The 72,089-nt window shown below is 34.8% G+C and overlaps 1 protein-coding gene across 2 annotated transcripts; it reads left to right on the top strand.

Moving 5' to 3' along the window:
• Positions 1 to 20,103: 20,103 nt before the first annotated feature.
• On the top strand, positions 20,104 to 36,938 carry ptbp2b (polypyrimidine tract binding protein 2b). Of its 2 annotated transcripts, XM_056474123.1 has the most exons (15): positions 20,104 to 20,207; positions 20,874 to 20,904; positions 21,105 to 21,165; positions 26,294 to 26,466; positions 26,627 to 26,770; positions 26,878 to 27,039; positions 27,161 to 27,271; positions 27,604 to 27,802; positions 28,474 to 28,533; positions 29,194 to 29,309; positions 32,271 to 32,304; positions 32,852 to 32,944; positions 34,970 to 35,186; positions 35,533 to 35,610; positions 35,689 to 36,938. In XM_056474123.1, the coding sequence occupies exons 1-15, from the start codon at positions 20,200 to 20,202 to the stop codon at positions 35,816 to 35,818; spliced, it is 1,617 nt and encodes a 538-aa protein (XP_056330098.1). In that variant the 5' UTR covers positions 20,104 to 20,199; the 3' UTR covers positions 35,819 to 36,938. The 2 variants fall into 2 exon arrangements, with proteins under 2 accessions (XP_056330098.1, XP_056330106.1); XM_056474131.1 differs by lacking the exon at positions 28,474 to 28,533.
• The last annotated feature ends 35,151 nt before the right edge of the window (positions 36,939 to 72,089 follow it).

The raw sequence follows: 72,089 nt of genomic DNA, 5'->3' as shown, positions 1-72,089 counted from the left end.
GTGAGACAAACGGGTTAGCCCAGTTTTTGTATAAATATATTTTTATTTATATCAGTTTTTTTTATATATATGTTGTGTTGGTAATGTTCTTATTTTACATTTTGAAAGCATTATGACATTATCAGTAGTTTATAAAATAAAATACAAATTAACATTTTATACAAATGACAAATCTATAGAACAGATGATAGCTCAAAAGTGGTCTCTCTTATTTCTAGACCTGAATTGATTCAGTATTGGCTACTTTGTATTCAAGGGATCGTTCACCCAAAACCCTGAATGAATTTACTCACCCTTTAGTTGTTTTAAACCTTTATGAGTTTCATCCTTTTGTTAAACACAAAGTAAGATATTCTGAAAAATGTTGGTAATCTGTAATCATTGACTTCCATAATATTTGTTTTTCCTAATCAATGGTTACATTAAGCTTCAAAGACTTCTTTTGTGTTCAACAGTGTGTAAATACAAAGTAGAATAACATTTTTGACTGAACTATCCCTTTAATATTATCTTGATGTTTTTTATGCCTTTATGAATATAAATACATTGTTATTAAATAGGAAAAACGAACATGACAAATTAGAGTAGGCTACTTTTAAATGTTGCATTTGAAAGCAACTCCCTAACTTCGTTCTGCTTCTCTCCGACGCATCTTTCCTCGGTAGGTGTTTTGACTCTGAACATCACCCCTGAAACATCAGATCCACATCGCCGGTGCTCTTGGAAAAGGGAATTGAGTTCAGCGCTTTGCCTTCTCGAGTGGAAGATGGAACGTCATATGCCATCAATGGACGAATTATGACAAAAGAGCCTCTGGTCGCATTTGAGATGGCAGAGCTTCCCATCAGTCGGGTCTCAGTGGTATTTGCTCTATACGTGTCGGCGAGGTCACAGATGTGGCGCGGGTAGGATGCTTCTGAGAGCTTCAAGCAAACACAATTTAGCATGGTGTCGGGGGCAGTGGCACAAAGCTGGCTGGATTAAGGGTCTGTCACACTCCGTCTCCCACAACAGGATAACAAGGAGTGCTCAAGCAGCTTTCCCTCGGGGGGAAACAGTGACCTGGCGTTTGGTGTGGGGGCTACAGATGTACCCTGTGTGCAAACGATGCAAATACACATCAACTTTTTAGATTACAGCCTGCCATGTAAAAAGCTGAATGTACAGCATACATCTCTGTGATAACAGTGTGATACTTTTCTCATCTGAAAAACAAACAAATTACGACCTCTGTTTTAAAGGCTGCGTCTAAAAAATGTTTCCTTGGGCAGCAATCCGAATTGTGCTTCTCTTCCCTTTTCTGGAGATACATTTTTCAGATTGGATTTTGAAGTCAGCATATTAGACTTTGCAGCAATTTTATAGTTATTAACTGCAAAAACGACCACAAATACCACATACATTCTTTACGGTTTACTAGTTTAATATGCGCTCCATTGTGGGTAATTCTAAAAAATATACAGTAACACTCTCAGGTACAACATCTGTCCCTGGGGTGGTACCTTTTCAAAAGGTACACTTTTGTACCGTACAGGTGGATATTAGTACCTTTAGGTTACACATTTGTACCGTTAAGCTTCATTTTTGTACCTTTAAGGTACTGTGAGGTTCACATTTGTACATTTTAGGTATTAATATAAACCTCTAATGACCTGTTGGGAACAAAAATGCACCTTTTGAAAAGGTACTGTCCCAGTGACAGATTTTGTACCTTTATTTCTGTAATTGCATTTTAAATCTGTTTTTTCACCTTTTTTTTTCTTCTGGCAGCTGGGGTGCCGAAAACAAAAGTAAAAGCATTGCTGTTAAACTACAGAAATTTACTGTAAAATAAAAAACGTTAAATTATAGAAATGTACCGTAATTTAATTCAGCAGAAAATTTCTGGAATTAAATGTCCCTTATTTTACAGTGAATTCTGAGTTTAAAATCCCCTATTTTACAGCAAATTTCCATTATTTAACCAGAGATGTTTAAAGTACCAGAGACACAGACTTAAGTAAAAATACAAGTGCTCTATCAAAAAGTGACTTGAGTAGAAGTTGAAGTGCTCTTTAAGCACCATACTTAAGTGGAAGTACTAAAGTATTCAACATTTTTTGTACTTAAGTATTGCAAGTAGATTATTTCAATTTACTACTTAAGTACTGAAGTACAAGTATTGTGTAATGTAGTTATTAAGAAAGCAGTCAAAAGACATATTGTTTTGTTTATTTTTGGGGGCACGTGATTAAGCAGAATGAAAAGAAACATGGCTTACGATACTGTTTTGAACATGCATTTGAACCATAGATCTGACAGATTATAACAGCTTTAACACACACCTTTCAAAGTTGTGTGTCCAAAACACTCCGTAATCCACTCAAAACGCTATTGAAACCCATATTTCGGATTGCACATTACTAGTTGTAAACGCTGTAAATGGAAGTTCTAAACATTCTACCGGAAGATGCTGGTCGCTATGGCGCCTTCCATATAGCAGCCAAGAAAAAGGTCTATAATTGTATTGAGTAGGAGTGTGAATCTACACTGATCTCACTGTTTGGTTCGGTTACGATTATCATGCCATCGATTCAGTTTAATTCGATATCTAAGCATTGACGATGCTTTCCATACATAATTCGATTTTTTCTTCACAACACAATCATTTTTTTTATTCAAATCTATAAATATATTTATGTTTATAAATTATTTGTAATACAATTTTGTTCTTTAATACAGCAGTAATATAACCCTTAATTTGACCTGCTCAAAGAAAACACTGTTTTTGAATGTTTCAAACAAAACTCTAGTACATGCACAGAAGACAGCATGAGCACTTATAGCAAATAAAATAATGTAAATATTATCCCACTTGCTTTTTGAGCGCTGACAGGCGAGGTTTTACACCCCTATGACTGGTCATTGTCTTCACCTTCTCAACAGAAAGGGCTGCGATCGGCTTTAGAAATTAAATCACTGTTCACCGATGGCGGGAAGAACAGCCACGGTTACAGTCTGAAAACTTGCACCTCAGACACGCTCATGTCTGGATCCACAAGTATCGCATTAACAGCCAAGAGGAGAGGAAAAGTTACCTCACAAACGCCAGCGGGTCAAACGTCCAAACTGAGAGAGAGAAAGGGGTAAAGATGGAGTTTTACAGCATTTCTCCATAGTAGTGAAATAGCGGCTCGTGTGCTGTGCTGCCTTCATTATAGTAAGAGCGTTATTTACTCGCCCTTGCCTCCTTCGCCATATTCTACTGCGAAATCACCCGTAGGAGATAAATGACGTCAGTACGTAATAACCGGTTATGATCTATTACTGAACCGATATCAATAATTTTGACACCCCTAGTAACGAGTAACGATGCACCCCAGCTGCCGAAAAAAAAGTAATATAACCAATTTTTTTGTGTGAATTTGCGGTTTTTGACTGTATTCAAAGTAATCAAGTACTGCTATGTAAAATGTGTTTAATATAGATTGATGAAAACCATTTTAAATGGATTTAATGACAATGAATAATTATAATAATACTGTTGTACACGATCTCATCACTTGCTTAAAATTTAGTACATTCAATATTTAATTATAAAAAATAAAGGCTTTGTACTGCTTGTGTAAAACGTAAATGACAGTAAAAATACCAAATGGTCGTACTGTAAAATGTGCTAAAGAGCATTTTAGCCTAAAAAGAAGTTGGGGTAAGGCTATTTTTCTGCAAAATGAAATTGCTGTAGGGCCCTGCTACTGCAAAGCACATTTATAAATTACTGTAACTTGCTGGCAACAGTGCTCCAAGTCATCTCAAAACTACAGGTCTAACAGTATAGATGTATCATTCACTGCCTTTGATATCCCACAATCCTGTGTGTTCCTATGAGTTGAGCTAACTCAATAGGAACTCAAACGTCTCGATTCAATGCTTGAGTGTTATTTCATGCGTAAATTTATGTTTTTGATGATCTTTTCCATTTTTGATGACATAACGAGAAGTTAGTATTGTAGTAAGCAAATATTTCTTTGTACGTTTGTGTATGTTTAGACCAATGTTGACACTTCTACTGAGATGTTTTATTCTAAGTTATTTTACCGAGCAAATATTCCCTTTTTGTTATCACCAAAGCTCTCTCTATCTTGTTGTGCATAAGTTAATATGTTCTTTCAGACATCTGTCTAAAATCAGTTTTATGAGCTGCCTTTTACAGTAGCACTACCTTCAGAGTCATTGGGCAGCTAGGCAAGAAGTCATCTGCTTAAGCTTTTGGCCACAGCCCTTCTTATGTTTTTTATATAATTCTATATGGCGTTATATATGACAGGTGCAAATATCAAAATGTAGGATTGTTGAAATGCAGTGTGTAGATTTTTATGGTCTCTTAACCATTACTTTTTTATTTCTGATTTGCAGATATTTACATTGATGCACTGGAACATGATTTACAGTCTGTATGTTTGGTATTCTACTACAACACATAGTGTTTGTCTTTTATGCCAAAAATCATTAGGAAATTAAGGAAAGATCATGTTCCATGAAGCTATTTTTGTAAATTTCCTAGACAGTAAATTTATCCAAACTTTTTTGGTCAGTTCATTGGTTGCACTTCATTTCGACAGCTTTAGAGGTTATTTCCTCAGTATTCAGATTGTTTTAAACTCTCAGATTACAGATTTTCAATAGTGGTATCTCTATGCCATCCTAAGAAACCATATACATCAATGGAAAATGTATGTATTCAGTTTTCAGGTGATGCAAAAATGTAAATAAATAAATAAAAAATAATCATTGTCACTGGTTTTGTGGTCTAGGGTTACAATTGTTTCCTTATGTAGCTTATACACTGTATATGTACACTAGTATTTAAAAACAAAAATAAAATCTACACAATAAATTCTGTTTACTTACTACAGTTTGTGGGCTGTAATCATAAAAATGTTTCTAACACTTTTTTACTCATTATGCATGAACTCCCAGGGAGCATAACACACATCTTTATTTCTGCTCGATTCTCTGGTGTTGAAATCATTATGTTGTGAACAGAGTTGCAATTGCTCTCTTGTGGTTCTAATGAGTATTTAACACCAGTGGAGTTTGCTTGACCTAACAATGAGACCATATGCCTGACATGCAATTATGCATCCTATAGGCGACAGAAGCGCTTGTCGCATCGTGGCAATTATAAAGAGGAAGAAATACACAGATGACAGTAGAAATAAATGCAGCAAATAGTAAATCAGTTGTGTAATTTATTCATGCTGCGGTGCATTGCTGGAAACATATTTATGACTGCGGTATGCAGACATCATCGTGCTGTTATTATTCATGTGAAAAAATATCTCAGGTTTGGCATGATTATGAAGAAACTTACTTTATGGCTGGAGATTTAAAGGGATAGTTCACCTCCAAAAACACACACGCACACACACTTGTGCATATGTATATTGTTTTGCAATCATACAGGTTGATAAAGTTAAAATTAAACTAAAAACTAAAACAGAGAAGTGAGTGCATGGTAACAGATTATTTTGTTAACTGCTTAAATATGTAAAGCACTCCTATTGGAAAAAGTTCTTGTCTTATTATGAAAATATGTAAATAAAGGCACAGTATTGTTTAACCTGTCTTCAAAGATCTGCATGAATAAGGTTGTAGTTATTTATTACTTATTGCATAGTTATATTTAATTGTTTAATTAATATGCATTTTATATTATATTATATTATATTATATTATATTATATTATATTATATTATATTATATTATATTATATTATATTATATTAAAAAATAGCATTGTACAGTGCCAATTATTTTGTGATTTTACAGAAGCAGCACAATTTTCATATTCATTTCACCTCAAACACACAAGCCCTGTTACAAAAGAACAATGGAGTTTTATGCTCTAAGAAAACTACAAACATTTCCCCCTGCAATAATTCAAAGTCTTGAAATAACCTTCTTCATTAGATGCCAACAAGTTTGGTACAAACGCATCTTTTTTTAAACAAGGACAGATGGGGAGTCATTAATGTGAGCCCACGTCCATTAGGCATCATATGCCGCTGTGCACAGTTCACGTGTGTGTGGTGAAACCGTCTGCCCCTCCACACTTGCCCTCTCTGACACCTTGTCAGGTTACAATGCGCTTAAAATGAATTTGTGGGGCAGAATGAAGAAACCAGGCTCCTGTTTGTGAAGAACTATCCTCCAGAGATGTAGGCAGAGGTGAAGAGGTTAATGAGATTTATTTGTACAACAGTTTTTTTTAGCCGAATCTCTCCATGGAAACTGCTTCGGTGTCACGCACCCATGGAGATAAAGACGTGTTTACATGTTGTAAATTATGAGACAAGACACACCTCACCTAACTTTAAAAAATGTGCAGAAAAGTGTTTGTGGAACACATTATTAAATTCATCATTTTGTCATTTGTGCAGAGGCTTCACAGACACATAGATCTAACACAATCTGGACTATCTATACCATATATATATATTATAAAAAAACAAGCTGCCGGGATTTAAAGTGTGTTTTTAATAGACATCAGTCATGAAAATGGTTGTGTGTCGTAATTTGACAGTGTGTGGGTCTTCATGGATAAATGGTTCTCATATTTTCATATTTTTGAGAATAAAAGAGATCCATCCACATACTTTTTTGTCTCAAACCTTGTGTGAGCTTGAAGGAGTTTTATTTATAAACATTTTGTAAATTATTGTTTGGCAGCGCTGTGGCTCAGTGGTTAGGACTGTCACCTTACAGCAAGAATGACGCTGGTTCGAGTCCTGGCTGAATCAGTTGGCATTTCTGTGTGAAATTTGCATGTTCTGCCCGTGTTGGCATGGTTTCCTCTGGGTGCTCCGGTTTCCCCCACAGTCCAAAGACTTGTGCTGTAGGTGAAATGGATGACTTAAATTGGCCATAGTGTATGAGTGTGTGCAAATGCAAGAGTGTACAGAATGAGTTTCCCAGTGCTGGGTTGCAGCTGGGCATCTTCTGCATAAAACATATGCCGGAATAGTTGGTGGTTCATTCCACTTTGGCGACCCCTGATAAATAAAGGGGTCAAAGGAAAATGAATAAATGACAAATTATTGTTTGGTTATGTTTAAACATCTAAAAATACACTTGCTTCGAATGTTATCACTCGTTTGAATGGGTGAAAGATATGATAGATATGGGCCAGTAGGGACCTTCTGCGCCTACTGGTAGGCTCAGAAGGCTGTTATCATCCATCCACATGGTTAATCAGATATACTAATAGAAAAGACTCTAGAGCCAGATCTGTTTTTACATTACTGTGGTTGGGGTAGGGGTAGTCGTTAATAAAATTCAATTAAAGGGAAATTAAATAAATAATATAAATAATTCTTATTAACTTCTGGCTGTAGCCGTATGTGATCTGTAGCTGAGTAATTATAACAGCCTTCTGAGCCTACCAGTAGGTGTAGAAGGCCCTTATTGTCCTATATCTATCATTTGATAACCACTGATAATACCCATATTTTGATTCTGATAATGCAACATTTGAATCAGTTATACATATACATTCGAATAAGTGTCATAACAATTAAAGTGTTATATTTATAGAGGACACCCATTAAAATGATTTAAATATAAAACAATTTAGCACAATCAATTACTGTTTTTAATAAGTACAGTTGTGAGTTAGTGCTTAGATAATTGTTTCATTTTAACATTTAATTCAATTCAATTCACCTTTATTTGTATAGCGCTTATACAATGTAGATTGTGTCAAAGCAGCTTAACATAAAAGGTCATAGTAAATAGGAACAGTGTAGTTCAGTTTGTAGTGTTTAAGTTCAGTTCAGTTTAGCTCAGTTCAGTGTGGTTTAATAATCACTACTGAGAGTCCAAACACTGAAGAGCAAATCCAACGATGCGCAGCTTTATAGATCCCGAACCATGCAAGCTAGTGGCGACAGCGGAGAGGGAAAAAAAACTTCACTAATTGTCGAAAGTGAAGAAAAAAAAACTTGAGAGAAACCAGGCTCAGTTGGGCATGATCATTTTAATTTCTCCGCTGGCCAAACGTCTTGTGCAGAGCTGCAGTCTCAGCGGCGGAGGCTGGAAGCTGGCCTCAGCGAAGACTCGTCTGTCTCTGGAGAGTCACAGGAATAAGTCTCATGTTCTCCACTCCTCCATGACCACCAAAGTAGCTGCTCAGGATACGGCCTGGTCCAGGATATGGAAACCTTGGGATCATCTCGTCGTTGGTCTTGGATCGAATCAGTGACTCTGCATAGTCTGAGGGCCTCGGGAAGAGTATCCCCAGGTGGAAATGGAGAATAAAGAGAATAATTAGCGTAGCTGCTGTTCACAGTGTATACAAACAAGATGCAGAACCTGTGTGGAAGCCCGCTAAGTGCTGCACTGAGTGTATGCTTTACTGAAACAGATAGGTCTTTAGTCTAGTTTTGAATTGGGAGAGTGTGTCTGAGCCTCGGACGTTATCAGGAAGGCTATTCCAGAGTTTAGGAGCTATAAATGAGAAGGCTCAACCTCCTTTACTCGACTTTGCTATTCTAGGTACTACCAGAAGCCCTAAGTTTTGAATATATCTGTTGTGCTGAATTATGATAAACATTATTTCATGCATTATTTCATGCATATTTTGATTATTTTTTACAAAGTGTGTTTCAAAACATTAAAGAAGATTTTTGCAAAGATGTTTGCATTCAATATGCTTTAAATTCTTTTTTTTTCTCAAAAAGTGGACCTTTTTGCACTTATTTGCCTCATTTTCTATTTAATTATGAGATTTAAACACTGCATTTTAGTGGCATTTTAAACACTATTTTAGCTGGATTAGCTTGTAGCTTATCCAAAATTCATGGATAACAACAATAGCCAAAATAGTACATAACAGTTTATAATTTACATTAAGGATATGTGTAAGATATCAGAGTGGTTTAAGTTGTGGATGTATATTTTGTTCTGGGGATAGTTTACCAAAACTTATGGAGTTGATTAAAACAGAAATTAAAAATTGAAATTGTGGTTTGACATAAACAAATTGTTGTTAAATATAAGTAAAACAAAGGTTATGTTATTTGTGAAATTAAAAAGGAGCATTAATATAGATTTAAAAATTGATAATGAAGTTATAGAAAGAGTATATGCAATTAGGTTTCTTGGTGTTGTATTGGACCATAAATTTAGTTGGAAACCGCAAATAAATAATGTGATGTCAAAATTAGCAAAAACTGCAGCAATAGTGTATAAAGCAAGATTTATCCTGGACAATAAATCAAAGTATTTATTATATAACGCACTTATGTTGCTATATATAAGTTATTGTGTTGACATTTGGGGAAATAACATAAATTAAAAAAGTAATTAGACTGATAGAAAATGTGAGGTATTTGGAGCATACAAATCCTTTATTTTTTAAATTGAAGATACTTAAGTTCAATGATTTGTTTAAATTTAAAACAGCACAATTTATGTGCAAAGCTAGGAATACGATACTTACGAAAGAAAGACAAGGGGGATATAACCTGAGGTTGAAAACAAGTACAACTATAAAATTTGTGTGCCCTTATGTTGTTTAAAATTATGAAACAGTCTGAAACAGATTCGCAAACATTGTCAGGATATTAATCAATTTAAAAAGTTGTATAAAAATATATTATAAAAGGAATATAATGATGAATAGAGGTGATTAAAAAAATGAGAAAGGTATGAAATTTCAATTAATGGCCGTTTGCAATACTGTGTATTTTTTGGGTTTATCTTATAAAATGTAAATGTACAAATGGAATCAAACATATAATATGTCAAAGATGCCAAAAGGATAAAATATTTCTTATGTAAAAAGAAGAGATAAGTAAAGAAGAAATAAGTTTAAGTAATAGATAAATGATGGGTGTGGTAATGGGGTGGGAAAATAATTTTTTGTTAAAGAATTTTGATGCATAATATTTCTGTTCGAAACAAATAAATCAAATCAAATTCCTTTTAATATGGTCCGCTTTTGGTGCTGCACACCATTTTATTGGTCATTTTAATAGACTAAGAATAAGGTCCAAGATTTAGAATAAAAGTTACTTGTAAAATGTTTTCTCAATTTAAAAACATTAGCGAAAGATGAATTCTCTTACATCAGATTATCAAATTAAAGTATTTGTTAGCAATAGCCAAAACTGATTTGCTAAAATCACACTGAAGCGACAGCCAACAGAGGATTCCACTTGATCTTAAAGCCTTTTATGGGTTGTTTTCAATATGGGTTATTTTCATGATGGCATAGCAGTCAAAATAGGACAAATGAGCTTATGTATGGGAAAAATTCCCATGGCACTTCACGTAAAGAGTAGGGGTGAAACCACGGTGTCCTGGCCAAATTCCCTCTATCGGCCCTTACTCATCGTGGCCTCCCGATTATCCCCATCCTCTGAATTGGCTCTGACACTGTTTCTCCACTCCACCTATAGCCGGTGTGTGGTGAGCGCATTGGCGCTGTTGTCCTGTGGCTGCCTTCGCATCATCATGGATTCTGCACACTGGTGGTGGTGTGGAGAGACCCCCCCCTCATGATTGTAAAGCACTTTGGGTGTATGGCCATACACAATAAATGTGCTTTATAAATACATTACATTGCATTAAACATTACCTCCCCCCTTCGCTCTGGCTACAGGCCTGGACATTGATATTAACTATTTACTTTAACTTTTAATTGAGTCTTTGTTCAATAGCTTGAAAAGTATAAATTTCCTTAAAAAATTCCAATTCCTTAAAAAAAAACTCTCATAATGATGTTTGACCTACAGTTTTTAGACAAAACTACCCTGCTGAACTTCTCATCCCCCGAACATTCAATTGATTTCTGGAAACGCATTAGAATATAGCAATTACAGCTCGCAAATCACTTCCATTAGTAACATCACCCTCCTCCCAGCGAACCATATACACACAGCGTCCTTTCTCTTCGCTTGTCTGCTGATAATCTCAATCTCAATTACCCCGAGGTATTTTTCTTGTACCTGGAGAAAAAGATCTGCTGTCTTGTACTGTATGTTAAAGCTCATCCATCAAGCAGGGTCAGGAGAGAGTGAACTCAGCCCATTATAGCGGAGCAGTGGATGGCAGGCCAGCGGACCAGATCTCAACACTACTGTCCTGTCTGCAAGATGAGCTGGTGGCCTGCTGAAGGAAGCAGGGCGGAAATGTGAAGTGCCCTGACATTTCCACAGACACGTCTGAAATCACAAGCCGTCACTCCCAAAGGCCACTCGGCTCAACAAGACTGTGAGTGTAATATCTGTGTATTCACCTGGTAATGGCACTTCTTTTTTTTTATACGTCAAAGGATGTTTTCTTCTGGGTCCAAACAGTTAGACAGATGCCATAAGCAAACAACAAACAGGAAGCATGCTGAAAATCCTGATTGAAATCAATGTAATTGGCGTAATATTTACAAAGTTATTAAAATAAATCATTCATTCATTCATTATTCATTCATTTTCTTTTAATCCGGGGTCGCCAAAGCGGAATGAACCACCAACTTATCCTGCACGTTTTTACACAGCGGATGCCCTTTCAACTGCAACCCATCACTGGGAAACATCCATACACCCTCATTCACACACATACACTACGGACAATTTAGCTTACTCAATTCACCTATACCACATGTCTTTGGACTTGTGGAGGAAACCGGAGCACCCGGAGGAAACCCACGCAAACACGGGGAGAACATGCAAACTCCACACAAAAACGCCAACTGACCCAGCCGAGGCTCGAACCACTCACCCACTTGCAGCCTGAGCAGATCACTCTGCGTACTGACGGCAAATGATTTAGCAACAGGAGTGTGAGGTATTTCCATTGTACAGTCCGAGACCTTCTTGGTTCGAGGCGAATGTGCTACCCACTGCACCACCACGTCGCCTATTAAAATAATTAATAATGTAAATAAATGAAAATACTTTTCCACTGATAAAGAGATTACTTTTAAATACCTAAAATATACTTTCATCTGCATGTTTCTGGTTCCAAACACTATATCAAACACCACAACAATTTGTACAACAGATTATAAAAAACACTAACAGATGAAGAAAAAAAAAATCTTCAGTTTGACAACACATGCAAATACAGAAATGATCTACAATTAAAAAATAGTACAGATCATAAAAACCGTTGACTTTAAGCAGGAGCAGTGTTGCCAACTTTTCAGACCACCTTAGTGAAATATTTTCAAAAAAGCGACTAGCGACAAATCTAGCGATTTTTTTTTTTTTTGTTACTGGAGATTTTTTTAGACTCTCATGTTTCCCTGCTGTACCGTCCCTACTCTTCTCATCGAGCTGCGGGTGATGCTGTCGGCTGCTCCCCTGCCTCAGAGCACTGACAGGCAGCCCAGTCGTCATACAGCAGTCTCATCCACCTGCAGCCTGAGCAGATCACTCTGTGTACTGACGGCAAATGATTTAGCACCGGGAGTGTGAGGTATTTCCATTGTACAGTCCAAGTGATCTGCTTCTCTTTTATTTTAACAATTTATTTTGACTGTTTATTCTTTTCTTGTTCACAATCACAGATATTTTAGTGACAGTTTCGGAACTTGTCTGAGTTTATTACATCTGAGAGATTACTGCAAATTCACTACACATCTATATTGATTCAAACAGCAATAAATTCAGTTAATGCTTGCATACATAAAGCGTAGTTCAAATAAAAACTACCCCTTTATTAACCATAGGCTGTTAAACAAACTGAAATGGTAGGATGTGATGACGTCAGTAATATGCAAATTGACGTATGATATAATCTAGTGACATTTAGCGACTTTTTGACCAGAGCTTAGCACCTTTTCATTGAAAATAGTTGGAAACATTGAAAAGGAGGCAGTCGGTTTTGTTATTTTGGTCTCCTGACAAATTTCCATTGGGTTCAGCAATATTTGCTGTTTGTTTCTGTATTTGCATGTGTTGTGAGAATATGTGAGTGTGTGTGTTGTCAAACTGATGAAGATATTTTCTCAAATTGTTAGTATTTTTCAATTTGCATGTGTTTTTTCAACCCAGGCTTTTTTTTCAACGTACTGCTATATACATATCTGAAGTTCACCAAATATGTCCCAGGAGCTACGTTTTTTTTTTTTTTTTGCAGTTTTTGTTATCGTGAATCTACCAGAGGCCGCTGTGTACGTTTTTTGAGATCTCAAATTTCTCGCAAGTGCAATTTGTGCCTGTTGTTCTCACGTAAATCCACCAGAGGCCATTGTTGACTGACTAAACAACTGACTGAATGACTGACTGACTGACTGACTGACCGATCGACTGACCCACCCTCCTCCTTTCCTAAACCTAAATCCAGAAAAAGAAAAGCCGTCACCACGTTTTTAGTCTACTTATAATCTATTGAGAATTAGTTGGCATGTAGATGCAATATAACTTAAATTCAATAAAATGCGTTAAAGGGACCATCTAAATAAAGTGGTACCGAGGTTTTTATTCATCTTAATCCAAAGGCATACAGTACACACTAATCAAATAAGGCATATATAATGTTTCTATTTAGTACAACACACCTTAATCACACTATTTCCATTGCAAAGGTATTTTTTTTGCTATATTTTTGAAAGAATATACACAAGCGGCAGTGGTCAGCATTTTGACTGCAAACAAAATAGTAAGAATTTGTATAAGTTGTCTTCTGATTGCACATACAGCATTACACATAGGCTAATCAACTTGAAGCATTCCTAAAAAAATTCAAATTAAACACCCATAACGAAATGAATGGATAACAAAGTCAAACTGTATGTTGATACATTAAATTCTGGAGGGAATTCTGGAAGTTATTATATGCGTCATAAACAATATATGTAATGTAAATATATCCATGTAAATGTACCTAGTAATTCATCTTTTTTTTTCTTTTTTTTTTTTTGAAATTATTATAATATTGTTGTCTGGGATGCAGCAAGTCCGGAGACTGTAGTAAACACCACTTTTGTGTGCCAAAAACTGACTTTGTTCATCAATGTTTTCCATGTCAGAGTAGGATATGCATTTACTAGCTATTTGATGCTTGCGTGTTGTGCTGCTGACTTTAATGACAGAAGTTGTACTGTCCATAGTAAACATGCACTGATCCAATACAGTAGGCAAACAGAATCATATTTGCAGTTTTTTGGCCATACAAAAGTGATCTTGGAGCTTTGTGTGATTACAGCTGAACCACTAAAGTCACAGAATGTTTTGACAATGTTTTTGGCTCCGAAGTTTGAACATCTTGGGCATGTTACTGTCTATGGAAGATGAGAGAGCTCTCAGATTTCCTTCAAAATATTTTAATTTGTGTTTCAAATTAAAACAAAGGTCTAAGGGAATTGGAACAACAATTGAATTGAATCAAATTGAATTGAACTGAATTGAACATGAGGGTTAGTAATTGAGAGGCTATTGAGAGATTTCCTATTTCAAATTGGGAACTGTTGAGCATAAAAGCTTGAACCTTAAAACAGTATTTCATACATTTCAACTTAACAAGGAGATCAGAGACTGTCCATGTCAGAGGAAGTTGACCATAGACATCTGTGTGTTTTTGTCTTTCAGAATCAGCATGGTGCTGGAAAGAGAACTCTGTTGTTGGGGTATTTTCTTGGGGGTCAAAGAACAATAAAGCAGCATAATGCTACAACAGGCCCAAAGATGACAAAGAGTGAGAGAACAAAGACACTGGAGCATCTAATTGGAATAAAGAATTGATTAATTTACCCAGCGTTGAGAGGATCTATTCAATACAGGCCGCAGAAGAATGACGGCACAGGATCTAACTTAATCTTAAAAGGGAACTATTAAGCCTTTATTGAGCATTCTAATGAGATCTTTAATTAACATCTATAAGTAATTTCCAGAGTTGGTATAATTTGATTCACAAGTAAAAAGTAATCACAAATTGCTTAGTCTGGAACAAAGTGCTTGTCAAGTTTACGAATGGTTAAGCATGTTAAAAGTTAACTAAAAGCTTTTTTAAAATTGATAACTATATATATATATATATATATATATATATATATATATATATATATATTTAATTGAAATTAAGTTATTTAAATATTAGAAGAAAATGTGAATGTGCTGTAAAAAAACTATAATGTTTTCTTGGCAGTTTACTGAAATAATTCAAATTGGAAATAAATATCTGTAAATGATGTCAAGTAAAGTCATCTTTATTTCTATAGTGCTTTTTACATTGTAGATTTTGTCAAAGCAGCTTAAGACAGATAAGAGAGAATACGGGAATAAAAACCATAACCATATTTCAGATTGTAGAACATTCCAGCATTTCAGCCAGGCAGGAGAGTTGTGGTATAATGCTGGTATATTCATTCATTCATTGTCTTTTTCGGCTTAGTCCCTTTATTAATCTGGGTCGCCACAGCGGAATGAACCACCAACTTATCCAGCATATGTCTTGCGCAGTGGATGCCCTTCCAGCTGCAAACTATCACTGGGAAACATCCATACACACTCATACACTATGGACAATTTAGCTTACCCAATTCACCTATAGCACATGTCTTTGGACTTGTGGGGGAAACCGGAGCACCCGGAGGAACCCCACGCCAACACAGGGAGAACATGCAAGGTCCACACAGAAACGCCAACTGACCCAGCTGAGGCTCGAACATTGCTGTGAGGCAAAAGTGCTAACCACTGGGCCACCGCAGAATGCTGGTATAGCTCTAAGTAAATTAACTGATTCAGTTCAATTTAGTGCAAATGTCACTGTTGAAGGACAATCCACTGAAGGGCAGCTCTACCAGTCTCAACCAAGCAAACCAGAGGCAACAGTGTCAAGAAAACAATAGATGGAAATGGAAAACAAACTTTGGGAGAAATCAGGCTCAACTGAGGCAACTCATCTAGCCAAATGTAAAGGGCAGAGCTGCAGTCTATAGGGGACAGAAACGTACATTTTCACTTACTATATAAAAAATGTGACAGGGCCTGACTTAAGCTTGTCGTCCTCAAAATAATCATACAAAAACAAGCATGAAATCATACAAATCAACGATAGAACAAATCCTTGATCACTGTCAGCTTCTTCTCCATCAAATGATGTCACTTTCGAGTGATAGCCTTAAATGTGTATTGCAAGCATTTTATGTTAAATTTAATGCAAATGTGACAGGACTAACAGAAAAACAGGAAAAATTGTACATTTATTTGTATTGTATACTTGTAGTACTTATTTGTAGAATTTATTTATAATTTAATATTTTTAATCAATTGATGTGAATGATAACAACTTAAACTTGCTATTTCTGAAGTATTTTTCTAAACAGTTTTTAGCATAACAAAACTATTAAAGCTGTAGGTTCAACTGGGCTGACGACAAGGACAATGACAGGGTTTGTACATTTGTAAAGTGTTTTTAATAAAGAAAAATAAATCTGAGAACCATATGAATGACATATTCCTTTACAGAACAACTCACCCGTCAGTCCATTTTTGGAATGAAGTATTTCTTATTTACTGTATTTATGTTATAATTTAGGAACAGAAAATGTACATTTCTGGTCCTATATAATTTCTTACTGACCACTTTCTTATGGTACAAAATGAACTGTGCCTTTCATAGAAAAATCTCATGCTGTAAAGAATACCTCTGTGGCATTGGCTGCTATGGGCTTAAAAGGAGAGAAACTTAGTGTGACCCCCAACTTCCCCTGAAGTTAACCCTGTTGAGAAACTTTTGAGTATGCTCAAGTAATAGGTCTAGGAGGTTGGGAGACTATAGCATCAAAACAGCAGCTCTGGGAGGCTATTCTGACAATCTGCAGAGAAAGTCAAGCAGAAACCTAAAACCTAAAACTCACAAGTTCAATGAATGCAATAATTGTGAAGGTGATGTTAAAGAAGAGGTCCAATGTTAACGTGTATAATTTGTCCTGTTAGCATGCTTTTGATCAAAAGGGCATTATTTACAACCTGTATAATGTTCAAACTTTGTTGAGCTTAATAATTTGGAACAATGCATTTTGATTTCTTTTAAATAAAAACTGTTATCACAATGGGAGGTTTGTTCAATAAATGGTTAATGACGGTTGAAAAGTATAATGACTGTCATTTACATCAACTAATTGGTCAATTTAGAGAAATATATCATTTGCATAATACTTTGTAACAGTGCATATGTATATACGCCCTCAGTTCAATTAGTAATTGGTTCTGCGTTGTCTCTTGAGTTTGGGGCAGTTATGTTTTTTGTGTGTTTGGATTCCTTGTTTTGTTTGCTCAGTAAACCACATTGCACTCCTCTTCTTGTCTGACCAACTGTAACAGTATTTCCTCCCTTACAGGCTTATTTTATTCCTGTCAACAATTAAATACTGCACTAAACTAACTAAGATTTTTGCCTTATTGAACTTCAGTGTTTTTGTGTGTTCTTTTTGCCTTATTACACATATAAAGTACACATTAATGACCAAATTTCATTTATTCAATTATTTGTTTTATAAAAAGTCAGAATGCTTTCATAAAAGCTGATGCATAAATAACAAGACTCTTATTGACCAAATGAAATCGAAAGCACTGAAAGCATGGGTGAATGGAGAAAGCGGGGAAATAATAAAAGTTACATTATAGAAGGAAGCTGGATTCAAGGTCACAGTCACGGATATTAACTATTAATTGAGGGTAAAAAGCATTCTCTATTAATATGAAATGAATATTGACAAAAGGGACTGAAACACAAACGACTCTGTTGCTGTTTATGGTTTTGTTTGTGTCGTTATTACCTTTCCCAGTCCTCGGGGTCCATACAGGCCTTCTGAGAATGTTGTAAAAGGCTTTAATCAACAGAGGCAAACAGATTGTAGTGATTACGGCGGGGTCAACAAGTTCACAGTATTGAACAGATCACCTGAGTTCAAGCTAAATGAGATGCACAGCACCATTTGAATAATTAAGGAAATGCCATATCAGGTAACCATAGAGGATCGAGCCCTGCAGCACACCTTACGGTAACCACAGAGTCATGTAAATTCACACTGTGACCTCTTAACAATAGCATTAGCTCTGCCGAGTTTCTGCAAGGTTCACAGAAATTGTGGACACCCACTAGGATTGGCAGTTTTCCACAGACGGCCGAACTGGAGGAGGAGGGTTAGGTAAAGGTTATATGAAACACTATAGCCAGAAGGTCCACTTCTCTCATCAATAATCTGATTCAGTGACAAAGGACTGCAAGCTCCCAATTCACTTGGTGACCAAAGGCCCCAGAGGCAACAGTCACATGTGCCGGCTATTGGAAATCAATACAGGGTATATAATGATGCTCAGGCCAAGCTGTTACATTTGGTGCAGAAATGTGTAGTAAACATCTTCTCATCTGTGGTCAGTTGAAGCTGGCTGGCCCCCTCCGTCCAGCTGATGATTACATTTTCCCCGTGGGCTCTCAGAAGAGTGAAGTGTGATGATCTTACGGCAATCTGCAACACCGTTTAAAGGGTCACTGAGCTGCTATACTGTTGAGCAAAACAGAAATGTTCGCTCAAGCTCATGTGATGTCCACACTTCACTTTTTTTTTTTTCAATTTCAAGTTATTGACATTGCAGTGTCGACAAAAAGTTATATTCATTGCTAAAATGAAGTGCACAATGTTAAAAAAAAATCATTTTACTTCATTTACGGCTGCATGGGTAATCACAGTCTTCACCATCAATAATTCAGAGTATGTGACAGGACAACTTTTTTTTTCAAACCGATATAATCCACCACTCATCCACCACTATTGTGCACCATCCACCTGGATGACGTGAGATTAGGGAAAAAAATAAAACAGGAAAATGTACTGTTAATTTTCTGTCAGAACTTTATGTATTTTATGAACAATTCTATTAACCTTAAAATAAAATACAATGCAGTGCAGAATTCAAAATATCAGAACTCAAAGTACATGTAAAAAATGAAAACAGATTTTTTTTTTTATTGTCATTATGTAAAGTACATATACAGAGCCAACAAAATTAGGTATTTATGAGTTTTTGTACAGTAAATTAAGTCCTAAGTAATGTTGTTTCAATTCACCATTTAATAAACTATTAAGCTAAAAATGGTCATATCACCCAGATTAATGCATGGATATTGCTAATGATGGGCATCACGGTAGCACAGTGGTTAGCACGCTCGTCCCACAGCATTGGGGTTCCCATTGTTGGGTTGCAGCTGGAAGGGCATCTGCTGTGTAAAAGATATGCTGGATAAGTTGGCAGGTTATTCAAATGTGATGATTTTCATTTGGGTTTGAGGTGATTATTACAAGTATTGTCTAAATCAAATAATATTTTAAAAATTTTGTAATTATGTGTTTAATAATCAGACTATGTCCTATAATAAATAAGATGTGTGGAGAGGGTTAGGTCCAGGAGGATTGAAAACCACTGTTATACATGAAGCCTAAATGACAAAAAGTCTGGACTTAGTGAACTCTACACTAAGAAAACCGTACTCTACTGGCCACTTAACTTTTCTCTAGAAACAACAAAACAGGTTTTAAGTCAACTATGGGCTAGAGGTAGAGCATATGTCAATAGTTTTTTAGGTAGCTTTAATGTAGGTTTCTTGAAGCATCTTGGACGGTATAGTTTATCTGGATTTACGTAGGCTCATTATCAAGGTTCTGTTTTATCATGTCTTTCCCAATGGGCTGCATCTTATTTTGTGAAAATGCTAGTGGCCTAAGATATTTGTACAGATTTGTTTGCTGTAATGCATTAAACTAAATGTCCATTTTGAATATTTCAATTTGTTTTACTTTGTATATTCGGTGGGCATTGTGCATGTTAAACATTTGTATAAAGTTAAAATACACCGTGTAAACAAGCCAGAGCTAAAGTGCTAATTTACAGTCATTATCTACATTTGGAATATTTCATTATATATTCCTGAGGTCCATAAATTGCTATTTCAGTATTATTACAATAATGTTTGATAATGGCGTTCCTAATTTTGTTCTTATTGCTGTTTTGTGGATTATGAACTTGTAGCTTCTTCACTGGCCTGTTATCCAGATCGCCAGAGCGTCTGCTGCTCGTCAGTTCGGCAAGTCTCGGCTGTATTCGGCTGATTCCGCGAGTAACAAACTCTCCTCCATTTTGCATAGTTACGCGCGTGTTGAAGGCTCCCCTGCTCCTGTGATCAGTATCACACCGTGAAGAACGTTTTCCCTGCAATGGACGGGTAAGACTGCGCCTTTTGCAGAATATTTGCTAATGTGACATTTCTAAGCATAGCATAAACTGTTCTTAAACCGAATTCAGTCGCGTTCTGAAAAGGCCGTTCGACAGACCGGTGAAGCAACAGCCAACACAGGCTAATAATAACAAATGCGCGCTAACCTTACCTGCGTATATCAAACTATGGCGTTAAATAGATCAGATATGTTTTCAGAATACTAAATACGAACTCTCTCAATAACGCAATATAGGTCTTTGAAATGCGTCGTGCTATTTGCGCAACAAATACATGTAACGTTAATGTAGTTTAGCTGTGCGGCTAACGGTAACTTACTGCTGTTGTGCGGGCGCGTCTCCATTCTCTTTGTCTGAAATATAACGGACACTCCATGTCCGCGAGCTGAATATAAATGCATTTGTCGTATTTATTTATCGATCGAGTTTTATTGGGCTTCTTATTACAAACCTGCTTTCAGGACTGTTCGCAGTTAAGAGGCCGTTAAGTAGTTAATATGGTATGTTGTGCTATTATCTTGTAATAACGTGAATTATAATTTCACATGTATTATGCGTTCCGTTGTGGCATCGATGTGTATGTGATTGATTGAAAGGGTATTAGATCAAACACATATAAGTTACATGCATTTTTTTTCTGTTTTTCTCTCTACAGCATTGCAAGTGATGTTGCAGTTGGTGTGAAGGTAAGTGGTGTGTCTTCGCACGACTGTGAGATATTTTTATGAAAATACGTGCAAGAAATATGGAAGCATGAATTCCCAGATCACCATATTACCTTAATGGATTCTGTGATGTAATTAATGGAAATATAAACAATAATATGACTTAATGCATTTAAAAAGTATTTTAACATTTTGCTGAATTTTCATTTTTGTCTTTCTAGAGAAGCTCAGATGACTTGCTGTCTGGCAGTCTGTACAGTAGTCCAAACTCTTCGGTCACTGGTAAGAGAAATAAATGTGGGCATCAGTAAAGAATCTGAATGCATGAAATGCACAAAAACGAATCCGAATTCATGAAATGCACTAAAACGAGACTCTCTACTCACACATAGTGTCAAAGATGGGAGATTTTTGTCAGTTACAAAAGTCTACGCACACACCCATTAATTGTACTGAACATTTTAAAGTGCCTTTCATTATGCTATTATGTTTTTCCAAATAACATCTTTCATTCAGCATGCAATGTGACTTGTTGTGAATGTGAAATGTTTGCAAAGCTTTAAAAATCAAAGAGTGCACAAAAAATACATTTATTCAGAAATTGTTCTGAACTGCCAAACAGAGATGTCAATATTTCCAATTTTGCATAATGCCACCCATAAGTTCCATAGGTTGCCTGTGAACCATATCTATTTAGGCCTGTACTTAAACACACTTAGTGTTTTATAATGTAAACCTTATATTGGCAAGAAGCATTGGTCTAAAGCACAAAACTAAATGTTGCACAAGTATATTTTTGGCAATAATCAAAAATGGCGTATTGGACAATTAAATTTTTTTTAGTTTTTGCCAAAAATCAGTAGATTAAAAGTCATATTCCATGAAGATATTTTATACATTTTGTACATTAAATAAATCAAAACCCAATTTTCATTTACACACCTTTGAAGACGATTATTAAAATATTTAGTTTTTTTAACCCTCCAATTGTAGATGTTCAAATAACTTTACCTCTGCTAACATTTTCTCCAAGTTTTTGCAAGCAGCAGGAAGTACACTGCATAGAAATGTTCTGTAGGCTGGTTATTTAAGTGGACTTTGCTTTTCCAGTGAGCGTGTGTGGTCCATGCATCAGCAAATAGAATAGAGCAGAATATTAAGCTATTTTGAACATGGCACACACTTTGCTTTTGCACTTTGGTTGCCACAGCAAAAATGTGGCCTACCCATAGCGGAACAGCATAACCATCTTTTCGATTTACCTTTTGGCCGAAAAACTGAAAAAGCCATTTTCGGTGGCAAAAAATTTGCTACATTCCTAATTAACATGATGATTATTACATGACGATAATATTTTAAATGTGAGGCGAAACATGCATGCAGATAATTAAGCAATGTACCAAATTGTTCATTTAAATGTAACTACATAGTAATTATAGGCCACTTAATGTTAAGTTGGAATGAAGCATTTGTAGTCAAAACCAAACATTTAATCATTTAACATCGCAAAACTCCCATTATAATTACTGAATCATACTTGAATTGTTGTATCTACACTTTTGCAGCAGTGACAAAATGCATCTGATTGTCCATTGTGTTCATAAGCTCTCTCATTTTTCTCTAAACATACAACTGACAAATGTCTTCCTCAAGTCATGATTGCGATGGAGGTTTGAGTTGAACTAGCTCTTCATTTAATCTTTTTACTTGAATTGCTATTTTACAATTGTACATGCTGTCCTACAGTGTGTTATGTGGGATGAGAAGCTCCACTGTTAAATTTAGATATGGGTTAGACTTTTTGTTTGAGACATGCACTTTAAACCAAATATGGCCAAAGTTAACATGTTTTTTTCTGTTTTATTGCTGAGCTAAAAAGCCAACTGAGCAATTAAATTAAATTTGTACAGGAATCAGACTTTTAAAATGTATATAATATCACTTGACAGATGGAGGACAATGCACAAGACCTCAGTGAGCAAGGGCAAAAACAGCTTGACTAGTGTATTCAGCATTGAACTCCATTGTGTTATAAACGCAAACGTTTATGTTTTGACTGTAATAAGTTCATTATAAGATATTAAAAATGACACTACATTAGTTAATATAATTTAAAGCAACATTTTCTAGTCATTTTTAAATATTAGGCAAATTTATCGTAATGTGGTTTGAATATTTATCTTGGGTCCACAGCCCTCAATCAAGTTTGGCTTTTGGCCCTTTATAAGAAAATGATTGCGCACCCTTGCTTTAAACAGTAAACCAATCACAGACGAATAAAGCATCAAAAGCAGCATAGGAATCTCACTAAGGAGCAGTATAAAAGGAACAAATATTCAAACAAATTATTTGACACTGAGAAATTATTTGACATGAAAGGTATATAATGAAAAATAAGTGTGTTTTTGAACTTAAATAAAAAAATATGAACCTTTAAGATAGTATTATAGGGACATTTAAGAAGAACAATGAAGTAAGAAGCTCTGGTTTAGTTCTGTTTTTTAGAACTGCTAAAAACACCCAAGCTTAGTGCGTTTATAAAAGAAGTGTACAGTACAAATTCCATAGCAAGGTTTTGTAAAATATGTACTCAGCAATAGAATGATTTATTGACTATGTATTCCACCAAGCAAATGGTTTTCAACACACAGTGCCAGCAACACTAATGCAGTGGCAGGGTAATGCTGATGCAATGCGGTCACAGGTGTTTTTATATTTATTTAAATGTTTTATTAAATGTAACTTTTATTAAATCATAATCAAGGACTGAAAAATTCTGTTGTCTAATCTAATAATTTTTAAAAAATGTGAACAATCTGTCTTGATCTGCTGATAATTGAAAATGTTACTATTTTGTATGTTTCAGTCCTTCAAATGAAGTGGCCATTAACTAAGGTCACTTATATGACAATAAATTAATATAAATAAAACAGTGCAAACTGATTTTGAGAATGCATCCTGCTTGAATTGACCATAATTTATATTCAATATTAATATGTAGTTAAAATATTACTATATATTTTAAGTCATATCACATTGGAGATCTTGATTAAAGGAACACTCCACTTGTTTTGGAAATAGGCTGATTTTAAAACTCCCCTAGAATAATGGAAGCAAAGTTCCTTGATTATTACACCAGAATGAAAGTCAGGTTGTCCACAGGGTTAAAAAGTCTTAAAATGTCTTAAATTTTCAAAACAACATTTAAGGCCTTAAAAAGTCTTAAATTCACTGAACTATTGTGTTGTAGGTCTTAAATAATTTTAAACAGGTCTTAAATTTCCTCTGTCCAAGTAAAACTACGAGATCCATCACCAACAATACATCTCAACAGTTTAAAAAAAGTTTTTTATTGCAAAGAGATACAGCATATTCTCCTAATTAAAACCCATAAGCTAAAAACTGTTATACAATTACTCATGATAATAACAGAGATACATATCCCTTTACATGATCTTCCATTTATATAAAAATTAGGTCACACTTTATTTTGATGGTCCATTTGTTGAATTTACATTGCATCTACATGCCAACTAATTCTCATTAGATTATAAGTAGACTGTTAGGCAGGTTTTAGGGTTAGTGTAAGTTGACATGTACTTGCAAAGTTTCTTATAGTCAGTTAAATGTCTGTTGAAGGAGCAGTATCAACAGATTTTAAGCAGACAGTCTACTAATACTCAAATGGACTATCAAAATAAAGTATTACCACAAATAACTTACAGAAGTAAGGGGGAGTGGACATAATGTTTATAAATAGACTTGAAACTTAAAGTTTTATAACAGAAACACATTCCATTTGGACCAAAAGCCAATAAATGCTGTATATATTTTTGATTAATCATTTAATTTTCTCTGTAATATATTTTTTAATAACTTTAAACTTGTCATCAAACATTTATGTTTAAAAAAAGTATATACAACTAGAGTTTTCTGGTTTTGACACATTAAAATTTGTGGCTAAGAAATAACTACATTTGATTTTTGTGGCAAGCAAAACAAAAAAAATTATTGGCCCAACTGGGGTTTAGCCATGTACAAGTCTTAAGATTCATTTATAATGGTCTTAAAAGGGTATTAAAATGTCTTAAATTGAACTTGATGAAACCTGCAGAAACCCTGGAAAGTATAGTTTCTAGTCATGTTGGCTTAAAAACAGCAACTTTATATTTTACGTAAGTCTTAGAACATGATGTAACTACAGAGGACTCAAGCTTTAAATAGGAAAATTATGGAAACAACTTGGTCACTTTTGAGTGGAATGCTAATTGTGCAATTCAATTTAATGATCTATGCTAGGGTTGGGTGATGTCGACCAATTTAGCATCATATGATGTCTAATGTGAAACATCGTGATGGACGATGGCATCGTCGCCATAGGTGGCAGTGAATGAATTATTTACGAATAATTAATTAATTAATAACGAATGATTTATTTGTAGCCGACCATTTCAACTACCTGACCCATATGCTCTTTGTTTTACCCATAACCAAATCATAAATAAATAAAGATAAGGTACACACAAATTACCACCTGTCAATCACTTTTTCCGCAGGACTCTGGCTTGAATAGGCAGAGTGATCTGTGACGTTATAATGGCGTTGACAAACTTGGTTGGTAAAAAAGGTGCACACCAACAGTATCTGAGGTTTTCACTAAAATTTCTAAGTACAAGTGTGAAAGCGAAAGATTGATGCAGTGTACTGAAGCTGTGACACGTTACCTGGTAGATTCAAAAGAGAGAAGAGTTGCTAGATAGAGACGAGATGAATTAAATATCATGTTTAACAACTATAGTGAGACGTGATCCAGCGGTACATTCTTGATAAACTGTCCGCCGTGCACTGCTCTCTGGGGTTCATGTTCAAAGCACCCGCTGACTCCCTGGAGCTCAGACGTGTGCTTAAGCTGCAGCGCATGCCTGTGTATGGTCACGTGATGTGCATTTTCAGCAGTGTAGTGTGGAAGGAGGGCTTTTCAGAAATGCTAGATGAAACACCAGTGTGGATGTTGATCGTTTTCATTCTAAAATGCCATTTTAAAATTAAGATGTATAAGTGTAAACGGGGCCTAAGTGTGTATTTTTTGCGAGAGGGTTGGTGCTGCGACGGGGGTGGGGCGGAGGATCATGATGCCAGCTAAGCATCATGATGTCTGTCAGCCATCGGTTGACTCAATGGTAAAACTCAATGGTTTTTCTAGGGGAGTTGTAAAAAGTCTATTTTCCAAAAAAAGTAAACTGTTCTTTTTAATACAAGCTAAAACTGTATTGGTAAGAATTTCCCTATATATTGACAAATAATAAAGGTCAAATTGTTATTTTGTTTATTAGATAATGTACAAACCTGATAAAACCATTTAAAAGTCAATTTTTTAAAAATACAACTGTATTCCTGATTTATTCGACAGCTAATGGAAGTGACAGTAAGAAACTGAGGGTGGAGGACAGCATGGACAGCCCACCGTCAAGAGTTATTCATATTCGTAAACTCCCCAACGAGGTTTCTGAGACTGAGGTCATCGCCCTAGGATTGCCCTTTGGAAAGGTCACAAATATACTAATGCTTAAAGGCAAAAATCAGGTATGTGATGGGGTAACATTAAACCCAGCCTTTACTGTTATACAATAATCTGAAATTCAATGTAGGGCTTAAAAACTTTTCACATTGGGTGCACAAAGTTCACACTTCATTCCATTTGAGGAAAAAAGCCTGTTTCTTCATGAACACTTCTCTCAATTAGGCATTTTTAGAGCTGGGAACAGAGGAAGCTGCTGTTACCATGGTGAACTACTACACAGCTGTTACACCTCAAGTGCGTAATGTCCCAGTGTTCATTCAGTACTCCAACCACAAAGAGCTCAAGACAGACAGCGCACTCAACCAGGTACACAAAACACACTTTTAATGCTTGATGGTAAAATGTAGCAGCAGAGGAAGTGTGTAACTGGCATAGCTCCCGTCTTAATCTGTTTCCATGCTTTTCTTCTGAAGCGAGCTCAGGCCGTGCTGCAGGCGGTGTCAGCGGTCCAGGAGGGCGGCTCTCCAAGCTCGGACATGGCCAGCAAGAGTGTGTTAACGCCTGCCCCTAGCCCAGTACTGCGAATAATCATCGACAACATGTTCTACCCAGTCACCCTGGACGTCCTCCAACAGGTCACTGCCCACAGCAGGCATCCATCTGGAATAAACTGCAGTTTTAAAAGAAAACAAGCCAAATGTATTTTTACACTCCCATGCCTCTGAATTAACAGGCTTTTGCACTGATTTCTCTTAGATCTTCTCCAAGTTTGGGACGGTCATGAAGATAATCACGTTTACCAAAAATAATCAGTTTCAGGCTCTTCTGCAGTTCAGTGACCCAGTAAATGCCCAGCAGGCCAAACTGGTGAGTGAACGAAGAGGCGGACTGAAAGCACCGCAAACTCCATAAATGTGTAATGATGTGCCGAAGCACTGTTATGAGATTTTTAATGTGATGGTTATGACCACGGGCGAATTATGATCCAGTCATATGTTGGTTTAGTACCTTTTCTTTCATTTATGTGATGAAATCACTGCAGTTGTCATTACTTGTAGAGGAGCGATTTTATTACTTTTAGCAGGGCCCTACATAATGCGCTGGCTGTAATTATTCTTATCCTCGTTCACCCTTGTCATAGAATAACAAATGCGGTTCGGTGTCTCGCTCTCATCCTCTATCTCTGTCTTTCAATAAAGTCCTTGGACGGCCAGAACATTTACAACTCTTGCTGCACTCTGCGCATTGACTTCTCCAAGCTGGTCAACCTGAATGTAAAATACAACAATGACAAAAGCCGGGATTATACCCGACCCGAGCTGCCAGCGGGAGATGGCCAACCACCAGTGGACCCGTCTGTGGCCGCCGCTCTCAGCAAAGATTCCCCCTCCCTACTTGGTATGTTAGACAACCCTCACATGTGTATGTAATGTAAATGTTGCTCAATCACACCTTTAAAGTCCGCGTGAACCGGAAGTTGAGACATTTTTATTTCAGTATGTTGACGTACTGAAACGGAATATTGAGTAGGGGGTGGGGCTTTATTTTTGCGCATCATTACGAATATTCTGGCTGAAGCTTTTAAATTGATGCCAACGGGGAATAAACGCACCTCCAAAGCGGAAGCAAATGGTCAGATTTTGATTAAAGATTACCAAATCACGCTTTTTTCTTTTTCAGTGGATTAAATTACAAATATTTATTGTTCATTTATACTTATGATTGTTCACAATAGCAATGTGCGCTAGCAAAACACAGATTGTAAATTTAGATTTCACACGGACTTTAAGACCCATCTTCCCTGTCATTCTCTGACATGCATCATCATCTTCTGTCTGCATAGCTTCAGTTTCAGAGCAGGGTAGAGGTGTGAATGCTTTGCCTTTATTGTGTGTTATTCATGAAGAGTTTTCTAGTTTTTAGTGGAAAATGGGTCAATGGTGCCTGAAATGCAATCCCGTCTAATTGATGTGCCATTCAAACTCGTTCCTTTTACGTTTTTTGCCGCTTCCACGGCCCCCAGTCTGTGTTTGATCCCGAAAGACTTTGACTGTACACGTTCTCCTTAGGTACTCCCTCTGGAATGGTAACTTCCTACTCTAGTGGTGGAGGGTTTCCATCTTCTCTAGGTACCTATGCTTCCATTTACTTTATTTTTTTCTTTTGATTTTCTAACGCTGCTTGAATGCGCTGTTCCCTCTGAAGGACAGGGACGTTTCCAGTGCTGTCAGAATTGGCAGGGCTTTCATGTTGAAACCACCCCAACCATTTGTCCTGACTTGACATGCAAGCTTCATAAACAGTGTCGCTATTTGTCAAAGCATAAATCTGAAGCTGCAACAATAAGCCCTTCCATTCTGCATTATGGGCCTGACGTAATGGATTGACACGCACACTAATTAGGGACCTGTATTTCAGACAGACTGGCAATCCAAACTGCCAAACACCAGTTCCCTTTAGCTAAAGCAGAGCTGCCTATTGAGCGGCTAACTACAGCAAGCAGAATGGGCCCAAAAAGTAATTTGGCTTTCGGATATTGCTCCAGAGCCCCAGTCTGTGTGAAATCAGTTCAGATAGCGATCTGCCTAGCAGCAGATATTGACTCTGGGATGTGGGTTTGCCCTAGGTGTGTGGTTTTTGGCTGGATAACTGGATGTGCTTGGTGTGGTGGGTGCAGACAGGTAGAATGCATGGCCACAGGGCAGATCCGGCTGAGATGCTGAGCTGTCGGCTCTTCTGGGCTAAGTGGGCTGACAGGGTTCTTCCTCTCCCTCTCTCTCTCACTGTAGGGGCCATCAGCCCTCTGAGTGCAGCAGCGGCGGCGGCAGCAGCAGCAGGCAGGGTAGCGTTGTCCGGTCATTCAGTACCTGGCGGAGTGCTACTGGTCAGCAATCTCAATGAAGAGGTCAGTGCACTCCCAAAACACACACAAACACATCCCTGCTCTATCTGTTCACAGTTTTCTCATTTTGTCAATCAGGTCACACAGTATGTCTCAGGTTTTATATGTTTAGTCCTCATCTGTTAAAGATCATCTTTTTAGTTCAAGGGACCTCAACATCACCTTCATGATGTTTAGCAGCAGAGCAGCGTTAACATGTTTCAGGTGTTGTGTTGGCATTTAAAAAGAGGAGTTCTTGGTGATATCATAATGTTTAATTAGATTATTATTCAATTTACAATTGATATGATAATTGTTCAATTCTGAGGCTGGGTAAAATATCAATTTTTAGAATTCAAATTATCATCTAACAGAAGCAGTAAACACATCAGTGATTAAGCAAAAGTAGTTTGTTAGACTTATAATACAATGTTGTAACTATTTTATTTATTGTGTTTTGATTGTAACGGGCCAAAATGCTACAATGTGAAAATTAAAAGAATTGCACCCAAAATGTTCTCTGCAAATGTTACTAGTTGACAAACGTTTTGGATTGTCACAACTTTTATGGTCCCCAGGATATTTTGTTTTATGAATATTTATATCAAAAGCATCTGCTTTTTAAAAAATATCAATGCTTGAATATAGCTACTTAATTAATAAAACATAAAGAGAGTTTTTAACAAAAAGTAGTTTTTTCTTTTTCAGATTCAAAATAGTATCCAAAACATAGATTGAGTAGATTGAAATCAACACTCTTAAAACTTCCACATGCACTTAAACAATACTTTTGTTTTTGTAGTTTGTATTTTGGTTGTTAGGACCTCCAACACTATCTCATGGCAATTCGTAACTTTTTGATTTGGTGGCTAATTCGTATGCATTCTTACAATCTCATTCGTATAACTTAGTACGATTTACTCATCCCCCACTGACGGTTGGGTTGGGTAAAATTTGTAAATTTTCGTATGATTGAACTTGGACAAATTTGTACTAATTTGTGACTGAAATGACAAAACATAAAACAGTTACATTTCCTCATGTAATCAGGCTGGATCTCAAGCTTTTGTACTATTTTTCGATAATGCTTAATTGTGCCCTTACTGTTTAACGATTGAACTCGTACGAATTTGTACTAATTAGCCATTAAAATGACCAAAAGTAAAAGAGTTACATTTCCTCATGTGATCAGTCGGGATCTCAAGCTTTTGTACTATTTTTCGATAATGCTTAATTGTGCTCCTACTGTTTAACGTCATTGGAGAGGAGTCAAGGCTGAAAATACATTACACAAATCTGATCATAGTTGTGGAAAGTCAGAGCCAATATGCTTTTTAGCTTTAGACTAATTCCTTCGAGTCAAAGGTTATGATATATATTTGATATTTTAAGACTATTTTAGTAAATATTTATATAGCCGCACGGCTACTTGTTTTTGCTTAAGCTGAGTTTTTAAATCTAAATGAAAAATAGTCACAGACTAGTACACAAATCAGTACCCAGCACTACTAATTGCATCATCAGGGCTTCCTTTATTGAAAAAGCACTTTAATCACATTTCTATGTTAGCTTTGCTCTCTTGCTGAATATTTTGAAGCTGTCTTCAAAGTCATTTCAGTCACTTTTCTGATGTGCACTAGATTCAGAATGATTTATTCAGTCTCAGACAATACAAACTGAGCAGGTGACTTGTCTTGACACGATTACAGATTGACCTTTGTCTCATTTTCATCCTCAATGTATTTCATATATTGTGTTCAATGTTATTTCAGTATATTTGCAGATAGCAGTGAATTGATAGCCAGTAATGATGAATTAAAACCTGTAGCTCTTTATGTTCTCTATTGTGATGTTTACTTTATACTTGCAGAAATATACTGAAAGCATTCTCAGTAAGGTTTTCGTCAAAATGGAGGGTCTCTCTGCAGTCTCTCCTCTGTGCAAATTTTGATCACTGTCTCTCTCTCTCTCCTCTCTCTTTATCTCTCCCCCTCTCCGCTCTCTCTCTCTCGCACCTTTTCATGAGCGCTCTGTCTGGAAGTAATATCTAACTGTCTTTTCTCTCTAAGCTGTATCTCTCTCTTCCTCTCCTGATGCTCCACTGCCTCTCTCTAAGCTATTCAAAGTTGGTATGAAACATGGTAGCCCCACCCGCCTCTGTCATTTCTCTCACACTTTCTCTCTCTCACTATGATTTCTCTGTCTTTTTGAAGTGTCCCAGTAATTTCCCCATCATGGTTTTTGTTTTCCCAAACACTTGTGGGTTTGTGGAGTTTTCAACATGACGTGCTCTCTATTGATGCCATAACTCTGCAAGGTGGTTTTCATGCCTACCCGCTGCATGGCCCTTCCCCCTGTACAGCTATAGGCTGCTTTGTTTTGTTTGGTTTTCCCTTTAACGCTTTTTCTTCTCATACTAAAGCTTTCCACTGGCTCTGCATGCTTTGTCCTCTCAGCGTTTTTGTGCTGCAGTTAGTCTGAGTAAATGTACCCTGCCCACGTTCGGTCTCGGGTGACTACGTTTGGCACTGTTAAACATAGTCGGGGGAAGCAAAAGCAAAAAAAGAAAAGAGAACCCTACCATTTTCTGACCAAACTCCTGCATTTCCTGTGTACTGACCTGTATATTATTTTTGTTCCCCCTTCCAACTTTTGTTTCTTATTTATTTCTGATTTTTTTTCTTTTATCCCACGCTGCTTCCAACCCCTCCTTCTCCCTCTCTCCTCTTCTGTGATTGGTTGGCCTTTTCTCTCCTGCAATCCTGTCTCCCCGCCCTCCACCCATTCATGCTTTGTGCCTGAACCAAAACAAATGTTCCTCCTCGGACCGACTTGCCCCAATTAACTGCCTTGACCCATGCTCCATGACCACCTCACCATTCTACGGGAAACCACCCTCCGTTATGGATGATCTGTTCATCTCCGCTCTACCTCGACTCTTCTCTCTTCCTGTCTTACGCTGCTTGCTCTTCTCTCCTTCTAAAGATGGTTACGCCCCAAAGTCTGTTTACCCTCTTCGGTATGTTATCGTTAGCAATCTACCTCTTTTTGTTGATCTATTGTTAATTTCATTTCAGTTGTTCTTTTGTTTACTTTTTCATTTGCCATATATTTAGGTTAGTTGATAATAATCTGGCACTAATGTAACTTCCAGTTTCATTTGTTTAGTTCTATTATGCCAAAATTTCAGCTGATGAAAAAAATGTCCAGTTTTTTGGTTGATTTTCCTTGGCTTTTGAAGCCTCTGTCTCTATCTTGCTCTATCTGTCTCTCTTCATGTACAGCTTATATTAATGCATGGTTGATTATTTTGCATGTAGGCTTTTGATTTTAACTTTGCCATATCACATGAGCTTGTTTTTTGGAGGGCGTTTCAGAATAAGTTGTGTCTGTTAGAAACACTGTTTTGGACTCTTTGGTGTAGATAATTTGGAAGATTTGTACCATCATCTTCACCTTTCATGTCAGAACCGGAGCTTCTGAAGCACTAACTTGTCCTTCCTGGTTCACTTCTCTCGTCCTCCCTCCTTCCCTCCCTCTTCCATCTGCCTCTCACTTAACTGAAGGTGTCTATGGTGACGTGCAACGCGTGAAAATCCTTTACAATAAGAAGGACAGTGCTCTAATCCAGATGTCTGATGGAAACCAAGCCCAGTTGGGTAAGCAGACAGTGTTATTTTTGTGTTTAAAGGTTTTATTATAGGGGTAGTCCACCCCCAAAAAAAAAGTTATTATTTACTCACCATTATGTCGTTCCAAACTCAACAAATTAAGATATTTTTTTGATGAAATCGGAGAGCTCCCTCATCCTCCATAGAAAGCAAGGGTTCCAGCATGTTCAATGTACCAAAAACTTTTGAAAATAGTCCATGTGCCTTTAGGCTACATTCACACTGCTCGCAAATGTGGCCCAAATCAGATTTCTTTTGCCCACATGTGACTCTGATCTGTTTTTGGCATGACAGTGTGAACAGCTCAAACCGATTGGAATCTGATCTTTTCAATTCTGATTTGTCCCACTTTCTTATGTGGTAATAAATCGGATACAGATCTGATGTTTTGCAATCCGACCACAGTGTGAACAGTTATGTAGCAATTTATGTGACTTATACATTATTTTTGATCGACACAAGTCATTATTCTTTATTGGTTCATGCTGCAAACATTCTATTCCTCAGCGGCATAGCATACTGGGCAAATATTTTATCCCAAAAATTAAAGATTGTTCATTTTGAGTATTGTTTGAATGACGACTGGCGCTTATTAACCATTATCCTGTAATCCCCCTCCCAAAACAAAGATTGTACAGTTAGATTTAAAATACCACAGTAAAATTGCATATATAAAAAAATTTATACATAGGCCTACATGAAATAGCTGTTTAATTTAAATAATTAATACATTAATAAAACAAAATATGAAAGAAAAATTGCGTTACAAGTCAGATTGACGCCTTTTTTCATTTATTTTTTAAAAACTTCAGTTTCATTTTAATGAGTTTTGACTGGATACAGCCTATGTTGTTTATAACAAATGAAAAAGAATAATTTTCGACACAGATGAACCAGGCGTGAGCCCTCTTTTCACAGTTCAATCTGCGGCTGCTCATTAACCCTTGATGAGTTTACCAGACCGGTGGTCAGAGAGACATGCACCGCGCTTGTCATAAATGACACATTATATTTATATATAATATATTTATACACACATATTTTAGGTTTCAAACCCTGAAATACACATTAGAACCAGGAAAACAACTATTTAGTGATCATAAAAAAACACATGGGTTGTCTGTGAAAATGGCAATAATCATATTACACATAATCTGACAACAGGCTTTATTCACTTCATACAGTACACACATTTATGTGCAGTGCGTACTTTTGCGCATATGGGTAAGTTTAGGACCATGATCTGTTCACACTGGAAATCTGATATTGGCCACATTTATAACAACAATGTGAACAGTTTCGCAAAAAAATCAGATCTGAGAAAAAATCTGATTTGAGCAGTAAGCTTCGTAGTGTGAACGTAGCCTTAGCGGTTCAATCAGCATATCAAGCTACAATCATTCTTTTGTGCACTCTCACAAAACAAAAATAACTACTTCATACAACAGTGTCAGTATAGGGTGCATGTGCACAAAACACAGGTACATCCAAGGTAGTCAGAGGCATGGCCAAGTGCGACACATGAATGTGCACCATATTTTAACACTGAGGAAAAGAAACCGTTGAATAAAGCCATATTTTTTGTTTTATGTGCACACAAAAGTATTTGCGTATCTTGATAATAGTCTGATTGAACAACTAAAGGCAAGGGCTGTTTTAAGGATGTTTTTTTCTTATTGTTTATGGTGGTTGAGAAAGATTTCAGATTTCAACTCTCAGGGATTTGGCACGAGATGAAAGTAATTGATAACAATTAAATATTTTGGTGAACTAACTTTTTTGAAGCACCAAAATCAATATTATGAGTAAAGTTGACAAAGCACAAGGTTTATTAAGCACAGACTAAATAAAATAATCTTGAGATTTAATAATCCATAACAATATCAATTAAAATGAAGACGTAAATATTGTCATCCAATTTTTGGGGTGCATGAAATAGATAAATATTCCACCAGAGAAACAGGAATTATATTTTATTGTTTTGGACAAACATTTTGTATCTTCTTGTTTTAGCCATGAGCCATCTGAACGGGCAGAAAATGTATGGCAAGATCATTCGTGTGACCCTCTCAAAGCACCAGACGGTACAGCTGCCGAGAGAGGGTTTAGATGATCAGGGCCTGACGAAGGACTTCACTAGTTCTCCACTGCATCGCTTCAAAAAGCCTGGCTCTAAGAACTTCCAGAACATCTTCCCCCCTTCAGCTACACTTCATCTCTCTAACATACCGTGAGTATGCAGGAGAACAATAATTTGTTGATTACGTTAGTAAAATTCATACTGTATTGCTGGTAAGCAAATTTGCGATGTCTTAATGAATGCATGTGGCCATTTTTCTGTAGATTTTTGTAATTTCTTTATTGTATTATTCTGGCATCATAAATCTTAGACCTACTGCTGACCATCCTTTTAAATGAATTGTCGGTTTTGTCCCTCGCAGTGTTTCAGTTCAAATCTGAGATTAAAATGTGGCTACCAAGGAAAATTTGTTTTCTTTTTTATTGGTTCATGCATCATGCTAACATTTTACCATTTACTCTGAGGAAATGCTAATAAGTGCCTGTTTCCCCTCCAGTGACAATGTGACAGAAGAGGATTTACGACTGCTCTTCTCAAACTCCGGCGGTACAGTGAAAGCGTTCAAGTTTTTCCAGTAAGAACCTTCCGCTTTGCATTTTCTCAGTTGTTTTTGTGTTCATTCCTAGTCATCACCGTTTGATTTTTCTGCTAGAGATCGCAAAATGTCTCTGCTGCAGATGGCCACGGCTGAGGAGGCAATTCAGGCGCTCATCGACCTTCACAACTATGACATGGGCCGCGGCCACCGCCTGAGAGTGTCCTTCTCAAAGTCCACCATCTGAGGACCCCCTGGTGCTCTCTTACCTTTCCTCTCTCTCCCCCAGGAGCCTCAAGTCCAATTCAGTTTGATTTTTACCAGTCATTCCTTAACACCATATCAAAAACTTCAATGCGAATGGCCCTAAAAGGAACACTCACTCTCTATCTGCTCCTGCTATTTGTGTTTGGCCAGCTGTTATTCTGTTTTAGGATGGATTGACAAAAATGTGCCTTACTTAGCAAAATAGCGTCATCTTTTTTGCTCCCGTTGACACAGGTTATAGTAGTTTAGGCACATTACACACAGTGTGTTACCTTTACAATCACCTGGCTTTGTTATTTTGATGGTTTCTGAAAGTGTTAGTTTTTTAGCTTTTGCCCGATGTGTTCTCATTTGGTCTTTGATGAAAAAATTGATGAAGCTTTGAAAGCCAGTCGACTTTTTTTTAAACGTCTGTTGAATCTGAACACAAGTAAGCAAATTTGATGGAGCGTACTCCATTTTGTAAATGATCTTGTGCATTTCTTTATTATTTTGGGCTGTAGTATTATTTCTTTTTCTTTGATCAGGCATCCGAGGTACTTTTTGTGATTGAAACCTGTGGTAAACAAAACATTGGCAGTGGGGAGCATCGTGTGTGACGTGTAGTACCCGTTTTGATATTTCTCACTTTTGCTTCAGTGAATTCTGTTTCCCGTTTTTTAGATGAAAATCCGAGCATGTGCTGATGGATCTCGGCAGTTGCATGTGTCAGATTGACCATGTTTGATGTTGTGAAATCACATTAATGTAGGGACTGTTGGGACCAAAGTAAATGTGCCTTTAGTCTTACTTTATTCTGCATTGTACAAAACTGTTTTATTCAACCTCGGGAATATTTTTATCAACGGAGACTTTCCAACAGACATCACTCACTTGGAAGATCCATAATTGTCTTTGATTGTGGTTGTGAGAGAGAGAATCACTCGCTGATTCTATTGAAAAATGATCTTTTTTCTTCTTCTTTTTTGTGGTTTAGATCTGAGAAGCCAATGGGAGTGTGGGTGTTCTGTACATTTTTTACATGAATTGAGTTTTTACATCTTTAGGAATGTAAAGTTCAGTATAGAAGCGGCACAATTAAAAGTTCATTTTTCTACCAAGTTTGTGCTTGACGGTCCCTGTGTGGTGTAGTGCTTTTATCCTGTAGCATGCTGAATAAACTCTTCTCGCTCTGCATTCACCTCTGCCTCTCTGCTGTCTCTTTCTCTTCCTGTACTGTCCTCTGTATCTCACTTAGCTCTTTTTCTCCGATTACACTCTTTCCAGGCTGAGGAAAAACATGCTCGCCAGAGTATAAATACACACAATTGAAGTAAAAAAACAGAAAGGATGTAATCTTTGGCTGATTATCTAACTTTCCCATCTCGTCGTCATGTATGTTTTTGTTTCATTTTCCGTTTTCATGCTTATCCCTATATCTCTGTCCACTTTGGTCACTTCAAGTATGAATTGAATATCAGTGTGCCATTTTTGTGTCCCCACAATTTTGTATCTGAGAGCAGGGTGTTTGGTTCACAGATTGGTAACTGTGTTTAGTTGCATGGAGTACAATGGAAAAACGTGCTTACAGTATCCCGCCTTTCAATATGTGACTGATTGTGCATTGAAGTGGTTGTTTGTCTGCTGGAGAAAAGACAATCAACTGGCACCGATTTGAGCTGAGACACAAGTTACAAAAATTGCAGCTCGCACCGTTTTTTTGTGAACCGGTATAAACCGAAGCGGAGTGCTAAGAATCCTTCTGGGAGAGTGTTTCTTTTTTTGTTAAGCATGCTGTCTTTTTTTGAAGAAAGAAAGCAGCTTTAACTGACTACAATGGCTTTCCCGTAGTTGAACATGAAGAAGATTCAGCATTTTTGGCTTGTGTTGCCTCAAGCTTTGAGTGCTTAGAATCATAAAATCTGGATATTTGGGATTTTGCAATGTAGAACAGTGTGATAAAGGTGTTTTCTTCAAATGTTGAAGGTCTTCTTGAAGCACATTATAACAAACACTAAAAAAGAAGCTAGTAATGTTTACACCAGTGGTTCTCGACACCTTTTTTTGAGTCAAAAGTCAAATCAATGCAAATCACCTGCCTAGATATGTGCTGAGACTTAAATTACTTCAAATATAACACAACTGGGTCGCATTTATAAATATGGCGTACACATAATGTAGGGGTAGAAACATGCGTATGCCACTCCCAATGTAAAAGTTGTGATCTATAAAAAACTAATTTCAATAAAAAAACCTCTTAAAATTTACTTAATAAAGTCCTTGTAACCCAAGTAAATTTTATATCATGTGCATATAACTTATTACAATATTTAAAATGTACTTCATTTTTTAGGAGTGTTAGGTTAAACATAAAAGTTAATTGAGTATCTTCAATTTTGAACCTATGTTTATTTCAGTTCATTTTTTAGCAGAAAGAACATTGCTTTCATCAAATTAAGTTAATTAGTTATTAAGTAAAATTAGTACATTTGGCATGAATTAATTGAATTAAGACACATATTTCCACTGGCTTGAAATGTGTTATTTTATTTTAAGCAAATTGAACCCAAGAGCAGGTTTACTATAAAAATGCTTACGGATCTCAGAACTATGTTAGCACAGCTATCTCTCTCTCTGAATAAACATTAATGTTGGTAATAAAAGTGGCAAGACTCATGAGTACTACTCTTCTGCAAGGTGGTAACCTTAAAACTAAAAAAAATATTCAAAACTCCTTAATCTTCTAACGAATCACGTTTAAACTCTAATGAGGCTTTCTCTCAAATTTAGACACCGTTTTATTTTCTAAATATTAATCTAATTTGATCCCATGCAAAAAACATTATGGGAACTACATATTAATTACTACATGTACACTACATTAATATTAATAGGTTTGAAAATATTTAATTATTACAAGTAAATTAATGTTAATATTTAACTTATCCACTCATTTAATTTATTACATCCAGTAAATGTTAAATTACAGTAAAGATAATTTATCTTTAAAATTATCTTTAAAAATGTAATATTACGACATAAAAATATTGATAGTATATTTACTAGACTTTACCACACCAAAAAGTGATTTTTATTTTCAGTGTTGACGGAAGAATGTGCGCAGAACATTATTTGAACATCTATTAATCATCATATGAGCCATGAGCATACATAACATGAACATGTTCATAATTAGGAAGGTTTCTAGGCAAATTTTATACATCAGTCCCCAGGTCATTCAAAATAAATCTGGAGATAAAAAAAAAAAAAAAAACAAGCATTGTGGCCATCTGCCTACGTCTCTGAAGATCAGTTTTGTTCAAAAGGGTCATGTATTAGCTGTTTAATGCAAATATATAATCATATAATTATACTATTATTTAGATATGATCAAGATGATCTCCTGCAATTTAAACTGAGCATCAGAATGGAGAATAAAGATTATTTAAGTGACTTTGCACATTGCATAGTTGTTGGTGCCAGAAGGACTGTACTGTGTAGAATTTGTTGATTTTCAGCTTTTTTTGCACAACCATTTAGAATTTACAGAGGAGAGAAAATGCTCACTGAGTCTCAGTTCTGGGTGAAAATATCTTGCTGATGCCAAAGGTAAGAGGACTGACCAGATTGACCAGACTGGTTCAAGCTTCTAGAAAGGTTTCCGTTTCTCAAAAAAGCACTCACTACCACCTACAGTCCACTACAGTCTTCAGCAGAATATCTCTAAATGCACAACACATTGAACCTTGAACCAGGTGAGCTACAAAAGGAGACAATTTGCACCATATAATTGCAATACGACATTGGAAAGTTGTTGCATTTGGATGATAGGGTAGAGAAGAGTTTGGAATTAATGACAAAATGAATCTGTCTTAAATCAATATTAAAGCTTTGTGGTGGTAGTGTAGTAAATGTGCGGGAGAGAATTTGTTCCATGCATGGAAGCTCTTAGTGCCCACTGTGCATTGTTTAAATGTCACAGCCTATCGGAGTATTATTGCCAATCATGTTTGTCCCTTACGACTACAGTGTATTCTTTTAATGAAGGGTAATTCCACCAGAATAATACACCATCCCCCAGTTTAATAAAATGTAAGCCTGAGCTGTTATATGAATTATTAGCCCCCCTTTCATTTTTTTTTCTTTTTTAAATATTTCCCAAATTATGTTTAACTGAGCAATTATGTTTAACTGAGCAAGGAAATTTTTACAGTATCTCTGATAATATATTTTTCGTTCTGGAGAAAGTCTTATTTGTTTTATTTCGGCTAGATTAAAAGCAGTTTACAATTTTTTTAATAAACGTTTTAAGGTCAAAATTATTAGCCCCTTTAGGCTATTATGTTTAGAAATGTGTTGAAAAAATCTCTCAGTTAAACAAAAATTGTGCCAAATAATTCTGACTTCAATTATATATATATATATATATATATATATATATATATATATATATATATATATATATATATATATATATATATATATATATATATATATATATAAATCTCCAGCAGAAAAGTTTTTAAATTGTTAAGAAATCTGTGTTTTTGAAACTAATGAAGTTTTATAAACTAATTTTAAGAGGAGCGATATGATTGATCGTGGCTGGCATCACATCAATAATCATTGCTCATCCAATCAGATATCATTGCTTGACCAGTCAGATAAATTCTACCCTCCAATAAATAAGCCCATTCAGCCTACCTTCCTGATCTTTATTTTTGAAGGAACCCTCCATCTACCCCATTTCTTCAGACCTACCTTATCTCAAACCCCCTTTCATCCTACATGACTGCGGGAGCCCTGGGCTCAAGCATCTCTGAGCTCAGTGTTCTCTCCTGGGACAGCATGCCAAATCTGCAAATTTATATCAAGCAATAGCTAAGTGTGAACTCTTGAAATGAAGATGACAGAAGTCAATGATTCATTTGAATTATTTAACCTGACAGGTTTACAATTCCAAAATATTGTTTTTAATGTTTCTCAAAATAAAATGTATAGTGTTCAATGCTGAAAAAGTTTAAGCTTTTTTACATAGACATTTAAAAAGAATATATTTTTGAGCAGCAATCACAATACTGTGAAACCATAATGTTTTTATCCAAGGTTATCACACCGTAAGAATTGTATAGCGGCCCATGCCTACTCAGTTGTGTGCATACATTTTTTTAATGCACATTTTGTTTACATTTTGAGCATCTTGGTATTTTAAAAAGCTTTTTAAAAATGCAATATTCCAAAATGTGCATAAATATGATGTATGGAAACCTAGCTATAGAATTCACTAAGCTCAAATTGCCACAGTTACAAGATTTAATTCCACTAGAGCACCTTTGGGATGTGGTAGTGCAAGAGATCATGGATGCGCAGCTGACAAATCTTCAGCAACTGTGCTGTTCTCATGTCAATATGGAGCAAAATATCAGAGGAATGTTTCCAGCAGCTTGTTGAATCTATGCCATGAATAATTAAGGCTCTTGAAGTAAAAAAAAAAAAAAAACAACAACGATTTTGCAGTATTAACATATTGAAGGCCAAAGACTACATGCTTTTAATAATTTCCACTTTTTTCAATAACAAATAGTTGCTTGTTAAAGTCCAAGGGTGCTGTATTGTTGGCCACTACTGTAGCTACTTCTTCTTCGAACAAACCATATTGGAATATTTGCTAATTTAAATTCCTGAATAAAAACGTCTTTCGAACGTGCTAATTGAACCTAACCAGCCCGCACTAAAGCTCGTGTTTTTTCCCGAAGCTTTGGGATCTTGTTATTGTGTTTGCGAATATTCTGGATGTCAAAGCTCCCTTGAGCAATCCAAGCCCACTCTGCTCATTGTGTTGTTGCAAGGCCATCTGTAACTCTCCACGTAGCCTTTAATACTCTTTATGCCTGGTGAAAAGAACTGCTGCTTCTCTCTGCTCCGAGAAAAGGCTGCCACGAACAATTTTCTGTTAGAGAGCAAGCTGTATAGCCCATCACAGGTCAGTTCAAAGAGCAACAAGGCAGAAAAACTCCTAGCATTGTTTGACTTGCCAATTGATCTGTTTTCCTTCAACAACTGATATAATTGTAGCACAATTGTAGACAGCTACAGTGAGACTTCATGCAGTGCTAAATAGGAGTCTTCAGTTGCACTGTGACAGAACACATTTCCACATGCCCGGTCTGCTCTAGAGCCCTTTTCTCCACTGTAAATACAGAAATAGTGTCATTGTCTTGCCCTTCCTCTTTCTTTGTAGGTCAAAATGATTTCCCAAGGAGAATTAAATATTTAGGAGTGACAAGTATGATCATTCCACTGTCTTTACTTTGGGAAATTGGCATGGTATTAGAGGTTGCACTGGGTTTGAATTATTAAACAGTTCTCTGATACTCAGCAGATTTAATTAGCATAGCGTAATTATGACCCAAATGTCAACAGACTCCATGGTTCTCCATATATTAAATATATCTCCAACCGATCTCCATATATTACTCTATTTTACCTTTAATCTCTTGCTGTTATGTGTGTCAGTTTGACAATCTCGCTCTTTCTTCAAGGTTTGTGCGCCCTAATGTGAATTGGAAAACAGCAGTAGGGCGTAAACCAGTTGTGAAGTTCAGATCTAGAATAACCTTGAAGAAAACCCATGGCTTCTGTTCTAAAATGATAGTTAATGAAAAATTTAGAAGTCCGTCATTAATCCCTCACTTAGCTCCAAACCTGTTTGGATTGCTTTTTTCACTGGAATGTGTGTGTGTGTGTGTGTGTGTGTGTGTGTGTGTGTGTGTGTGTGTGTGTGTGTGTGTGTGTGTGTGTGTGTGTGTGTGTGTTGAAGAATATCTTGTCCAATATTCTCAATATAATAAAAGTGTATAATTAAGGATTGGAGCTGTGTTCAATTTATATATATATATTTCCGTCCACTTGAATGTACATAACTTATTACTTTGCACTACTGACACAACCCTTATAGTATAATAAATTGACAGCTGGACGTTCCACTTACCAATCTTAGGCCCAATCCCAATTCTATTTTTGTACCCCTTCACCTTCCCCTTCTCCTTTGCCCTTAAAACCGAGTGTGAAGGGGAAGGGCTTCAAAATTTACCCCTAAGAAATGGAGCAGCGCTACAGCACCTGCACACGTCATCATATGTCATTGCAATCTCTTGCTTCATATGAGATCAGACGATTTTTTTGACTGCTGTAATTACTCCAGTTGTGTTATTTTTTGGTATTTATCTTCAAGAAATAACTGAAGGCATATATCATGCTATCATAACGATAAATTGTGGCAATAAGATCGTAACTGTACTGCGCATTTACACATTGGCCATATTTATCTATCTAAACACACCAAAAACAACATTAACATTATAGCAGACACTGTAAAAAGGTCAGTCCCAGTCACTAGACTTTTCTGACAGGGTTTTCGAGGGTCATCGAGTGATAGAATGTTGTGGGACTGCTATACAGGAGTTATTATTATGAAATATAGATAGCGAAATTTAGCGGTTTTGTTGTAAAATTTTGTTGTAAAAATTAGTAATAATGACAAAAAATAATAATTTCTGGATCTCCTTACTTCCGGGTGCAGCTATACTGCCGTTGTGGCTGGTGTATTCAGATGAAATTTTCTTCCCCCTTGGTTTCGAGTGTGGTCCTGAAAAATCTCAGTTCGAAGGGCTATCTACCCCATCCCCTTAGCGCTACACCTTTAAGCTAAAGAGAATTTCACAATAGAGTATTTTTTGTCATTATTAGGAATTTTACAAACATGCATATGTTTTAAAACATCCATAATGGCGCTTGAGTTTTACCGTCATGTGTAAAAAAGAAACCGCAAAAAAAAAAAACACTAAATTTCGCCATCTATAATCCTAAATAAAAACTCCTGTATAACAGTCCCATAACATTCTGTCACTCGATGAAATTGGAATCCCCTGTCTAGAAAAGTCTAGTGGTTGGGAATGAGCTTTTTACAGTGTCTGCTATTATGTTAATGTTGTTTTCATGTGTTTACATAGATGAATATGGCCATTGTGTAAATACACAGTACAGTTACGATCTTATCGCCACATTATATCATTATGATAACATGATATCGTTGCCTTCAGTGATTTCTTGAAGATCATTTCCTGGAATAACTACAGCAGTCGCGATTGTCGATCTCATATGAAGCCAGAGATCGCGATGACATATGATGACGTGTGCAGGCGCTATAGTGCTGTCCCATTTCTTAGGGGTAAAACACACTCTGTTTCAAGGGCCAAGGGGAAGGGTTAGAGGTACAAAAATAGAATTGGTATTGGGCTGTTATCTCGCTTTTACTTTCGGTATACGTCCTCTGTGGAGCCTTAGTGCAGCCACCATTGGTGGATGTGCATCAAAGGCAAAAAAGTGCACTTATGAGCATCCTTCTGAAACCCTACAGTCCTGTAGACTTAACCAACACATGTACCGTATGCCGAAGCCGTTGTAAATCAGCACGATCACAAGTGTACATGTATTGTACATGGTGTACATGTGTGATTTAGGACAAAGCCATTTTTATGTTCTCATCTTAATATACTCTATTTTGCTTGACAAACCATACAGTGGAGTTTGTAGCCAGTCTCTTTCGACAAATTTTGCAGATCTGTAGACCAAAACTTCAAACTTTATTTTGTTTATGTCATTTTGAGTCACATTTTACATTCATATGAATACATATTGTAAACTGTTTCTGTCTGAAAGAAACATAATTTTCCCAGAAACGATTTGTCATTTCCCAAGGGAGTGTAAGAATGAGGTATATGCACACAGACTTTTATTTTGATATTCAGTCAGCCCAACTGTTTCCAGAGAACTGTTCAAGATCGACACGTTGAAGATCTAATTTTTTTAAAAATCAGTGATCTTCACTGCCTGATTGATATACAAAATAAAGTGGCTCTCAGACTCGACAAGAAGCACTGCATTACGTTCCATTACTGTGCAATGTCTTTAAAATATGAAAATTATATTACCCTAGTATTTTCAATGGAGTTTCTGCGCTAGCCTGCTGCTAATGATGGCGCTTGCATTTACACTGTCTTTCATCTTGTTTTACAATCGAACAACTAAATGAATGCTTGTCCAATTTCTGACAGAATTTTTGACAGATATTGCGATTTCGATTTGACTTTTAATTTGTAGTCAAGCTTCAGCTCAATATTCTGTATCATAGCTTCTTACTGCTAAAATGCAGTGAGTTGGTTAAAAAAGGAACTGAAAAGATATTAACCTAAACATTTATATAAATTTGTTTTTAAATATTCAGAAATGAAAGTAAACAAATAAAATGACCCTAACTTTCTGTAAACAAGTTGAACTCAAATTATGGAGTTAGTGTAGCTTATAATTTAAAAAACAAAAAATATATAATTATAAAAATACAGAACACTCAGCAAACTAACATGGCTGAAACAACTCTGAAATTGTACTTTTCTGTTGCTTGCTACTAGATAGAGTGTCACTGGCAATACTTTCAGTTGACTTTTTAGTGAGACACTCTTATATAACCGCCTGTGGTGCTTTTTTAGGGGCTGGTTGTATTTCCTCATACTAATAATAAAAGGATTTAATGATATTTCTATAATTTACTAATGATCATATGATTAAATAAAATAATTAAATAAGGAATAAATGAATATAAACAAATGAAAATAAAACACTACACAGATAAATGGTTGCTTTCTTGAAATATCACACCATACGTTTGCCACAAGGATTCTCAGACCCTTAGTTAGATTCTTCCGGCATTTAATACTCCTATTAAATCAAAAGGCCAATTCATATATCATTTTATTTGTTGTCATAGCAATTTTATGTCTGTTTATTATTTTTATTGCAAGGGCACAGATTTTGTGAAATGAACCATTGACTACTTTGTTGCTTTAGTGACGATCTAGTGTTGGACAGGTGATAGTAAATCGTAAGGGGATCGAAATGGTAAATAAACAGAATTGTAATTTCTTGGTGAGCGAATCCTTCAGAGCAGCTGTTGTTAACATGCTGTGTTGTGTATTGCACAACAGTGTATCGTTTAGACACTGAGGTGAGCGCTTATGTCCCATATGTCAACGGCTCATGGCAGCAGCACAGTTTACGACAGAACAGCTCTGTCAGTGAGGACAGAACATGATACCACATACAGGAGATACACAGCTTAGCTCAGGGGCTCAGCAGAAATCTGAATGCCTGGCCTCCAAAATGACATCTTTTTCCACTTGCGCTGACATATCTAGAGCTGTTAAAATAAGCAGCGGAGAAAATGCGTACAGAACGTTTATTCACAGATTAAAGGCGAACCTCGGTAGATCACGGAATGAGGTAGCGATTTCCCAAATCCAATGAGCTTTTATCTGTATGCAAATGACATGATGGCCTTCTTGCATTTATTTTTAATGACTCGAGAGATTGGCTGTAAGTTGTGAAGTGTTCACCACTTGCGAATGTTTCAATTTCGCTGTTCAGATCATTGAATTATACCACAGAGACAGAGCGGTGTTTTATGCTCATATTGAAACAAAGAGCAGTTTGATTGGAGATGAGAGGCATACCTGCCTTTGTAGGTCACAGTGAACTTTGGATAACTTTAAAACTAGTTTAAGAAAATGTTAAGCAGATTTGGTCTGCAAGATATGATATAAATGATATACAGACATCTCAGCCCACCTACACTGATGCATGGAGAAAAGGAGAAATGCTTCGTGGACTATTATTCATGCTAAGTGACTTGAGCTTATATTCAGACGCTACAGTGGGTTGTATTGTTATGCTGTGTACAAAGAACAGCAGACATTGTTTAAAATCTTTTTTTTTCAGTACAGGGATTTGTTCTAGAGAAAGGACTGTCATGCTTAAGGGAATAAACAGAACGTCTTTCGTGTCCCAAATATAAAAGTAAGTATGCAGACTAGTAAGTATGCAGATAATGAATTCTGATTTAATTGCTTTCTCAATTACAAAGCTTAAGTAGTAATGTTTTATTTATATCGAGGAAAAACAAGACATGAGATTCATACTTAATCTGCAGTGTGAATCATATTCATATACCTGTAAGATGTACACAGAGGTCCAACCCAACATGATAGCACCACAATTTATAACTTTTTGATTTAGTGGCTAATCCGTACTATTCATACAATTTAGTACCCTATGGCGGTTGGGTTTAGGGGTGGGTTTGGGTGCCAGGCCTCCTTTTCAAAATCGCAAATTTTTGTATGACTGGACTCCTACGACTTCAACCGAATTAATCACTTACATTTAAATAGCAATTTTCTAGACACTCAAAGCACTTTACACATTTTTGGGGGGAATCTCCTCATCCACCACCAGTGTGCAGCATCCATCTGGATGACGTGATGGCAGCCATATTGCATCAGACCACACACCAGCTGATTGGCCAAGAGGAGACATAGTGATGATATGGGAATGGTTAGGAGGCCATGATGGAAAGTGGGCAAATTTGGCCAGGATGCCGGGGTTAACCCTTACTATATTCCAAAGGATGTCCTGGGATTTTTAACGAACACAGACCTTGGTTTAATGCCTCATTTGAAAGACAGCGCTCACTGAGCAGTATAGAGGCCCCATCGAATTAGCCACTAAACCAGGGCTTCTCAAAGTCCTGATCCAAAACGCGAAGGTATTCAATCCAGACCGGACTCCATTTCGTATTGCAAGATCATGCATAAAGGATTCAAATTGTGGATTTCCTTTATGATAAATGCACTACCTTGTAAATCAATGGTTTAGTTGCTTGCATTTTTGTTTAGTTCAAAGTTTTTCTGTGTGACTTAGTTGTCATGACATCCAGTGATCATATGAGGCTTCACGTGATCGAGCAGGCTAATCGCGCACGCACCTGCTTTAATGCACTGCAGCAAAGCAATCATTTGAATGGATGAAGATGTCAGTCTCACGGAAAAAAAAAAAACTTGATGAAGAGAATAGACAGTTCAAAGTTGAATAGACTGATAAGTATGCATTTATTTTGCCACAAGCCAGCAAAAAGCCATTCTGCTTGATTTGTTATGAGTCAGTTGGAGTTGTAAGGAGTGGAAATGTGAAACACCACTATAAAATGAAACAGAGACATTTTGAAAAGCAGTATTCATAAAATACTGACATAAGAACCGCAAAACTACAACACCTAAAGTTTTCAATACACAACTTTTGATTTTTCACCTGAGAGATGGTCTGGATGTAGACCTGGTGCAGTTGGCCGACATGCAATGCTTTTTAATACCCACACATAACCCTACTCCTCACAGTGACGTTACTAGCTCTATTGAGTGCATTGTGTCTGACATTGCATCTCAGCTTGCATCATCATGCATACAGATACTATTGGGCCCACTTTTTGTTGTGTTTTGTACAATACTGCACCTATATTAGTGGTTTTGCCCTATTTGCATTGTATTTAATGTGTTTTGAATGCCAATGCCACTTTATTAAAGAAAAATAAATAGTGTTGACTTGTGAGTCATGAGAGAGAGGAATATGGGGCGGCTTGTGTCAAGAAATTTGATTGATGACGGCCACGCCCCTTTTAGGCGGGACTTCCGGTTTAAGCCCCGCCCCTTTTTAATATACATTTAATAATTCCGGTAATTAGATTCTTATCAGTTTAATTAAAATAATAATTCCGGTAATTAGATTCTTATCAGTTTAATTAAATGAATAATTCCGGTAATTAAATTATAATTCCGGTAATTAAATTATAATTCCGGTAATTAAATTATAATTCCGGTAATTATATTCTTATCAGTTTAATTAAATTATTATTAATTCCTGTAATTAATTCTTAATTGTAATATTAATTTAAAAATAGATATTATAATATTAATAATTAGATTTTAATCAAATGAAATAAAATATATCAACCGTTATTAAAACCATATTTTAATTATTGTACTACATTATATTATATTTTAATTATTGTACTACATTATATTATATTTTAATTATTGTACTACATTATATTATATTTTAATTATTGTAATACATTATATTATATTTTAATTATTGTACTACATTATATTATATTTTAATTATTGTAATACATTATATTATATTTTAATTATTGTAATACATTATATTATATTTTAATTATTGTACTACATTATATTATATTTTAATTATTGTAATACATTATATTATATTTTAAGTATTGTAATACATTATATTATATTTTAATTATTGTAATACATTATATTATATTTTAATTATTGTACTACATTATATTATATTTTAATTATTGTAATACATTATATTATATTTTAAGTATTGTAATACATTATATTATATTTTAATTATTGTAATACATTATATTATATTTTAATTATTGTACTACATTATATTATATTTTAATTATTGTAATACATTATATTATATTTTAATTATTGTACTACATTATATTATATTTTAATTATTGTACTACATTATATTATATTTTAATTATTGTAATACATTATATTATATTTTAAGTATTGTAATACATTATATTATATTTTAAGTATTGTAATACATTATATTATATTTTAATTATTGTAATACATTATATTATATTTTAATTATTGTACTACATTATATTATATTTTAAGTATTGCAATAAACTATTTATAATTATATACTATTATACACTATTATATTATACTAATATATTTTATTATATTTTAATATAAATAATAAACTATTAGTATCTCCCACCTGGTCTTGCCTGCGCTCTGGTATGGCTCTGTGTGTGTGTGTGTGTGTGTGTGTGTGTGTGTGTGTCTCTGGTACGGGTGTTGGGCTGGGTCTTGGTAATTTGAAGACGTTTGAAGACTGCATGTGAAAGATAGAAGACATATCTGATGATTGTTACAATGCAATCGCTATATGCTACTATTTGATAAGAGAACGTAATGGTTGCGCTTGTTTAATAAACGCGAACGTCCGCTTACATGGCTATCAGTCAGTGAGGCTCTTACCGGCTGTTTAGGCATGGGTGTGTCTGTGTGTGAGCGATGATAAGGTAAACTTATCCTTTAGACAGCATCCCGTCAACTATTTGTGAAAGATATATATCAGAAATGGAGCATGTATCTGATTGATATGTTGATAGGTGATTAGAAAGTGTGCTGATATTGCATATCTATACATTCACATGCAGCCAACTGTGTGCATGTGTGTGTGTGTGTGTATGCCTGGGTCTGGTTGTGTCTGCTTGAATTCACGACGCAGTATTTAATGAATCTGCCTTTATTATTGCTCATTAATAGGTTATGTTGTTTTCACATTATTACTACATTAAACTAATACATATTTTAAGACAGACAAAAGACCATCAGTCATATGATTTTAATGTATCTTTTATCGAAACCATCTAATTAAAATATATTAACAATAATAATCCAGCAAATAACAAATCTTAATATGTATTGACGTCAAATTATCACACCTTGTAAAACAATTTATCTAAAAATGTAACTGTTGGTTGAAAAACACAGATGTAAATTCCAGTTGTCTTTGTGATTAATGAAAAGTTTTATTATGAAAAACATTTTAAGCTGAATTTTTTTCTTTTGACTAACACATTTTCAGTATATTTACATGCATGTTCTGTATTTTATGGCACACATTGTAGTATAATTAATCTAAAAACGTAATGTTTTGCACACTGGTCATCACTGGTGTAGATTTGAAAATAAATGATTTAAAATAAAAGATTTACTAAAAGGTCTTATCAGTCTTTAGACAGTATTGTTATTTCAGTTTGAAAAGGTAAATAAAATGTATTACTCATAGTAATTGTACTGCTCACAATTGAAGCCAGGCAACTTAGTTACGGAATTTTAGATTCAAACTGATTGGAATTCTTTAAAAATTCTTGATAATATAAAGAGAAATATAGAGATTATTCCGAATATAAAACAAAAATATAAACAAAAATGATTTTCAGTTTATCTAAAAACAGTACAGCTCCATCCCTTAGTTACCTTTACTTAATGGTCTACAGTAAAATGTATTTGTTTATCTACTGGATCCACCATTTATATGTTCACATAACAGTGTTAAATCAAGTAAGCCTACAAATTTGTCAAAATTATTCAAGTTTAAAGGTAGTTCTTGAAAGTAGACAGAGCAAATGATGCTTTTCTTTTACCATTAGATTTAGATGAATTAAGATTATTGATACTACACACATTTTGTAGTGAGTGTATATGTTTCTTTAAATTGAAGGTTTTTCATTGACATACACATTTTCAACTGAACAATCTAAAATCGAACAATGTTTATTTTTTTTCACTCTGAATATAAAACGTTATCACACGGAAAAGTGATGTTTAAAAAACTATTCATTTAACTTAACGCATGACTAGAGTTTTGTTTTTACAAGCCAGAAACATTGAGCTAATTCAAGCTTTTGATTTTGCACTCTGTTGCACTTTTTCAACACAAAATGTAAGCTTTTTATGCATCTGCTAAAAATATGTAATTTTGAGCCACTGTCAGAGTTTGTAAGTTACAAAGCATACATGTTTTTAAAACTGTCAGTTCTCAAAAGTTACTTAACGTTTCTTCTGGAGTTTTTAAGAACAACATTGCAGGGGCTTCGTCAAACATAAAGATACATTTCAAACATTAGATTCATACTGACACACAAGTCTTTGCAAAATTTAAGAGAGAAAATCAGTAAGAAAAAGATTAAAACAAGAATAGTTTCATTTGGGGGGAAAAAGTCATGATATGAAATACATTGGTTACACCAATATGGTCTAATGGTTAGAATTTCTGGGTTTTATGATATGGGAATATTTTTAAACTCTAATTTGTCCCAAGTAACATTAATAACAACACTTAGCCACAGTTATTTGTATCGTAGTTGAATGCTACACACTATACTGTCAACAAAGCACATTAATATCAAAGAGTAAATACATTTTATTTTAAGAATACTTTGCAGTAAACTTTAATGAATGAATTTTATCAATCTTTTAATGCAGAATGTTTTTGAAACATTTAATTATGTTTTATGACCACTGTCATCTGACCAAATTATTTGACCTAATTCAAGCGACTGTTTTCTGTTGCACTTTTTAACACAAAATGTCTTTGCAAACTTTTTGCATATGTGTTAAAACTCTCAAAGCATCTGTTATGATGCATACAGTAAAAGACACAATAACCATTTCTACTGTCAATGATATTTTGTTGTCTAATTCTTCACAATATGTTTTCCCAAGAACTATGAATCTACAAAACTAAATTGAATACTTGCCACTAAATCTGCATTAATATCTTTTTGCGACAGTGTCTAAGGTACAGTGTATTAGAACTGTATTCTTTTCAACTGTCGTAAAGGTTTGAGTTGTAAATGTTTTGGTTTTAAACCAGAGACAACCAACAATATTATGTATACCTTTTGTTCATACAGTTTTTCAAATGAATGAGAAATTATGAAATTGTACGTCAGTACTTCTAGATTTAAAACTAAATTGGGTGACAGTTTTTAGTTTGTCTTTCTAAACTGACTACAAAACCGTTACACGTTAGAACTGTGTGTTATTAGGGGTGTCTTAAACGTCAACCAACTTTAATAAATGATCTACAGTTTATACCTTTATGCTTTAAACAAGTAACCACTCTTTGACACACTATGCAACTTTTTAATTTTCTAATATTTAAATATACATTTGGCATAAATACAGGTCTTAAATCAATTTCGACAATGTTTCTATGATTTGTTTCATGCCATCATGTTTTGCATCTTAGCTCATTTTCTAACTTTTTTACAGTAAAGGCATAGACTCTTTTCAGAACAAGCAATAGGTAATTTAAACCGCTAGACTTTGAATGCACCAATTAACACATGGCCACTCTTGCAAGTTTACTTTAAGTTATAACGTTTGTATGTAAACCTGATCCTGTGTATGTAAACCACCTATGACTAGGTGGGGTAATGAAATGCCAAGCAGGTTATTCTTTTCTTTATAAATGCTTGTAGAATTTAAAATCTACTTAGTTACATTAAAACATTTTAGTTGTTTAACACAAAATCATAAGTTTACTTAAGCTGATAAACTTTTTATTTCGAGCAAATATACACTGAAATAGAGTAGTACATAATGAACAAACATGGATTGCATAATCATAAAGACAAATCAACTAAAAAAATATATATATATGTTTATACAGTCATACATTGAAGAAAAACAGGGAACACCAGAACACTGTAACGACATTACTGAATATCTAACCAGCAAAGAAATTCTACTAAAAGCATTCTGTCGTGTTCAAGAATGTGGTTGGTCAAAACTTCTACAATCTCAGCAATATTTGCTATTTTGTTTTGTGAAAGCAGTGACACACAAATATCTGTTATATATGTAGACATGCATAGAACCTGCGTTACTCCCATCTCATCACTCCATCCAGTCAGCACCTCAAGAATTTTTGTAATGGTTGCACAGACAGCACCACTGCTACGAACACACAGGTGAGTCAATTGATTTATCGTATCGGCCCATGAGTTTAAGGCACCTCTCACAACATCCATTTCTCTCTTGAGATTTTTCACACGTTTGCCATCTCCTGTACAATCATGATTAGAATCACACGCATCATTGATGATCCTCTCCAGAAGAAAGACCATACGGTCCCTATAATGCTGTTTAAACATGTCGTCCACAATAGACCTCATTTGACAATCAAAAGCAGGGTCGCACTTGCACTCAGGCCTTTCATGCGCATCAGAGTCAGCATTTTGAGAACAATAGCAATCCGCCATCTTTGCAAGGGGCTGTCAGAAGAAATCAGAAAAGAATTTTTTAGAAAACGTTTTTTTGTTTAATCACAATACAAAGTTTGTACCATATTCTGTGTAGAACATATGCAGTAGTACCTTTAAGATGCTGCTGGTGTCCTTAAGCAGCAATAGTTCAGTCCTAATAGCTTAGTGCAAACAAGACCAAAGGTAGTCCTCAAAGTTAGTACATTTTTATGTCTTTAATCTCCTTTTTACTCCTGATCAATGGGTTCTTGTAGAAAGTTCTGGGGTCGGTGACTGTGCCCAAAAGCATAACTCCTTGGTAGCTAGAAGTAATAATGGGCGCTTTATCTACACATTCAATCAGGTCCGCCTTCACTTACTGGGGCGGTACTATGAACATCTGCCATGGTGTCATAAAAGTCATGAATAAACATTTAGTTAACATCTTTTATTTAAGACGTAGGCGTGATGATGTAGGGATACCTATTTTGATTAAACAAAATAAAAAATACAGGATCATACCGTAAATATATTCACAATGAAATATTTTAGAGAACTAATATTATAGAATTTTATATTTCATGGAGGTTTTAGGTTGACAAAATATAATGCTTAGCCGAAGACATTTCAAAACTGGTTGCCATACAAATGGACAATCAAATAAATTTGAATGTTTTTACGCAAATATGTACACGCTTTTCAACATTATTCTGTGGTCTGAATTGTTCATTATAGTTGTTTATTTGGTTTCCTATTAGGGCTCAAAGCAGTCACATATTTAATTGAAAATTTGCTTATTTCATGATAGTGTTCTTTTTAAAAGAATTAAGAATTGAGAAGAAATACGCTTACATCTACACATACATATTCATTTTGGAATTAAAAATGTAACGATACAAGACACGCTATTTATTTTAAGGGAAATATACTTGTAAGAAAATACAATAACATTTATGAAATGACCCATATTTCATAACTTATTGCAATGCCTTTGAGGTAAAGAAAGAGAGAGTTTAAGAGCAGTTATCCATAATTGGTTATTAGATTAAAGTTTTTTTTAAAAAGTCGAGTTTGGTTAAAAATCTAGGCCTACTTAAATTGGATCTGTTAAAACATAAAGAAGTTAAAGTTATGCAGTATACGTTCTGGTGACATATAAACATTCACTTTATTATCACTATAGTATAGATAATCTACGAGTACCAACATTCACCAATTTGATACAAACTGTACCAAAACTGTTTCATATGTTTGTTGCTGAGTAGCAATAAGTATTTTTGTTTTATTTCTATGTTATGTGATACTAAATCTATTTTCAGACCTATCATTTTAGTGATATACTTATAATAAAGTTGAAAAAACAAGATAATAAATTTAGTTAGACATCATGTGCTTGACATTTTAGTAAATAGTTAAAGCTACTGATTGTGCTAATTGAATATTTAGCATTTTGAAAGGTAAATATGTGTCAGGGTATGTAAAGCTGTGGCCTCTGGCTTGTTTGGTTGTGATTGGTGGAATGTTTCCACAAACTGAAATTTTAAAGTGTTTTTTATTCACTATTCTGCAACTTTGATGCAATCTACACTGTAAAAGAAATATACAAAAGTACATATCATGCTGTTTTGTAAAAGCACACAGACATGTCGCTAAAAAAATGCACTTCATGGGACAAACCTTTTGTATTGCTGAAAATCTGTAATATTTTAATGTGTTGGTCAGGATGTAAGCATACAGCTTGCAAATAACTGACTATTTGTACTATGTACAGTGATGTGACACACATTTCAAGTGTAATAGATGAGTATATAGCAGAAAACAACTAGTCTCATATGTCATGTTGGTGTTCAGAGGTTTAAAAAGTACTCAAAAATGCTACACAAGTGAAAGATTAAACAGGGTGGTGAAAATTGTACACATATAAGGGTATAATCGATTGGACGATACATACTTGAGTAAAAAAATTGTGCTAGATTTAAATAGTACTTGTGTAATAGTCAAAGTAACAGCAATAATGAATTTATAGATTGTTGTTTAAACTTGAAAATCTCTCACCACACAGCATGAATGGACGACATACAATGCTTTATCATGCTTTAGAACTGTCTGTGTTTAATTGTATTTAACTATCAAACTACAGGCACTAAATATAAATTATTCACCATGCTTAAAGTTGTAAAACCTTTGAATTAACTTGTCCAGATGTTGAATTGTTAGAGTCAAGCCTTTTGTGGGATCAAAAGCAAAAAAGTCAATATTTCCATGTTTATGGTGTTCTTTTTAGCATAGAATATACTGTAAAAGTATATTTTCAAGTGTGACAGTAGTAAACATTAAGCGCACAAGTCGCTAACTATAACATTTTTATTTGTACATCCTGTTATCTTATAAGAATAGTCACTAGGGATAGTTTGTTATTGAAAACATGACATGCAATTTGTAGTAGCCATTTTGGCAACAGCTGAAGTAATCGCTGAGCATTTTTTCTCAGAATAAGTGCAATGTTCAATTACTTGTGGGTTTTGAAAAAGTTCATATTTATTTGTAATAGCTTCAAACATTGATCAAACATGTAATGAACTTATGGTCAAAATATACTTGTTGCTGATCCAATATAGCACATAAATGTACATTAAATACCCTAGAGATTATGCTGTACAATTTAGTTACAATTAAAATATACAAAATTTAGTATTTTCAAAATATGGCATTTCAAGATAGCAAATTGTTAAGTGCTTTGAAGTATACAGGCCTTTTGTCTAGCTGCAAGTATACTTTTTATGTTTTTGTGTTTTCATTTTATAATTTTTTCAGTGCAGTAAGCAGTTAAATTTGTGTAATTATAAGAATACTGTCTTTTATAAAGATTTGACATTTGACATGTTCGTTGACAATTTAGGATTTTTCGCAGCAATTAATTTTAGTTAATTCAACTAAAACAAATTTATTCTCTGTCTTAATACTTGTGTCTGTACACAAAAAATAACGTAGGCATATGTTAAATTTCCAATCAATCAAAAGGAGTACTTAGAACACAAACTGTAATAACCTTGTAAGCATATGACAATGAACAAGCATAGGACAAATAACTAAACCTTTTCTGTTTTTACAAGTTTAATATTTACTTAAGTGAGGTTTATTGTTAATTGTAGTCAAATAGATACTTAATAAATACTTCAGTACACCAATCAGCTAACATTATTCAAGTACTTTACATCTGTGAGCTTGTAACTTTTTCAAAAACCAATCTAAAAATGTGACAATATAATTAAAACATGTTCATAAAGACTGTCATTTCATTGTGTAAGTTATTTATGGTCATATTTTGGTAATTTCATCAAGCAGGATTTTGACCCCGAGTAATATGATAAATGTTTACTTGAAAACAGAAATAATGTAAATAAATACCATGCCAGTTACAAATTAAATAGTAGACAATATCAGATGAGCGAATTTCTGTAGTTTGAATTGAAGCTGAATGTCTTTTTTATGTAAGCTGTAATCACTATCACAGGGGCAGGGTTCTCGTGAAATGCTTTATAAGATAAATTTATGTACATTCTGAAAATTAAGTTTCATGTATATTATTTAATTATTAGGTTAAATGTTACATTTTAATTTTAATGACTTTAAAAAGTGAGAAACCCTAAATTACTTAAATGTGTTTGCTCCATAATCACTTGGATGTTCTGACAATATTGGAAAAAACAATTATTCATTAATTCTTAAGAAGAAGTTTGTAATAGATTCAATAAAAATAAAATCAATACCTACAGTACATTAACAGCTCAGACAGAATCATTTGCAATAGTGTTTGTCCCAGGAAGTGCATTTTTTGGCGGCATGTCTGTGTGCTTTTACAAAACAGCATGATATGTACTTTTGTATATTTCTTTTACAGTGTAGATTGCATCAAAGTTGCAGAATAGTGAATAAAAAACACTTTAAAATTTCAGTTTGTGGAAACATTCCACCAATCACAACCAAACAAGCCAGAGGCCACAGCTTTACATACCCTGACACATATTTACCTTTCAAAATGCTAAATATTCAATTAGCACAATCAGTAGCTTTAACTATTTACTAAAATGTCAAGCACATGATGTCTAACTAAATTTATTATCTTGTTTTTTCAACTTTATTATAAGTATATCACTAAAATGATAGGTCTGAAAATAGATTTAGTATCACATAACATAGAAATAAAACAAAAATACTTATTGCTACTCAGCAACAAACATATGAAACAGTTTTGGTACAGTTTGTATCAAATTGGTGAATGTTGGTACTCGTAGATTATCTATACTATAGTGATAATAAAGTGAATGTTTATATGTCACCAGAACGTATACTGCATAACTTTAACTTCTTTATGTTTTAACAGATCCAATTTAAGTAGGCCTAGATTTTTAACCAAACTCGACTTTTTAAAAAAAACTTTAATCTAATAACCAATTATGGATAACTGCTCTTAAACTCTCTCTTTCTTTACCTCAAAGGCATTGCAATAAGTTATGAAATATGGGTCATTTCATAAATGTTATTGTATTTTCTTACAAGTATATTTCCCTTAAAATAAATAGCGTGTCTTGTATCGTTACATTTTTAATTCCAAAATGAATATGTATGTGTAGATGTAAGCGTATTTCTTCTCAATTCTTAATTCTTTTAAAAAGAACACTATCATGAAATAAGCAAATTTTCAATTAAATATGTGACTGCTTTGAGCCCTAATAGGAAACCAAATAAACAACTATAATGAACAATTCAGACTGCAGAATAATGTTGAAAAGCGTGTACATATTTGCGTAAAAACATTCAAATTTATTTGATTGTCCATTTGTATGGCAACCAGTTTTGAAATGTCTTCGGCTAAGCATTATATTTTGTCAACCTAAAACCTCCATGAAATATAAAATTCTATAATATTAGTTCTCTAAAATATTTCATTGTGAATATATTTACGGTATGATCCTGTATTTTTTATTTTGTTTAATCAAAATAGGTATCCCTACATCATCACGCCTACGTCTTAAATAAAAGATGTTAACTAAATGTTTATTCATGACTTTTATGACACCATGGCAGATGTTCATAGTACCGCCCCAGTAAGTGAAGGCGGACCTGATTGAATGTGTAGATAAAGCGCCCATTATTACTTCTAGCTACCAAGGAGTTATGCTTTTGGGCACAGTCACCGACCCCAGAACTTTCTACAAGAACCCATTGATCAGGAGTAAAAAGGAGATTAAAGACATAAAAATGTACTAACTTTGAGGACTACCTTTGGTCTTGTTTGCACTAAGCTATTAGGACTGAACTATTGCTGCTTAAGGACACCAGCAGCATCTTAAAGGTACTACTGCATATGTTCTACACAGAATATGGTACAAACTTTGTATTGTGATTAAACAAAAAAACGTTTTCTAAAAAATTCTTTTCTGATTTCTTCTGACAGCCCCTTGCAAAGATGGCGGATTGCTATTGTTCTCAAAATGCTGACTCTGATGCGCATGAAAGGCCTGAGTGCAAGTGCGACCCTGCTTTTGATTGTCAAATGAGGTCTATTGTGGACGACATGTTTAAACAGCATTATAGGGACCGTATGGTCTTTCTTCTGGAGAGGATCATCAATGATGCGTGTGATTCTAATCATGATTGTACAGGAGATGGCAAACGTGTGAAAAATCTCAAGAGAGAAATGGATGTTGTGAGAGGTGCCTTAAACTCATGGGCCGATACGATAAATCAATTGACTCACCTGTGTGTTCGTAGCAGTGGTGCTGTCTGTGCAACCATTACAAAAATTCTTGAGGTGCTGACTGGATGGAGTGATGAGATGGGAGTAACGCAGGTTCTATGCATGTCTACATATATAACAGATATTTGTGTGTCACTGCTTTCACAAAACAAAATAGCAAATATTGCTGAGATTGTAGAAGTTTTGACCAACCACATTCTTGAACACGACAGAATGCTTTTAGTAGAATTTCTTTGCTGGTTAGATATTCAGTAATGTCGTTACAGTGTTCTGGTGTTCCCTGTTTTTCTTCAATGTATGACTGTATAAACATATATATATATTTTTTTAGTTGATTTGTCTTTATGATTATGCAATCCATGTTTGTTCATTATGTACTACTCTATTTCAGTGTATATTTGCTCGAAATAAAAAGTTTATCAGCTTAAGTAAACTTATGATTTTGTGTTAAACAACTAAAATGTTTTAATGTAACTAAGTAGATTTTAAATTCTACAAGCATTTATAAAGAAAAGAATAACCTGCTTGGCATTTCATTACCCCACCTAGTCATAGGTGGTTTACATACACAGGATCAGGTTTACATACAAACGTTATAACTTAAAGTAAACTTGCAAGAGTGGCCATGTGTTAATTGGTGCATTCAAAGTCTAGCGGTTTAAATTACCTATTGCTTGTTCTGAAAAGATTCTATGCCTTTACTGTAAAAAAGTTAGAAAATGAGCTAAGATGCAAAACATGATGGCATGAAACAAATCATAGAAACATTGTCGAAATTGATTTAAGACCTGTATTTATGCCAAATGTATATTTAAATATTAGAAAATTAAAAAGTTGCATAGTGTGTCAAAGAGTGGTTACTTGTTTAAAGCATAAAGGTATAAACTGTAGATCATTTATTAAAGTTGGTTGATGTTTAAGACACCCCTAATAACACACAGTTCTAACGTGTAACGGTTTTGTAGTCAGTTTAGAAAGACAAACTAAAAACTGTCACCCAATTTAGTTTTAAATCTAGAAGTACTGACGTACAATTTCATAGTTTCTCATTCATTTGAAAAACTGTATGAACAAAAGGTATACATAATATTGTTGGTTGTCTCTGGTTTAAAACCAAAACATTTACAACTCAAACCTTTACGACAGTTGAAAAGAATACAGTTCTAATACACTGTACCTTAGACACTGTCGCAAAAAGATATTAATGCAGATTTAGTGGCAAGTATTCAATTTAGTTTTGTAGATTCATAGTTCTTGGGAAAACATATTGTGAAGAATTAGACAACAAAATATCATTGACAGTAGAAATGGTTATTGTGTCTTTTACTGTATGCATCATAACAGATGCTTTGAGAGTTTTAACACATATGCAAAAAGTTTGCAAAGACATTTTGTGTTAAAAAGTGCAACAGAAAACAGTCGCTTGAATTAGGTCAAATAATTTGGTCAGATGACAGTGGTCATAAAACATAATTAAATGTTTCAAAAACATTCTGCATTAAAAGATTGATAAAATTCATTCATTAAAGTTTACTGCAAAGTATTCTTAAAATAAAATGTATTTACTCTTTGATATTAATGTGCTTTGTTGACAGTATAGCGTGTAGCATTCAACTACGATACAAATAACTGTGGCTAAGTGTTGTTATTAATGTTACTTGGGACAAATTAGAGTTTAAAAATATTCCCATATCATAAAACCCAGAAATTCTAACCATTAGACCATATTGGTGTAACCAATGTATTTCATATCATGACTTTTTCCCCCCAAATGAAACTATTCTTGTTTTAATCTTTTTCTTACTGATTTTCTCTCTTAAATTTTGCAAAGACTTGTGTGTCAGTATGAATCTAATGTTTGAAATGTATCTTTATGTTTGACGAAGCCCCTGCAATGTTGTTCTTAAAAACTCCAGAAGAAACGTTAAGTAACTTTTGAGAACTGACAGTTTTAAAAACATGTATGCTTTGTAACTTACAAACTCTGACAGTGGCTCAAAATTACAGATTTTTAGCAGATGCATAAAAAGCTTACATTTTGTGTTGAAAAAGTGCAACAGAGTGCAAAATCAAAAGCTTGAATTAGCTCAATGTTTCTGGCTTGTAAAAACAAAACTCTAGTCATGCGTTAAGTTAAATGAATAGTTTTTTAAACATCACTTTTCCGTGTGATAACGTTTTATATTCAGAGTGAAAAAAAATAAACATTGTTCGATTTTAGATTGTTCAGTTGAAAATGTGTATGTCAATGAAAAACCTTCAATTTAAAGAAACATATACACTCACTACAAAATGTGTGTAGTATCAATAATCTTAATTCATCTAAATCTAATGGTAAAAGAAAAGCATCATTTGCTCTGTCTACTTTCAAGAACTACCTTTAAACTTGAATAATTTTGACAAATTTGTAGGCTTACTTGATTTAACACTGTTATGTGAACATATAAATGGTGGATCCAGTAGATAAACAAATACATTTTACTGTAGACCATTAAGTAAAGGTAACTAAGGGATGGAGCTGTACTGTTTTTAGATAAACTGAAAATCATTTTTGTTTATATTTTTGTTTTATATTCGGAATAATCTCTATATTTCTCTTTATATTATCAAGAATTTTTAAAGAATTCCAATCAGTTTGAATCTAAAATTCCGTAACTAAGTTGCCTGGCTTCAATTGTGAGCAGTACAATTACTATGAGTAATACATTTTATTTACCTTTTCAAACTGAAATAACAATACTGTCTAAAGACTGATAAGACCTTTTAGTAAATCTTTTATTTTAAATCATTTATTTTCAAATCTACACCAGTGATGACCAGTGTGCAAAACATTACGTTTTTAGATTAATTATACTACAATGTGTGCCATAAAATACAGAACATGCATGTAAATATACTGAAAATGTGTTAGTCAAAAGAAAAAAATTCAGCTTAAAATGTTTTTCATAATAAAACTTTTCATTAATCACAAAGACAACTGGAATTTACATCTGTGTTTTTCAACCAACAGTTACATTTTTAGATAAATTGTTTTACAAGGTGTGATAATTTGACGTCAATACATATTAAGATTTGTTATTTGCTGGATTATTATTGTTAATATATTTTAATTAGATGGTTTCGATAAAAGATACATTAAAATCATATGACTGATGGTCTTTTGTCTGTCTTAAAATATGTATTAGTTTAATGTAGTAATAATGTGAAAACAACATAACCTATTAATGAGCAATAATAAAGGCAGATTCATTAAATACTGCGTCGTGAATTCAAGCAGACACAACCAGACCCAGGCATACACACACACACACACACATGCACACAGTTGGCTGCATGTGAATGTATAGATATGCAATATCAGCACACTTTCTAATCACCTATCAACATATCAATCAGATACATGCTCCATTTCTGATATATATCTTTCACAAATAGTTGACGGGATGCTGTCTAAAGGATAAGTTTACCTTATCATCGCTCACACACAGACACACCCATGCCTAAACAGCCGGTAAGAGCCTCACTGACTGATAGCCATGTAAGCGGACGTTCGCGTTTATTAAACAAGCGCAACCATTACGTTCTCTTATCAAATAGTAGCATATAGCGATTGCATTGTAACAGTCATCAGATATGTCTTCTATCTTTCACATGCAGTCTTCAAACGTCTTCAAATTACCAAGACCCAGCCCAACACCCGTACCAGAGACACACACACACACACACACACACACACACACACACAGAGCCATACCAGAGCGCAGGCAAGACCAGGTGGGAGATACTAATAGTTTATTATTTATATTAAAATATAATAAAATATATTAGTATAATATAATAGTGTATAATAGTATATAATTATAAATAGTTTAATGCAATACTTAAAATATAATATAATGTAGTACAATAATTAAAATATAATATAATGTAGTACAATAATTAAAATATAATATAATGTATTACAATAATTAAAATATAATATAATGTAGTACAATAATTAAAATATAATATAATGTATTACAATACTTAAAATATAATATAATGTATTACAATAATTAAAATATAATATAATGTATTACAATACTTAAAATATAATATAATGTATTACAATAATTAAAATATAATATAATGTAGTACAATAATTAAAATATAATATAATGTATTACAATAATTAAAATATAATATAATGTATTACAATAATTAAAATATAATATAATGTATTACAATACTTAAAATATAATATAATGTATTACAATAATTAAAATATAATATAATGTAGTACAATAATTAAAATATAATATAATGTATTACAATACTTAAAATATGGTTTTAATAACGGTTGATATATTTTATTTCATTTGATTAAAATCTAATTATTAATATTATAATATCTATTTTTAAATTAATATTACAATTAAGAATTAATTACAGGAATTAATAATAATTTAATTAAACTGATAAGAATATAATTACCGGAATTATAATTTAATTACCGGAATTATAATTTAATTACCGGAATTATAATTTAATTACCGGAATTATTCATTTAATTAAACTGATAAGAATCTAATTACCGGAATTATTATTTTAATTAAACTGATAAGAATCTAATTACCGGAATTATTAAATGTATATTAAAAAGGGGCGGGGCTTAAACCGGAAGTCCCGCCTAAAAGGGGCGTGGCCGTCATCAATCAAATTTCTTGACACAAGCCGCCCCATATTCCTCTCTCTGTCATGTTATGGATGTTTATTAAAAACATGTTATGTAATATCAATTGGTCTGAATCTTTGACCATAATAAAAATTCAGATTTGGACCTTTTAATGTAGACATTGAGAACCCCTGCAATAAACTGACAAAACATAAAATAGTAACATTTCCTCGTGAAATCAGGCAGCCCAACCTCTGTACTTTATATGTTTAGCGGTATTTGCAAAATTTTTATGCAAAAGATTAACTTTTGTGTGTCAACTTAAAAAAAAAAGTGCATATGGATAACATTTTTACAAGATCGTGTTTTCATAGTTTACTCGGAGATGATAACCCTAGCTTGTGTTTTTAGATCCCCAAAATATGGTTGTGGCTAAAATCAATCAATCAATCAATCAATCAATCAATCAATCAATCAATCAATCAATCAATCAATCAATCAATCAATCAATCAATCAATCAATCAATAAATAAATAAATAAATAAATCAATCAATCAATCAATCAATCAATCAATCAATCATTGGACAAAACATATAACAAATCACCAAATTAATATAAAGTGATCCCTCGCTATAACGTGGTTCACTTTTCGCAGCCTTGCAGTTTCTATAAATTTTTTTTTGTGTAATTTGACATGCTTTTTTTCCTACAGCGCATTGTGTTCTACATCCTGATTAGCGCATTGTGTTTTGTGTCCTGACTGGCTGTGGACCATTATCAATCTCCTCCGTGACATGTCTCCTGTACACCACAGAATGCATTCTGTTTGCCAAATTTATATAAATCTTCGATCGCTAGCAGTGTGACTCTGAAGTACTGGACTGTATGTTTGCAAGTTTTCTCCCCACAATGTTGACACAAGGTAGAAGTTACGCGGCTATAGGGCACCATTACAAGATAAATAAATGATCAAATGGTTTTGATCTTTGGTTTCATTTTATAATACAGGACTTAATTCTTTACAAAGGTATGAACTTTGAGAGTGTTTAAAGGAGAGAAAAATGTAAAAAAAATGTTAGTGCCTGTCTGAGAAAAGTGTATAAAGTGTGTATTGAGGGGTTTTACAGCCTTAAAACATCTATAATAATTGTAAAAAATAAAGTGGACTACTTTGTGGATTTCGCCTATTGTGGGCTATTTTTAGAATGTAACTCCCATGAATAACAAGGGACCACTGTACACCGAGAATCACATGCACAGTTCTGTTTTGTCTTCTACTTCTCAGTCTAACAAGGATTAAATTGCAGAAGGGGGTTCAAAATCTGATTGCCGAAAAGAAAAAAAAAGATTGAAAATGTAAAAGCTGCTACAAAACTGTGGAGTAAAGGACAGGCGCTGGGGTTATTGGCGTGAATTCTTTGAAAATTGAACTGGGATTGTTTGCACCTCAATAATACTCGAGATGGAAAATTGAACATAATTTCGCTCGCAGATTCTCAAGAATGCGAGAGAGTTAAAATAACTGCATGTCATGCGCTGGGCTTCTGTGTGCCACTATATATCACACAAACTCCCCTCCTTCTGTGTGGGCTTCATGAACATTTGATGATAAAAAAAATAATGCCGAGAACCCCACGACTCGATGCAGATTCGATTAAAGACCTACTTATTTTTGACAATAAACTTTTAGCACTATAGCTTGGTGCCTGCTAGAGAAAATCAAGTTTAGCCTGATCAACAGATGATTCTCCCTATCCCTCATTTTGGGCTCATTTTGACAACGCTGTAAAAGCTAGTTTCAGGGCCATTGTAAAAGTAGAGATCGATGGAGAGGGAGGTTTTGCCACCGGATCCTTTGGCCAACTCCAAAATTCAATCGATCTGTTCAAATCTGGGCTCAAAGAGAAACACGAAAGCTGTTCGCTCACTTGCCTCTATTGCTGATAGGCTGTAGAGGCCACTTTATCCCCCTTTAAAATAATCAGCCCCATAACCATCTATCATTGCATTTGTCAGGGGAGCATCATTTAACATCTGCTTTCTGCGCAGGGAGACGCTCCTGGCACAGACGGCTGGTCAGTCAGGACAGGAGAGAGCAAATGGTAGCATTCAGTGTCTACATCAGAAAGGTTAATGCCTCTGCTCTGTTGAGAAATACCCTACGTACATCATTGCTTGTACCTGTTTTACAGCGTGTTCTTTGATTTTAATACTTTGTTATTTAGGTTAAGTAAAGTTATTTGCGTTTGCCCTAAATTAAAATAAGCATTTCAGATAATGTATTTGAAAATTCAAATTACTTACCAAAGACTTCTTTGACTGAGTCTATGTTCTTGCTCAAAGTCTCAAGAGTCTATTAAATGAAGCTTAAGTGGGCAGTGCTTGTAATCTATAAAATGTGTTTATATTGGCTACAGTTTATGTAAAAAAAACACCAAATAATTGTATAGTAATATGAAGGCATGACATTACTATAAAAGCAAACTATATACTTCAATCATTAAAGGTTAAAACATTTTATTCAAACATGAGTAAATGCTAGACTTCTCTTCAGTTACGAGGTTCTTATCTTCAGCCCCTGGTTTTCTTGTCTTAAGCTTATGGTTTCTCACAGCTTTGAGCTTATCATCTTTAGCTTTGGGCTTTTGAATGTCAGCTCCTGGTTTCTCATCATTTTCTCAAGGTATCCCACAATCAGCTCTGAGCTTCTCATCTTCAGCTTTTGGTTTCTCATCATTAGCTCTATTGTTTCTGATCTTCAGCTTCAGGTTTCTCACCATCAGGTCTGGGTTTCTAGTCATCAGCTATAGGGCTTCTCATCTTTAGCTCTGGGTTTCTCAGCATTAGCTCTGGGGTTCTCATCAACAGCTCCAGATTTCCCACTATAAGCTCTAGGTTTTTTATCTTCAGCTCTGAGTTTCTGATCTTCAGCTCCAGGTTAATCAACATCAGGTCTGGGTTTCTCATCTTCAGCTCCTGGGCTTCTCATCTTCAGCTCCAGGTTTCTCATTATCAGCTCTAGGGCTTCACATCTTTAGCTCTGGGTTTCTCATCTTCAGCTCCAGGTTTCCCACTATCAGCTCTAGGTTTCTCATCTTCAGCTCCAAGTTTCTCATCATTAGCTCCTGAGTTTCCTGTCTTTAGATCCAGGTTTCTTATCACAAGCTCTGGGCTTCTCATCTTCAGCTTTTAGTTTCTCACAATCAACTCCTGGTTTCTCATCATTAGCTCCAGGTTTCTCACTATCAGCTGTAGGTTTCTCCTCTTCAGCTCCAGGTTTCTCACTATCAGCTCTATGTTTCTCATCTTTAGCTTAAGGTTTCTCATCATTAGCTCCTGGGTTTTCTGTCTCATCACAAGCTCTGGGCTTCTTATAATCAGCTCAGGGCTTCTCATTTCCAGCTTTTGGTTTCTCACAATCAACACCTGGTTTCTCATTATTAGCTCCAGAGCTTCTGATCTTGAACTCCAGGTTTCTCACCATCTGTTCTGGGTTTTTTCATCATCGGCTCCAGGTCTTCTCATCTTTAGCTTTAGGTTAATATCAGCTTTGGGCATCTCGTCTTCAGCTCCGGGTTTCTCATAAACCGCTCCAGGGTTTCTCACTATCATCTCTGGGTTTCTTGTCCTCAGCTCCTGGGTTTCTCGTCTTCAGCTTTGGTTTCTCATAATCAGCTCTGGGCTTCTAAGTGTCAGGGGTGCTGATGGTATCAGTATTCATTATGGAAAATCCTCTTTAGTCTTTTATACTCCTGTTGTCATCATATTGACTAATGAAAGTAGACTCTATTTGGAACTTCAGTAAACTAAACCAAGATGGCTGATGTCCGTTTAAGAAGTAGAACCACACACACACAGTAAAGCACACACTCTTCTGTTTCATGACAGTCTAGAATTCACTCTTCCTTCTCATGGGTTGCTATATACATACATGAATAACAATTATTGCACATCTCTGTCCATACAATATATTGCATTTCTTAAACCAAAAACTGGGCTAACCCGTTTGTCTCACAGCCAAAAGGTCGCTGGTTCAAGCCTCGGCTGGGTCAGTTGGCGTTTCTGTGTGGAGTTTGCATGTTCTCCTCGTGTTCGTGTGGGTTTCCTCTGGGTGTTCCGGTTTCCCCCACAGTCCTAAGACATGTGGTATAAGTGAATTGGGTATGCTAAATTGGCCGTAGTGTATGTGTGAATGAGTGGGTATGAATTTTTCCCAGTTATGGGTTGCAGCTGGAAAGGCATCCTCTGTGTAAAACATATGATGGATAAGTTGGTGCTTCATTCTGCTGTGGCGACCCCAGATTAATAAGGGTACTATGCCGAAAAGAAAATTAACAAACCAAAAACCGATTTCCAGAAATATTTTGTCCAAATATCTGTAAAATAATGTCAAATAAATAAATAATGAGGCAGGAGAATTGGGGTTAGAAAAAATATCTCTAAAAGAATGGAGCCGGGCTGACTGTGGCTTTAACAGAGACTGTGAGAGATGTGCCGAGGCTTGGCAGAGCAGTGCATTGGTGGAGAGAGCAGGCCAGGGCGAGCTCTGGTGTAATGGCTAACGAAATGAGATTAGCATTGGCCAGTGTTCCACAGACATCCTATCTCCACCAGTCTAATTGAATTCAAGCAGCAAACAAGGGTTTATATCTTTATGACTGGGAGGGAGACAGTATTGAAAACACTGACAAGGGCCATTGTTGTATCTCGAATGGGATTGTTTATGCTTGTGCAGCAGTGTGTGTGTGTCATGGATTGTCCTGCTGTTTTATCTCTTTTTTTAAATACACCTCCCCCATTTTAAGTACTGTTAGGTATTTCAATTTACATAATTCAACATTTAAATGTGATCAACTCATTAAAAAGAAACTTTTTTTTATTAAGTTACATATTGGAGTTGTAAAAACAAACAAAATCGTATTAAATACAAGATCATTTTGAATAATGAAATGAAAAGCAAATTAAAAACAGGTAGGCGCCTTTGATTATTTACTTAATTATTTATACTCTCTGTGGAGTATTCTCATGTATAGTCATCATTTTCTACATAAAATAATTCTAAACAATGTAAAGAACAGCCTTGATATCTTGAATTTTGATGTCTTTGATATACAGTTAAGTCCATACATATTTGGACATCGTCACAATTCTAACATTTTCTAACAATTCTAACAAAATCAATTTGAAATGAAATGAACAAGATGTGCTTTAACTGCAGACTGTCAGCTTTAACTTGAGGGTATTTAAATCCAAATCAGGTGAATGCTGTAGGAATTACAACAGTTTGCATATGTGCCTCCCACTTGTTAAGGGTTCAAAAGTAATTGGACAATTGGCTTCTAATCTGTTTCATGGCCAGGTGTGTGTTATTCCCTCTTTATCCCAATTACAATGAGCAGATAAAAGATCCAGAGTTTATTTCAAGTGTGCTATTTGCATTTGGAATCTGTTACTGTCAACTCTCAAGATAAGATCCAAAGAGCTGTCACTATCAGTCAAGCAAGCCATCTTTAGGCTGAAAAAACAACACAAACCTATCTGGGAGATAGCAAAAACATTAGGCATGGCCAAAACAACTGCTTGTAACTTTCTTAAAAAGAAAGAATGCACCAGTGAGCTCAGCAACTTTTGGACCCTTAACAAGTGGGAGGCACATATGCAAACTGTTGTAATTCCTACAGCGTTCACATGATTTGAATGTAAATACCCTCAAATTAAATATGACAGTCGGCAGTTAAAGCACATCTTGTTTGTTTCATTTCAAGTCCATCATGTTGGTGTATAGGGCCAAAAATGTTATTGTGTCAATGTCTAAACGTTTATGGACCTAAATGTATATTTAAAACTGCAGCAAATCTGACATACAATTGTTGAAGTTGAAATTTAATTGACACACACATTTAATTGACAGAGCAGGAAATAAGCAGAAGGAAAGTGAGTGAGTTTATGAATAGTTACAGTATGCTGTAGCTTTTACAAAAAGTAAAAAAAAACTTGTAGACTAAATACTCTAATATCCAGCAAGCACACAATGTCATGAAACATTAAAATTAGGTTAGATAGTAACATTTTAGTTTAGGTCACAATTCATGCTATTAACTACAGCTTATTATCTACCTATTACTAAGATATTAACTATTCATTAATAGTCATGGTCTTATTCTGCATTCCTAATCCTACCCAAAATCTACACCCAATTTCTATCTTACAAACCAGTAGTGTTAGTTAATAGTTTATAGTTAATACAGTGAATTGTGACCTAAACTAAAGTGTTACCGGTTAGATTTAGGTTGGGATGACAGGTGACCAAAATTTTATGTGTAGCCAGTGTCTAAGAACACCATTATTTTTATGTCCAATAACGACGTCAAATGATGTTGACATTTGTTTGATTTTAGGTTGTGTTTAAAAGTGACCAAAATCCAATGTCGAGCCAACATCTTAAACCAACAACATATCGACGTCAAATACTGACATTTATTCTTTAGGTATGGCAACCAAAATCCAATGTCTGATAGACGTCATAGTAGTAATGTCCACACAGCATCAAGCTGTAACATCATTAGATGTTGATATTTTATTGTTTTTATGTTGTGTTGGAAAGTGCCCAAATCCAACGTCTGTCCTACGATGGGTTCTGATCTTAACTGGATTTTCATTTCCACCTAAAATGCAATGTCCAACGGCATTGGGGTACAATGTCAATCTGACGTAATGTTGACGTCCTATGCCTGCTGTGTATATATGCTCACAGCAAGCCTATAATAGCTACACTTAAATATGGTTTAAAAAAATGCTAGTCATTTTATTTACTTTTACTATAAATTATTATAATACTTGTTCATGTGTTAGCATTACATTGGATGCACACATAGACTAGATGATCATGTTAACAACATTAAGCATTAAAACTTAATGAGAAAAACTTTCTTTCAAATTCCACCACAGCTTCGTCCAATATGTCTTGCTTGTCGTCCTTCAAAAAAGAATCAGCTATAGGATGTTGTCATAATTTGTGGCAATTCCATCAATATTTATGTCATATAAGCTGCAATTAACAATCTTTTCCTTTGGTCTTATACCTGCTTCCCTGTTTGACAGTAAATTCATCAACTGTAGCATCAGTTTCTAATAAAGAAATTGTTTTGCCACATATCAGTCACATAATTAACATAAAATAACTGGGTTATCTTGACACACGTTTATGTACCGTTCATGAAATTTTGGTGGAAAAATCTACCGGAAAGCAAAAGTCCCAACTAAAGTCACAGTTTTTCTGCCATTCCAGGGACTGATCTGACTTTTGCACATGTAGGGTGTTGCCACCTTAAACTCGGTCACCACAAATAAGGGAGATCTTAAAGTCTGTATGCAGTCTCTAATAGATAATAAGTGTGTTAACAAAATGAAAAACGGGAGGTGTTTCTGTACTGAAAGTAATCCCAGAAAAATCAGTGTTTAGATAGCAAAACTCTGATATTATTTTTGCTTAAAATTAATTTCAGTATTTATCATGTTATTAGTGAATATATAATGCTGTCTCATGAATATATAATAATCTCATATTAGATGAATGACTTCAGAATTTTTGAAGTCTATGTGATTTAAAGTGGAGTAAACATCGAGCTGCTGATTTTGTTTAATAAAACACAAGATGCAAATGTTTTGCAACATGCTAAAATTTGCAATTTATTTCCAGGAAAAATATATGCAAATGCTGTCAGCTCATAACAGCTGTATTAAAAGGACAGCTAGATGACAGCTAGCATTAGAGGACACTCTACAATTTTGCAAATATTGCAGCTGTTGAACAACATAATGTACTTTTAAGGCTTTTTAGTCAAGAATGTAGTTGTTTAGATTGCAACTATGCAGTTTATTTATAAGGACAGTGCCTATTTTAAATATTTATAATTTCTGAGAGACAGCGTGTCGGCGGCCATTAGCCTGTCATTGAGCAGACCAAAAACGGTTAATGTTGTCCATCCACAAGATGGCAACAGAGACTGCATAATAAGCCATTAGAGGAGGAAAAAACCCAGCGTAATTTCTAACTGCAGCTGATCAAATCATTATAAAATTGGTATGT

Source organism: Danio aesculapii, chromosome 2 (genome assembly GCF_903798145.1).
Source record: "Danio aesculapii chromosome 2, fDanAes4.1, whole genome shotgun sequence".
NCBI classification, from domain to species: domain Eukaryota; kingdom Metazoa; phylum Chordata; class Actinopteri; order Cypriniformes; family Danionidae; genus Danio; species Danio aesculapii.
This window is presented reverse-complemented; position numbering and strand designations above follow the sequence as displayed.

Bases quoted from the DNA above. Each gene is read 5' to 3' on its own strand.
- ptbp2b (XM_056474123.1), top strand. The intron at 26,467-26,626 runs GTATGTGATGGG...TCTCTCAATTAG, and splicing joins TGCTTAAAGGCAAAAATCAG to GCATTTTTAGAGCTGGGAAC. The intron at 32,305-32,851 runs GTATGTTATCGT...ACTTAACTGAAG, and splicing joins AAGTCTGTTTACCCTCTTCG to GTGTCTATGGTGACGTGCAA.